This window comes from Choloepus didactylus, chromosome 4 (genome assembly GCF_015220235.1).
Source record: "Choloepus didactylus isolate mChoDid1 chromosome 4, mChoDid1.pri, whole genome shotgun sequence".
NCBI classification, from domain to species: Eukaryota; Metazoa; Chordata; class Mammalia; order Pilosa; family Megalonychidae; genus Choloepus; species Choloepus didactylus.
In genome coordinates, this window is record NC_051310.1 from 25925485 (window position 1) to 25997573 (window position 72089).

Sequence of the window (72089 nt, forward strand, 5' to 3'; positions counted from 1 at the left end):
ATAAGCTACAAAAGATGGTGATGAATGTCAACACCTTGAATGCAACGCATCCAAAATGGCCTATAACTTTGTCTGGAGCATATATTTGGAAAAAGCCAGATTTTTCAAAAAGGTATAATATGGTAAAAAGTTATGACTGACACTTTAGTGTGGTTGATTTTACAAAAATAACATTCCAACAAAATCATTCCATATTGTATAAAGTGTTTTTATCAATTCATCTTAAAAGCAAGCATAGATAGTACCCCCCCCAAATATTCAGCAGATGCATTAATGCTTTCCAAGTACACTAGTAAATGTTTTAATGAAGGCATTGTTACAAAGGATTAAGCAAGATGTTCTCCATTCTACTTTTCACATTGCTTCAAGTAGGGTCTTCTGAAAATATAAGCATGGTAATGTAAAAGTTTAAAATCATTTATACATTTTATTTTTCCTCTAGGATAAAATTTAAAATCCTTCTATTGGCATATGCATATTTTCTGATCTATCACATTCTTATGCTTCTCAGATTTTGCTTTTTTGTGTAAACTCATGGGCAATATGGATTTCACATTCAAATTTGCTTTTATTTCCATGTCTTCAATCAGTTTTACCATGTTGATCATGATTTAGCCCAATCAGAACCCCCTTTCATCAGAGTCCCACCTCCAGTAGAGATAATTGTTTGAAATCCCAATCACACTCTTTCTTGGCACTGAGTTAAAGACTGCGCTGAAATAATTTTCTATCTTACTATAATGCCTATAATAAGAGCACAATGATAATCTCCTATACACATGCACACATGCATACAAACACATACATAGGTTTAAAAAAAATACAGCCTTCATCATCATTTTCCCAAAATATCAAATTTTGATGACAGTAATAAGGTAGAATTTACCATTTTTATGAGCATCTATACTTCACTTGGTATTTTACACATACTCTCCACTTTAACATAAAACAGTTTGAGGCCATATTCACTACTATTTAATCTTAGTTTATGTCTTCCTCTTACAATAGCATTCACTCTTAGTTTTCTTTCTAAGTAATTCCTCCTCTTTACCTATATTGGAGGAAGTTTCTATGTGTCTATTTCTCACCAAATCAAATTTATCTTTTAAAAAAATCTCTACTAGGTCATTGACTCGCTTTACAAATACATTAATATTAGTTTATTTATTTGTCCTACTGATAAGCTATAAATCAGAAATACATTGCCTTTCCTTAATGCTAACTAGTTATCTTTTTAAAACCTCCTTTCTACTTTGAAATCTAACTGGACAAAAGGATATGATGAATATATGTTCTTTCAAGGTTATTAAAACAAAATTTCTACATATATATTTCATTTTTCTTCAGTACTAACCATTTAGCCTAAAGATGTATAATAAATGAAATAAGCTGGTGGTCTTATGGCTATTAGCAGACTATTTGGAGCTTTTCAGTTATATAATCTGAAAGTGCCATTCTCTCATTTAAATAACTCATAATTTCAGTAAGTTTGTACTTACCTGCACGAGGGATGACACCAAATACCACTATGTGCAAATCCATTTAAATATATAGTGTTTTAGTACTTCTTTTAAAATGTTACAAATCGAAAAATGATGCTGGACTTGGAAGAATTTGCATCCTTCAACATACATATTTTTCACATAGTATTTTCTCAAACCTATTTTAGAATAACTTGCCTATGGCAAAGTTCATTCTGTAAAGGACTAATAAACAATAACTAGAAATACAGAGGCTCCAATCACAAAGTTACTTAAAACCTGAGGGGAAAATATGTCCAGTAGCAAAGGAATGAATAAAGATAATATCAGCATTTAAAAGATGCTTCAAAGAAGCAGTAGAGTTTCCAACTACACTCTCAGAACCTGTTACTTCTAAGATTAACTCTCATCCATGCCCAGAACCCACGTCCATCCAAGGCCCAGCCTTTGAAAATTGAATTAGTAATGCCATGAAGGATAGATCTCATTGTGACCACATGTACAATTAGGAGGAAGACCAGCAAAGAGAGAGGGAAGGGGGAGAAGAGAAAAGGAGAAGGGAAGAGGGGGAGAGGGGGAGAGGGAGGGGGTAAGGAGGGAAAGAGGGAACGAGTTGCTCACCACTTCAAAAAAAATTATTTTTATCATGCATAAGCACCCTGTTAATTTTGTCAATTTTTACTACCAAGATCAAAGTAAACCTCATTCTTAGCACCACCAATTTTAAAAAATTTTCTTCTTGTTTTTCTCACATTACTTATCTCCCAGGGTCTTGGAAAGCAGAGTTTCTGCTTTTTTTTTTGTAATCACTAGTTAGGGATTACCTAACCCTAACTAGCCTTTTTTTTGTAATCACTAGTTTGCATTAATCTAAATAGTACAAATATCAATTACTTTTAAAAATATATAATGTGTGTCAACCATAAGTAAGGCACTAAGGTACTTAAGCTAGGTAAGCACAGTGCAAGATACAAATACACATCTTCTGGAATACATAACAGTCTCTCTTTTTTTCTGTTTCTCTTTAAGGGCTATCTGCTGGGGAACTGGGGAATTTGTGGACACACCTGGTAGCCATCTCCAAGCCCTAGCCTACTCCCAACTGCTTTTCTATTGTTTGCAATTGTTTCAGTATATTTTCATTCCACAGCCAGGGGTGGGGTGGGGTGGGGGAGTGGGGGGGAGCTATTAGAGCTAATTAAAAAGCTTAAAAGCTTGATCCTACCTTAAAACCTAAAACCAGGAACAAACAGCCCAAGGGCGGCAACTCTCAGTGGCAGGGACCCCCTCCCTCTGGGTTTTATAAATACCCTGCCTTCTGGCAACACAAACTTGTCTTTCCTTTCCCACATGAAGTGATGTGCATGGAGCCGCCATCCTCTGAATCTGACCTGAGCAGTTTAGCTTCTCCAAGAGATCAGCCATGATGAGATCTGTTCCCCTGCCATGTAAGTAATAAAGAGGTAATTTGCTGAAAGTTTCTGTTGTGCCTAAGCCCAAATTTGCCTGATACACAGTGTAGCAACTCTACAATGTCTATACAAAATTAAGGACACACTTCGATATACTGCCTTGCTGCTAAGGGATTAACCACTGGAATGAAACTATTACCTTATCTCTGAAATTGTTCCTTTGTGAATTGGCTTAATGCAAAAGTAACATCTCAACTTATTCAAGTGGAAATTTATAGTATTTCATTAATTCAAAGACTTGCCCCCACATTTTAACATATTTGAAATCAGAAAATATCTTAAAATTGGTGGTGATGCCATAATTTTGTTGGTAGTGTTTTGGTTTTTTGTTTTATTTATTTATTTATTTTTTCATTTCTTGGTGCATAGAATAATGTGGTATCCTACTATTGATAGCATCTTAGATTTGATAAAACATGGTTTGTGTTTAATTCAAACAAGGTAATATTGGAATAACAATGTTACATGTATCATCGGAAGAGGGATAATAAGATGGGCAAGATCTTCCTGACAATGTGCTCTGTCTCTGCTATAGTCAGAAAGTAGCTTAGAAGTTACCAGGGAAGGAGAGAGGGGTAGGGGAGTATTTGTTTGGGGGAGAACGATACTTAGGAAGATAGGAAGGCAACACAGAAAAGTATGTGTGATAAACATAACATTAAGTGGAAAAGGCAATTTACAAAACTGTATGTCCAGCCTCTAGCCTGCAAAGCTCCATATGGAGAAAATAAGATACTGCCCTATAGGTGATTTATGGAAGTACCCAATCCACTTTCATGGGGAAATGGCTCTGTCAAGGTTAACAGTGGTGAATATCATGCAAAACCTGGTAGCCAATTCTCTGCCTTTGATTCACTCAAATTCACAGCAAAATGTATCAAAACGGACCATACTCTTCTTGAAGTATTTTCTTTACCTGAAATATTGAAAATTTTCTACATATGATGCAACATGCTCCTGGTTTTCTTCTTACATCACTGCTTTCTCATTCTCAGTCTCGTTTTCATTTTTTTTTTCTCTTTTGTTTTACAATTACAAAACTTTTTACAATAGGTGGAGAATATTCTATAAACTCACTCCTATCTGTACAAATCTTTTTTTTCCTCAGTCTTTACATAACTTTTCTGTAGTGGCAATCTAGATCTACATAAAATTTCCTAAGTATCATTTTTCCCCCAAACAAACACTCCCCCTACCCCTCTCTCCTTCCCTGGTAACTTCTAAGCTACTTTCTTTCTCTGTGAATTTGCTATTTCTATTCATCTCTTCCAAGAGACACCATACAATATTTGTCCTTATTTGCCTTGCTGTTTTTATTGAGCATAATGTTTTCAAGTTTCTTCCATATTGCAGGATGTTTTCTCTCATTCTCTGTTGCATGCTAGAATTAAATTTTGCTGTTCCTGATTAATTTCTCTGCTCTTAGCCCTCTTCTCTGCTCTTTCCACACTCTCTACCTAAGTGATCCTTAACAAAGACTTCCAGATATATGTGTGGATGTAGAAATTGATACTGATACAGATGTAGTATAGATTATATAATCTTCAGTCCTGAGATTTCTTTTCAGATTTCTTCTTTGATCCAAGTGTTATTTAGAACAAGATTGTTAAGTTTTTAAATATAGAGAATTCTTAATTTATCTTGTTTTACTAACTGAAAATTAATTACACATTAAAATTATATCTTATTTCTTTATTTTATATATTAATTTATACCCAACATACTGGCTATATGGTCTTATGAATTATATAAATTTATCTATTAATTCTTCTGTATTTGTTATATTTATCATATGTACTCAGTAAATAATCAGATTTTTTTCCTTTTTTTTTTCTTAACTTTGTTCATGCACTGAAAAATCCAGTATAATGGAGTATCCATTCTTTATTTTGACATATAAAAATAATTCTTCTAAAGATTTAACATGAAGTATATTCACTATCATTATTTGGTAGATGTCCTTTACCTATTTGGATTAAGGAAATCTCTCCCTACTCCCAAAATGCTAAGAAACTTTAGCATGTACATCTTGAAATTTATCAAATTCTATCAACATCTATCGAAATAAACACTTTAAAATTTATTTTTATTTTGTTTCCATGTTGAATTATCCTAATAGATACTTCCATCTGGAAATCTTTGGTATATACACTGCCTGGTAATTATTTTAAACCACTCAATTGTTCTATTTATATTTTATTTAAAATTTAATTTTATACTTATACTCATATGATCATATAATATATTTCCCTAGTTTTAATATCCAAATTACATTGGATACAGCAAATAAGTTAAGAATTATTTATATAAGATGAAAAGTATCTGTACTTTGTACCTTTGCTGTAATGTTCATAAAACTGCTTAGACAAAGACTGATGAATGTTAAGCTACAAAGAAAACCCTAGAATGTTTATAAGGTTAAAAAAAAATTATTCTGTCTGAGTTTGCTTGGGTTGCTATAACACATGCCACACCACACACTGGTGGTATTTGGTTAGCTTAAGCAAAGGGAATTTATTCGCTCACAGTTTTGGAGGCTAAAAGTCCAAAATCAAAGGCGTTACAGACCATCCTTTCTCCCAGAGTCTGTAGCATTCTGGTGCCAACTTGCCACAATCCTTGGGGTTCCTTGGTTTGTCCATGGTAATCTGCTTCATTCTCTGACTTCTAACTTCTGACTTCTATTGACTTTTGGCTTCTACTGACTAACTGCTTTTGGATTTCCTTTCTTTACAAGACTTCCAGTCATGTGGCGGAGGCCCATGTGATTCAGTTTAGCCTTATCTAAATAGGACCTTGGAAGATCCTACTCACTTTAAATAATATAACAACCTACAAAGTTTTGTTTACAAATGGGCTCACAGTCATTTGTAATTGATTAAGACTTGGACATGCTTGTATAGAGGTCCTTATTCAATCCCCAACATATCCCTGTTAACTAGAGATTTAAGAAGATGAGTATTTAGTTTTTGGATGTTGACAGAGCAAAAGCATATATTTTCCTTCCTCCAGAACTCTTATTTATTTGAGAGAAAATGTTAGCATCAAAATGGAACAGTAACAGTATTCGAAAAATAAGGAAATAACAAAGCAGGTTGCAAGAAAGTTTGGGAACAACCCAGAAAATAGCTGTTAAGAGAACCAGGAAGTCCAGTTCCAAAATTTCCAGAAGAAAGAGCAATTCTTTGTGCGGGAGTTCCAGAGAAAGTATAAGGTTAAAGTGAAACAAGCAAAAATCTGGAGAAGGCAATGGGTCCCAAAGTAATTAATGTTCTAAAATCAGAAAAGCCAGGCCAATTGGCTGCTATTCTCTGTTTACAGTCCTCTTTATGCTGACAGGAATGACTTTTATCTTGGGATTAAATGATAATTATAATGATAATATACTACTATGACTTCTACTGATAGCTATTTATCACATGCTTACTGAGACAGAACACTCATTGTCCAAGTAGTTATCTAATTTTTCCAACAGCACTTATTAAAGTGTTATATTTTCTCACTGAATTGGGATAATGCCTTATTCATATACAAAACCTCCATGTGAATTTAGGTCTATTTTTTTCCTATTGTTCACTCTGTCTATTCACATATTAATAGTATCTAGTGGGGGTAAACCCCAATTTCTCTTCTTTCGTAGGATTTTCCTGGCTACACTTGCTTGTTCATTCTTGCAAATCCACATTGTAATACAATTTTATATTTTCAAAAAAAGTAAAAGACTAGTAAATCCATTAATCTGATAGATTAATTTAGGAGGAACTGAAAACTTATTCTTCCTATCCAAGAACAGAGTGTTTTTAAGAATGTTTTTAAAGTTTTATTCACACACTGTTCCAGTTTGCTAATGCTGCTATTTTGCAAAATACCAGAAATGGATCAGCTTTTATAAAAGGAGGTTGTTTGGTTACAAATTTATAGTCCTAAGGCCATAAAAGTGTCCAAACTAAGGCATCAGTAAGAGGATACTTTCACTGAAGAAAGGCCAATGGCGTCTGGAACACTTTGTCAGCTGGGAAGGCACATGGCTGGCATCTGCTGAACCTTTGCTCCTGGGTTGTGTTTCAAAATGGCTTTCTGCTAAATGTGTTTGGGCATCTGTCTTAGCTCCTCTCTCCCAGAAACTCTGTGTCTTTGCTTCTTTCTCCCAGGACATTTCTCTCTAAGCATCTGGGGGACCTCTCTTAACTTCTCCAGGGAAAATTCTGAGCTAGCATCTCCAAACGTCCTTCTGTCTGCATCTTGAAGCATCTCCAAGTGTTAGCTTTCAACAGCCGTCTCCAAATGTCTCTCTCAGCTTCTCTTGGGGTGTTTTGTCCTCTCTGCTCTCTGTGTGAGCTCTCTTTAAAGGACTCTAGTGATCTAATTAAGATCCACCCTGAATGGATGGGGCCCACACCTCCATGGAAATAATTTAATCAAAGGTTTTGCCCACAGTTGTGTGAGTCACATCTTCATGGAAACACTCAATCAAAAGTTTCCACCCAACAAGATGGGATTAAAATATCATGGCTTTTGTGAGGGGCATAATATATCCAAACTGGCACACACAGGTTCAGAGAATTGCTTTTTAAGTTTATATCTTTATATTTTATTTTTGCATGTATTTATTTATTTAGTCATTTGCTATTATGAAAGTGATAGTCTCTTCTATTATATGTTCTTTCTAGTTGTTTGTACATATAGATGCTATTGATTTGTATACATTGATTTTATTACCTGCTTCAAATGTTATGCTTTTGTAGCATTTGCTAATTTTGGTGGTATAAATACTCCCACCATGGCCAATTTCAAAATTTCGATGGTTAATCAAGTTGTTCACAAATTCCTGAACTTTTAACAATCTGCTTTCTGTGAAAGGCAGTTCCAGTATTATGCTACTTTACTTAATTATTTGTTTGTTTGTAATATTATTTTCATTGGTCCTTTGCATTTTCCAAACATATAATTATATCATCTCAAGTAGAGATGGTTTCACCCTTTCTTTCCACTTATAATTTTAATAATTTTGTAATGTCTAATCATATTAGTTCATATTTCCTACAAATTGTAAAATATTCCTGGAAATGATGGCCATCTCTACCTTGTTGTTGATTTCAGCAGAGTAGCTTCTAATGTTTCCCATTTGCATATGTGTGTGTATTTGTGTGTGTGTGATTATGTCTATGATATACCGAGCAATTACTACTTTGCTGATTATTTTTAACCTAAATTAATGTTCATGTTGAATTTTGTATGATGCTTTTTTTCCACTCAAGGTAGAAAGATATGGAGATTATGAAATAATCATATGATGTTTTCTGTAGGTCTATTAATATGATAAATTGCATTATTGAATTTCTTAATAATGAATCACCATTTCATTTCTGGAATAAACTCTCCTAAATCATGATTTTCTCCTTGATATTCTATTTTATTGTGCTATTGTATTCCATTACCTAATATATCACTTTATATTTTTATATTAATATTGCAAATTTGATAGATCTATTCTTCTTTTGGTTGGTGCAGTCTTTGGTAAGCTTTAAAACATGGTAGAATTTTGAAAGAGTTAGAATTACATAGATCTTCAAATTACCTAGTGAAATGGGCAATCTAATCTAATTTCATTCTTCTCTTTAGAAGAAAACTGATTGTTGAAATTCATATTTAAATAATCAGAATCCTTTATATCATTTTCCTATTTTGCTTTATTTTGTTTGGAAATTTTTTTTTTATTTGATAAAGTAATTTTAAAATAAAAAAAGAATCCTTTATACAGGAATAATATATTATGTGATTATATTCTTACACCTGCCTTTTGATAACAGTTACACCATTTTACATATGAGGAAAATGGGTGAATGACTTGAGATGTTCATTTGGTTAAATCATAGAAATTAATTCCAACCAATCCTCTTGATATAAGATCAAAATTCCCTTCAATTTTGTACTGCAACTCCTTTCCAGTGGCCTCCACTGTCATGCTTTTAGTCCTTCGCTTAGCAAATTGTTTAGAAATAAAACCTGCAACATTGGGACATAATTGTCCTGTCTGAACAACTAACAGAACAGTGATGTCATAAAAATCTTTGCCCCATTTCTTGATACCATGTAGTCAATAACTCTTAATGAATGAACAGATAATCATTCAGAAACTCCAATGAATAATACTAATTTTGAGGCTCTTAAAATCCAGAATAAATGACAAAGATGATTAAATTTGTGTGTTACCTGGACCAGGCTATGAAGTCCATTGGTTTGGTGTTCTGGTTTGTTAATACTGCTGTGCTACAAAACACCATAAATGGAATGTCTTTTATAAAGGGGGTTTACTTGGTTACAAAGTTACAGTCTTAAGGCCATAAAGTGTCCAAGGTAAGGCATAAACAATAGTATACCTTCAATGAAAGATGGCCATTGGTGTCCCGAAACCTCTGTTAGTTTGGAAGGCATGGGGCTGGCATCCACTTGCTCCTAGGTTGAGTTTCAAAATGGCATTCTCCAAAATGTTGCTCCTGGGGGCATTTTGTATTCTCTTAGCTGCAGCTCCTCTTCAAAATGCCACTCTCAGTTGTTCTCAGCTCCTTTTGTGTATCAGCTGTTTTATATGGCTCCAGTGATTTAATTAAGACACAACCTGAATGGCTGGGGTAATACCTCCATGAAAACTATCCAATCAAAGGTCTTGACTAGTTGATTGAGTTACATCTCCACGGAAACACTCAATCAAAGATTCCAACCTAATCAACACTGATATGTCTGCCCCCACAAAATTACATCAACGACAATGGCATTTTGAGGGACATAATACATCCAGACTGGCACATTTGATCTAATACAAATCTAGTTAGTACTATGGAGATATTTCAAAAATTAGATTGTCATCTATAGTCAGTTGACTTTAAATAAAGGAGATCACCCTCCATAATGTGAGTGAACTTCGTCCAATCACTTGGAGGTTTTCAGAGCAGGAACAGATGGTTACAATGATTAGAAGAATGTCCACCTCTAGACTTCAGTATCAACTCTTCCTGGATTTTCCAGCCTGCTGGCCTGCCCTACAGAATTAGAACTTGCCAGGCTCACAACTGCATGAGCCTAGTACTTAAAATAAGTATCTTTATATATATACACACACATATGTATACATGTGTGCATATATATATATGTATACTGTTGGTTCTGGTTTTCTTGGGAACCCTGATAATGCAATGAATAAAACATACTGAATATTTATTTGCTCACTTGACTTTTGTCTTTCAAGAGTTATTTTGTAGCCTCTTTCTGGCATACTAATTCATAAATGGAATTCACTATTGGAATTTAGGAGGAAAAGAAAAGAAAGGTATGGAGAACAACTTTTTCTAGGGTAATATAAAAAAGAATAGTTTTCATTTGATGAGAAGTAGGCCCTTTAAAGGTAAAGTTGACAATTAAATTAATCATAATTTATCCTTCTTTCTCCTAATAATGCAATAAAAAGCCAGGGAATTTTAAAAGCCAATAAATTAGCATGAATTAAGTAAACTGACAATAAGCTTTAAATAACAATCCTTTACTTATGATTATTAGTAATGATAATTAATACACCCTCTCATGCTTTGTTTTTAAAATAAAGGCCTTAAATTGCTCTAACAAGATTTAATGTAATTCCAAAATTCTTGTGAATATGATAAATGGCTATTATAAATCCCATAATTATTTTAATAAAAGAAACTTTTAAAAATGTTGTTCTGGAAAGGGAAAAAAAAAAAGTCATAGACAAAAAAAAGTCCCCCCCCATGCATTTATTACTGAAGGAAAAATGGAAACACAGAATAATAATTACTTTTACTTTAAGTCTTGGTTGAAGAATAGGAAGAAAATTTCACTCTTCCCACTCTAATTAGCAGGCAGAATATATTCCCAGTACCAAAACAGTGAAGAATGTGATCGTAGAGAATAGCAAAGGTTAATTCTCCAATCCTACCTCTTTCTCCACTATTTAGTAACCTCAGTGCTCTGTTTTCTTTTTCAATTGTCTCCTGATTTACTGCTTCTATTTACTTGTCCTGACATACTTTCTTTCTCACAAGTGGAGGCTGATTAGTTCTGTTATGATTATATGACTTGATCTCTGTGGAGAATTTGCGGGGAGCAGTGAGAGGTGCATAATGAAAAGATATGTTGCTTCTACTGAGATTACAAAATTAAATGTAATGCAAAGTTTATGCAAAAAGAAATGCAATCATTTGGACAAGCTGAAGGAAAGATGAGGAATAACGGTACTGTGGATTGTTATGAAGTTAATCTAAATTAAACTGTATACTAAAATTAAATTTTGTCTTCTTGGATAGCAGAACACTACTCTCCTTTTTCCCTCTCTTGCTTTGTCTTAGAGTGCTGAATAATGTCCTCACTTTCAAATGCTTGTGTCACCACCCAAAACGATCTCTGAGGAAAACTGTTAGGCAAATGAGTTCTAAATTGTCAGAGTTCGCTACTGGAGCAAATGAATTGGTAAATTTCAGACAATTCACCATTATGGGTATTTACAGGGCATGTTTGATAAAAATTATAAAGTGCATTCAATCTTCACTTCCATACAGATAACCTAATTTAATTAGCCAAAGCCTAGAAGAAATTTAGGCCAATGGAGTGTCATTAGGCAAGCTCTGAAAATTGGTATCCCAAACATTTATTATTAGCTTTATTACAATACTGTTTTCAGTACTACATATGAAAACCCTGTTCAAATCTTGCCCCTATTTGGGTAGCTTTTCTAAACCAAGACAACCTGATTGATACCCTATATCTTTTCAGTAGTCCTCATAATAATTAATAGCATTAATATGTCTGCTTTATTACTTCACCTGTGTGGTTTTAAATATTATTTTTTTTATTTTTTATTATAAATTGTATTTCTCATCACATATTTATTTTTTAATTTCCTAGCAGCTAAGGGACTTGCCTTACTTTTTTTGTGTTTCATAATTTCTACCAAACTTCCTTGCACATAGTAGACACTATATATTTTATTTAACTAATCAGTTGAACTTGAGTTAGCTAAATTATAGCCCACCTTTAGTGTACGTAAAAATAACATGTACAACTTGTCAAATAAATTCCCAATCTGAGAGTCTATGTTGCTGGATCTGGATTCAAACTTAGGATCCTGAAATTTTAATATGTGTATCTGGTCAAAGGAACACATATGGAGAAATAGTGCATAACATTATCCCTTGAATACTTACAACCAACTTATAAGATCAATTCTATCATCTCATTCATAAAATATGTGTTAAATATCAATTATATGGCAAATATTTGATCTTGACACCAAGTGTACAAAATGAATAAAGTAGCCTTGAGATTCTAGAGCATTCATCCAAAATATCATTGAAAGAATAAGGAGGTATACAATTTCTCAGATGAAATTGTTCTACCCCTTGCCCCTTTTCTCAGCATAGCAGCTTTGCTCTTCTTTGTTAGCCCCCTATTTTCATCTCTGCATCGCTTATGTGATCTTCCACAAAGAATGTAATTAGCTCTGCAGTATAATTTGGATAGAGAAAGTATGGGCTGGTTGGTTTCCTTAAGTTATATTCTGTGTCTAGTTTTTCTGCTATTTATTTTATATGAGCCTTCAAGTAACAACTACAGAAGTTGGAAAAGTTTAAATAGAAATACAAACATATGCCATTATATTTATTGTCCCAGTTCTCTTCTCTCCATGATTAATAATTCCATCAGTAGCAGCCATTCCACTGGAAATACTTTCCAGAGCAATTCTCCTGTAGCAGAATCAAAAGTGGTTAAAAATGTTTATGTATATTTAATAGCTGTATTTAAATGTCTTGCTTACTTTGACAGGAAATCAGTGGTTATGACAAATTCTAGAAAAGTCATAGAATCACACAGTGACCTAATATACCCATTATACCTACCCTTGTTCTGATTATTTCTCACTGTCTTAAAAAAGAGCCAGTACTTGCAGTCAATTTGATTTCAAATGACATGTTCTCAATAAAAGCTATTAATCAATCAGTTTATGTTGCATTTTACATTCCTTTTGAAATATCAAAAAAATGAATAAATAAATCCTTGATATTTCATCTTATTTGAGTTCAGAGCCAATTAACATGTCCAGTTCTCTGTTCCACAAAAAAAGAAGATAGATTAGGCCACATAATAGAGCAAAACTTTCTAGGAATAAATTTGGTGTAGAAGAACACTGTGCCAGTTTGAATATATTGTGTCCCCCAAATGCCATTATCTTTGATGTAATCCTGTGTGGGCAGATGTTATCAGTGTTGATTAGATTGGAATTCTTTGAGTGTTTCTGTGGAGATGCGCCCCACCCAACTGTGAGTGATGACTGTAATTGGATAATTTCCATGGAAGTGTTGCTCTGCCTATTCAGGGTGGGTCTAAGTTGATCAGTGGAACCATATAAATGAGCTGACATAACAGAAGGAACTCAGTGCAGCTGAGAGAGAACTTTCAAAGAGGAGCTACAGCCAAGAGGGACATTTTGAAGAAAACACAAAAGTTGCAGATGAGAGACATTTTGAAGATGGCCATTGGAAGCAGACTCTTGCTCCAGAGAAGCTAAGAGAGTAACATTTTTGAGGAACTGTGGTCTAGAGAGGAATGTCCTGGGAGAAAGCCATTTTGAAACCAGAACTTTGGAGCAGACGCCAGCCACGTGCCTTCCCAGCTAACAGAGGTTTTCCAGACGCCATTGGCCATCCTCCAGTGAAGGTACCCGATTACTGATGTGTTACCTTGGACACTTTATGGCCTTAAAACTGTAACTGTGTAGCTAAATAAACCCCCTTTTATAAAAGCCAATCCATCTCTGGTGTTTTGCATTCCGACAGTGTTAGCAAACTAGAACAAACACGATTCATGGAACAGAAATTGCAGAACTGAAACCAGAAACAGATAAAATTTTCTTTGTTACTGTAATGTGGAAACTTAACTCCCAAAATGCAGAATATAGATGAACTTCTCAATTGAAGTCCAAATTATAGAAATAAAAACAAATGAAACCTGGCTTGGTAGGACAAATGCTCCGTGGATAACCATTTCAAAATCAAGACAAAATACTGTTTTAAGGACACTGAAGAGTAATTACAAGCAAAGCAAGAAGAACCTGGAGGGGCACTGATGCTTGAAAAATGGATACTGCTCTATGGAAATTGTGACTTTTGCAGAAGGGCAATCTTAAGCCTAAGTGGCTCAGGTTAGCAGAAGAATGTAGTTTACTGGCTTGAGGGAGGACAGAGTATGGGGCTAGAGTGGAAAATATGGGAGGAAACCTAGAAGAGAAGGAGATGAAGAAAAGGTAAGCCCCAAAATATTCATATAAACTATGCCCAAATCTTCAGTGACTGCTAAACTATGGTTATTAGCAGAGAGGGGGGCCTGCCTGGTATAAAAGGTAGAATTGGATGCTAAATGCTAAAGGAACTGAGAAAAATTATGGCTGCCCCCCCCACCAGATTTCCCTTTTCATATATTGGTTATTTGAAAATGTGTTTCTTAATTTGCAAACATATGGAAATTTTCTAGTTATCGATACACTAATTGCACATTGCCCTGTCCTTAGAGAACCTACTGTGGATAGTTAATGTTATTTCTTTAAAATTTGTAGAGATTTGTCCTATGGTTTAACATCTTATTGTTTTGATAAGCATTTTATAATTATATAAAAAGAATGTATTCTGCAGTTTTGGTATATAGTGCCCTTAAGTATGAATTAGGCCACACTTTTTATTTTGTTCTTTAGATCTTCTATCACTATTACTTTTGGTTTGTTTTGTTTACTAAGTGATCCCACTGGGATTACTGGTGTGTATAGCACTTGTATTTCAGTCAATGCTACTTTTACATATCTTAAACTATTTTAATAGGTACATATATTTGGAATAGTTTTATCTTTCTGGTTAACTAAATATTTTTTTTTTTCGTTTTGAGTTTCCCTTTTTTATTTCTAATAAATTCACATTTATTTTTGTATTCAGGTAGCAACACTTTGACTTTATTTTGCTTTCTGTTTACATGTTATATATGTTTAATTCCCTTTACTTTCCATTTTTCCCTATCCTTCTGTTTTGGATGAGTTGGGAAGATATGTACTTAGATATTCTTTTTCCCTAGTTCAACTATTTTAATTTTATAGTTTATTATACTCATTGCTGTAATATAAGTGTGAATCTACTTTGTCAATATTTGCTTTGTATTTTCATGTTTCCTCTTTTTTCCATTCTTTATTTCTGTCTTTTAATTTATTATTTTATTTATTACTTTTAAATTTTATTCTCCTGTATTAATTTGGCAATATTATTTTACTGTCTTTTAAGGCTTACTCTTGAGATTGCAAGATGAATTCTTGGCTTATCAAGTCTGATATTATTTAGAACTTTTGACTCTTTTAGAAAATAAAAGACTACAGAAAATTTTAACTCCATTTGCTTCCTCCTGACAAATGCTATTGAAGCTTCTGTTACATATTTACCACTATAATTTATCAGGATACTCTACCAATCTAGTCAAGAAGTGGATTCCATTTTTTTTCTCTAGCCATCCTTCCTACCTCCCCAAACTTTCAAAAGTTCTGTTCAATTAATCAGTCTTCCAGCCACATCTCAGGTGTCAGCAGGCACCCCCATCTGCTTTCTTAGATATTTGTGCCATTACGCGTCTGATTTTTTTTTTATTATTATTAAAATACACTATTGTGTTAAATTAGATTTAAGTTTTGCCTAAGGGACTAATCTGCTAATCTGGCTAAGAACTGTTTTTCCTTTATTAAAAAAAGCCTGCTAAGATTTTTGTCTAATTAAATAGGGTATGAGAGAGAATATAATTTATAAATACGAAGTAAGAATAAGGGAGTAGAAATTATAGGGAGGCACCAATGTTGGTAGAGAGGGCATAAAAGTGAATTACGTGGGAGGGACAGAAAGATGGAAATGTAGGGACCCAGAGAAAAAAATCTAAAAACCATCTTGCATACAGAATCAAAATATAGGAGAAAATATGTTTAAAAAATTTTAGACTGGTAGTCATAGTGTAATATTGATTGAGGGCTTTCTGTGTGACAAGTATCTTTTATGTGCTTTACATGTAGTAACTAAATTAATTACCATTAATTACCATAAGTACCATAGTAATCCTTAGGCATTTACTATTACTATTGCATTTCAAAAGTAAATATACTCAATTCCAGTAACTTATTTAATCTCACTCAGGTAAGAAGCATTAAAGCCAGAATTTAAAGTTTGGTGATCTTGCTCCAGAATGGCTATATCCTCAGCCATTATTTGATATATTATCTGCCAATCGATGCAATATTCATTTTCGTAAATATGGACCCATGATTTTCTATTTTACTCATCTTGTATTTTCCTTGCCCCAGTCCTGAAATCAAATATTTCAAGGAAGACTGTTATTTAGGAGCAATGATCTGGATGCTAGAGGTGCTTATTGCAGTTGGGGTATCGTTGCTCCCAGGTCTTTTAAGTTGACAGAGTTAGGGAACACGTGTATGAACATTTATGCATATTGATATATATGAATCTATATATATTAGCCCATATATATTTATATATATATATATTGATTTATATGATTCTATATATACTAAAACCCATGTGTTCATACATTAGATATGTCTAAATCCAACATTGACTCTCTTCTTTGAGAGTAAGCGATATGTTCCCATTATTCTTTATTCACTTACTTAATCAATTCCCCAATATGTAATCCATCTCCCATCTCTGCTACCATCCTGTCTCACACATAGATGACCTCCTCACAGTACTTTATTTCCAGCACCCTGAAAAAAGCTTCTCCCCAACATAGAAACTTTCCCACAAAGTTAGAGAGTACCCTAGACCACCTTCTCTTTTGATACCAAATGCAAGTTCAGGGGTCTCCATGAACATCATCATGTTCAATAATTTATCAGGAAGAGTCACAGAACTCAAAAAAGGCTATGCTCACAGTTATGGTTTAGTAGAGTAAAATGATACACATTAAATTTAGCCAAGGAAAAAGGTGCATAAGTTAGGATCCAAGAGTCACCAGGCTCAAGCTTCCAGTTTTCCTCTCCTAATTGAATCAAGTCCTGTTTCGAAACTATGTGTGACAATACTGTGGAGTACTGCCAACGACGTATTGAGGTATGTTCACCCGAGCCTTGGGGTACAAAGGTTATTTATTAATTTTTTTGGTTCAGACTGAGTTAACCTTAATTTCCAGTCCCTCTAGAGGTCAGGCTGCTAATGCAAGGCCCCCCACCATAAATCATATTGCTAGCATATGTTGTAGACCAAGGCCCTCAGGTAAGCTGGTACTTTTCTCAGTCAGGGCATTACAAGAGCTTGAGTTTACTTCCCAGAAGCAGAAAGTAAAAGTCAAACCTCTCTGCAGGCAAAATGTGCTCTTTTTCGAATAACTCTTCAACACACTTAGGCTTTGACATCTGGTGCCAGGTGATTCCCATGCAGAGATGCCATTCTCATCCCACTTGGGCTTCAAAGCCAAATGTCAGGTGACTTCCCAACTCTTGGATGCTTTCTCTCCCCAACTAGGGCTCTGAAATTCTTTGCTAAGCTTCCCTCCTCACCGTGCTCAGGCTCTTACTTCCATACTGAACTGCTGTCCACCCCCGTAAGAAATGCTGTCTACCTTCTGCTCAGGCTCTGACACCTAATGTCATACATCTGCTTCACATGGATATCTTTCTCACCCCAGGTGGGCTTTTATACTTCACACAACCTAGCCCTCCCATGAGAATACTCATCTACCCTGTTTGGGACCATTACCATTTTCTCCTCCTTCTGGCACTGCTAGCTACCTTGGCCTGCCTAACCTCATGGCTTTAGGACCAACTTTCTTGGGAAGAAAATAGAAGGAAGGAGAAGGAAAAGGAAAAGAAAAGAAGAAAAGAAAAAGAAGAAGGAGGCAGAAAAATGCCACCCTTTCTTGACATTTCCTCTTTCAACTTAGGCAAAGAGAAGGAGGAAAAGAAAGAGGAAATGAAAAGTCCCCACCCATTATTGGCATATTTATTGGCACCTAATATGCCATATTTTAGCTTTGGCAATTCATAGGATAATTAGCAGTTGTATTATCATCCCTTAAATATATAACATGATGAAACAACAAAATTCTCTCAGATCAGTGAGCTGTTTGCTTTTTCTGCTCTATGCTCACCTTGCTAATGGATAAAATCCCTATTTTGTGAGCTGTCATGAGAAATTTGAAAGACTCTGAATGCTGGAAAATTAAAACTGTTCCTATCAAAGCCAAACTAATACTCTGTGCCCAAATGAAGCTCTTTTCATGATTATCAATGTATCATGTTTTGCTCTCTTGTTAAAGGAAAAAAAAATTACTCCTCATTGTGAATCATTGCTTCCTATTTTATCATACGTTAATATCATAGACTCTCCTCAACACTTGAAAAAGCCCAAATTTGACTGCTGGGTCTACCACCTCCCATCACTAAGGTCTGATCATATTTGATTTCCATTCCACTTAATCTTACTAAGAAATCTTTCATTGACAGCAGAGGATTGGCACAGTCCCTTTACCTCCCTTGAAAATCAGCTGTCAGCACCTTCCTGTGTCTTTTCCATCCTCATCGCTATAACTGTCATTCAGAAATTTGTGGAATGGACAAACAGGACATGTTGGACCAACTATCCTTAGACAGTACCTTTAAACAAAGGAATAGATTCAATAATTGAAACTGAACTGGGGACTCTAGGGTCCATCAGCTGGCAGGGAGTACACACTGAAGGAACTTTATACTTGTGTATTTTGATTGTTATAAGTCCCACTTGAGGTCCTCCTAACAATTGAAACAACACTTTTTTTTTCCCAGGGGTGCCATGAGCACCACAAAAGTATATTTCCTTGTGGAAACCAGGGTATAATTTTCTGCCCTCTGGAAAGCACAGTAAGTTGTACTTTAAGAGTAGTCGTAAAAGAACTTCAGGTATTTAAGGAAACACCACCAGGATCATGAAACCCTCACGCAATTTTCTGTCTCTAAAATAAGGCTACTTTGTTTATTCAGAGAACTTCCCAGGGGATACTTGATTTAAATTTTATGCCCACTCTGCAGGCAGTCACGCTACAATAGGAAACCTACAGTTAGAAAAGCAACATGAAATTTGACCCTGACTTCAGATGGAGTTTTCAACTATACAACATTGGTCTTAAAAATCATCTAAGATAGTCTCAACTCACTGGATACAACCCACTGGATTATGTTATTATGGATGATAGACTTTTCTTTGTGGGCCAAGTCAGAGTCTTTACAATCATTAATACATCTGGCAATACCTGAATTCATGCCTTAGGCCAAGTGGTGATGTCGATACAGAAAGTTAAGGATACAGCCACCATGTTTTCTGAGGTAGACACTGAAGGTTAATGGGTTTTGTTCATCTGGCTGAGTCTGGGACTTTGGGCATCATAGTTGATGTCAATCCAGCAGGTTGGTTCATCCTGTTGCTTGAGGTCCTATTGAATATAACCTTCATTAAATGATGTACAACAAATTGAATGAATGTGGGGTCAGCCCCTGTAGTCAGACTAACCAGAGTGGTCAACAGTGTTCTATACTCAGGGGAAATTTTTCCAGAAACCGTGATGGTGTAGTAATGAGATGTGGATATTTTTGAGAGATTATTCTCCATAGATCTCATATTTTTTCATGTCTAGCAAACAGTGATGCTATCTTGCAAAGAGCAGGTTTATCTCCAGGATGATTGAAAAAAAAAAACAAAAAAAAACTGTGTCCATGTGTGGCAAAGCTCAGGAAAGCTTAATTTCCATTATAAAAGATTCGGTTTTCCTAAGCTTAGAGCTTCTTAGCTGTGGTACAAACCCATTGAATGCATACCATCCATCTAGGACCCTCTTCATCTCCCATAAGACTTGAAGGTTAAAGATAACCAACACAAACATGAAGTTCATGCTGCTTGTTTTTACAAGCCCTCTCTGTCTAATCCATTAGTCTCATGTCTTCTGCCAGAATCCATGTTCACAGTTCTTGATAAATGTGTCTACTAGTGATACATAAGATAGTTTTTGAAGCTAGTGATGTTAAATCATGAAGGATTTCAGAAGAAAGAATATGAAGTTTATCGTATGATTTAGTGTAGACATAATATTCTAGGCTATGAAACGTTGAGCATCAACACCTCAGTCCAAAGTTGCTGGAAATTTTGGATGGAAGATTGCATAAAGCAACTTTTGTAAAAGTTAACTTAGTGTTTAAGACGGCAACCTGCCTGGTTCAAATCCTATCTTTCATTTACAGGTTCTGTTAACCTATAAATTTAACATCTTTGAGGCTCAGGTCCATCATCTATAAATTGGGTAAAACAAAAACAACTACCTCACTGTTTTGTTCACTTCCTCTTCACCCCATTGGTGAGGAAGGGATTCTGGAAGGAGGGTTATGGGGATGGCCAAACACACAACACCTGACACTGGACAGATGCAGTCACTGCAGTTTATTAGTCACATATACTCACAGACCAGGAGAGGAAGACATCCTATGCCAGGCAGGCAAACACAGGGGTCATATTTGAAAGCAAAGTGAACAACCAGGGGCTGTGGGAAGCAGGTTTTGTAGTAGCAAGAAGATGTGGTGTTCTCTGCTTCCTGTGGTAGGATGTGATTGGTTTGTTTGAATAATTCTGTGGGCTGTTAAGGAGCTGAAGCCCACTACTTGGAAATAAGCAAACACTGTGCCTGGTCTCTATGATAAAGAGGGTTATTTAGTTAGGGGACCTTATCCACAGGAGCAGAGGGGTGTGGGGAAGAATTGCATTTGAGTCATGTGAGGCTCTCTCAATTTTACCGGATGTCAAGATAGCACTTGATGTCAAATCTTTGTTTCAGGTCTTATTCCACATAGGCTCAAAATAAAGATTAAATAAATTAGTATAATTTAAAATGATTAAAATACTGTCTGGTTCATACTAGATGTTTAATAAATATTAGTTATAATTCATTATTCTCGTTTTTTTTAATCATCATTGTAATCAGTGTCATGATCATCCTTTACTTCCCTCTAGAAACCTAGGGGTTCAATGGTTAAATAAATCCTATCATATGCCATGTATTGTGTTACAGAATGAAAACAAAAAATAAGTGGGACTTAAGATTGGATTAGAGAGCATGAGCACAATTTCTTCTTAATCAACCACAACCATCTCAGAGGGATGATATCAGAGGAAACTCTGCATATGTATCAGAGAAGAACACATGGGAGACCTTGCAGTAGGTATAGCTAAACCATGAAATCATTTTATTAGGGTGCCCTGTCTTAGGGTACTTCAGGTATTGCACGGTTTGAGTTTCAGATCCACTAGAACTAATTTAGAAACATTGATAAAAATGTAAAATGAAGTAGATTCTCTTCTCCCAAAGCCATCTTGGAAAGGTAAAGATGTTTAGTTAACATAGAAAATAATTCAATATTGTGAATTAATAAGGAGAAAGAAGTGGGAAACATAACATGGAAGTGATATTTCCAATATTTTAAGTGCAAAAAGCAAGATCTAAGGTGATTCCTATAAAATTACTGAAGGAAAAAAAGGATGAATAGCTGGTCTGGGGGCTTTATTTCAGCCACAGGAATGCCTGATGGTTTGAATGTATAGTACTATACTAAATATATAGGAATATAGTTAATGTATATTGAATGTATAGGAGTCTGTATAGGAGTATGTATAGAAGTATACTGAATGTAAACTGAATGTATTGGAGCATACTGAATGTTTAAGAATATACTGATTCCCAGAAAAATGAGAGTCCTACAGAAGTTGAACTAAGTATCTGAAGCTAATTTTCAAGGTACTGTATTGAGTAACTCTTAATTGACAAGTATACTGCAATTGATAAGTAACCTGCAAGTGATAAGTAGTATGTAATTATTGATGTAGAATTGCACTGGAGAATGGGGACTTTAAACATATCCCTGAGAGGGCAAAGTTTAAAAGTTGAATTTATCCCAAATCTGAAAGTTTCCCTGAGCTGAGGTGATTGGGATCAATTCAGCATCAAATTATGAGACCTCACAATTCCCAGCTTAGTGTGATTGAGACATTCAGAAGCTGTGCCTGAAAGTTTGGAGACCTCTGCAATATTTCTGATGTTCATGCTGTGTTGCCTGTTTTCTCTTAAAGTTAAGCAAACTTAGTGCTATGTGAAGCTTGTTGTGCCTCATTTGTTATACTGTGTTGCCAGACCTAAGACCTCTGCTGCTGGCCGAGAAGGGTAGGCCTTGTAGAAGGTCTATGTTAAGTCACTTATGTTAGATGACACTTACATTTTGATTCCTGTGTACCAAGATATTTTAGAAAGTGGCCATGCATTGGTTAAGAAGGTTTTTTTTTTTTTTTTGTTTTGTTTTTTTTAAGTTTCCTGTTACTGTAAGAGCCATAGAAAGTCTGAAAAACACTGATAGAACAATGCTCTGAGCAATAACAAAAGAAGAATCAGAGAGAATGTTCCTTGCTAAGTAGAAAGGCTTTTAAATTATTGAAACACTTAATACAATGAATTGTATACACCTAAATCCATAGACTCTTTTCATTAGGCAAAATATATTGACTCTCTTAATTTGAAGCAAATTGTAAGGCCACTCATCCGCATGTATTGGAGGAAAAATAAAGCAAGGAAGAGTCAAATTTTATATACCAGCCTTGGTTCCTCTAAGAATAATGCAAAGTTTCCAGATTTTAAAATTCTAGTTTTTAACTTTCCTCCAGGGAAAGCATAGGAAAGTGTGATATTATCTACTCAGAACTTTGTTCTTTCTATTGTAATCTATTCTCCCAGGATGGATCTATGGCTCTACCTCAATAGTAGTAAGTATGATAACTATGTGACATTCCCTTCTTACCAGAATAAATATTCTACTTATACTGTTTTATATACAATATACATCAGTTTTCTTTTAGTATTACAACCATAATATTTCAATTCCTTCTGTTATCTAGATATCCCTCAGAATATTTAACACCATTAAAAAGCAGCTGCCTGATCATACATCCTTTTGTTCCAAGAGGGGATTTTAAGAACTGAGGGATTTCTTCTACAGCCACAGAACATCACTGAATTTCCCTTACTTTTTTAGATAAGTACAATTGTCAATGGCTGCTGAAATGAAGGGTAGTTCAGTGACTGGAGACAAAACCTGGGGTGGGAAGTTCTGAGTCCCACTCTCTTAGCTCAATGGTATAAGGAGCAATAGAAAATTATAAGTTAAATGTGATTCTTCACGGTCTCTGACTTTCCATACAAAGTAGTGCAATATAATTGAGCTGGTTAACGTACAATTTAGTTAAGGACAGAAGAGTAGAAAGAGAAAGAAGAGAAGAAACAGAAGAGGGGATAAATGACAAAGTATAATTACAAGACCACTGATATTTGTTTAATATTTACTTTGTACAAGGCACTGTACTAAGTTTTTTATGTACATAATGTCATTTGATATTCATAGCTTCATTCACATACTCTTAGGGTTATTGTAAGGACTATTGTGAATTATTGTGGGGACAAATATTATCATCGTTTTCCAGAGGATCCTGTGGTTCAGACAGGATACGTGACTAGTGACTTGTTCAATGTTGTAGTTACCAGAGGATTCCAAACCAGACCTCACTGCAGAGTGCACAGGATTAACTACTATTATATATTCCCTTTCCTTTTAGAAATGCTAAGCCAAAAGCCTGGTTTCATTTAGGTTCCAATGAAAACCTACACTGATTTTATAAAATTTATTTGTATTAGATATCTTAAGAAACACAATTCTAATCCCTCCAGGGCAGAAACCAAGATGGCATTTCACAGGAGGAGCCTAGAATAAATTTATACGGAAAACAAGCTACTTATTTCCCTGTTACAGAAGCCTCTTAGGATAGCTCTTTTCTTTTCTTGCATCTGTGGTCTGCAGAGCACATGAGGGAAAAGCAGGCACCAGATTATCTGGGTACACATTTAAACTAATCGATTTCTTCCAAATATATGGCAGTCACTTCAAGGAGTAAAGCTAAAATGAATGCTTCAATAAAAAAAGAATAATAAAGAGAACAGAATATAGATGGCACATCATCAGTTTTAGACAAAAATAAACCACAAAACCAATGAAGCAGGCTGCTTCCTTTCTTTGGAAAGAACCCAACCCAGGGAGTGGAGCTAGCCTTACCTTCATAGACTACAATGGCCCACAAAGCACAATAACCAAAATAAAATTTCAACTTCTTTTTTTATTTATTAAACTAGTGTTCCAGATGCCACATTATGGCTTCTCCTCCTTTCCATGGCTGCAGTAACCTCTGGGTTTGGGAATTAGTCATCACTAACTCTAGGCAAAGAATGGGTAATGATGACAACCATTTTCTCTCTAAGAATAAATATTCCTTACCTGCCAGATGAGAATAAAGCTCCTTCAGCTAGCAAAGAGAGAATAATGCTCCTTATCTCCCAATAATACTCATCTCTTTCTTTGCCTTTAGGAGCAATATTCTTTTCACCCACACACCACTCTACTTCTGTCAGACCTTACTTCTCCCAAGAGTCTCCTTTGTCTGGACTCCTCTCTCTCAGGACACCCTTTATCAGCTCTAGCTATCCAAAGTAAGCTTTTTTTTTTGGCTTAACAAAGAGTTTTCAGTATAGAGAAACTTCAGTTACAACCCTTTAAAGAGTTACTTGGGTTGTTGCCTTTATCCTCTTCCCCCTCCTTTATTTTCCTCTCTGATCCTGCCTTTGGGCTTAGTGAACTGTATAGAGAAAGCAGGTGTTTCTAAACAAATTGATCTTACAAAAATCCCTCTTGTTCAATTAAAAAACTGGTGGTCTTGGATGAATCACATCATCTCTCCTCATTAGAAAAATAGAAAGAATAATTCCTGTGATACAAGGCTACTTGGAAATAATGTATAGGATACATCTGGAATGTTCTCGAGAGAAAAATTTGTATCCTTTGGAAAGGAAGAGAAATTGAAATTTTGGAGATTAAATAGGAGATTTGGAGCTTTGGAAAAGAAGAGAGAAGAATGATTTATTAGTCTTCAAGGAGAAGAAAGTATGATCCAGGATTTGTAAGAGTGATTTAGTACCAGCATTACGTATGGTTTGGGTGAAGCTATTTTAGGCCTTCTCCTTTCCCAGACAAATATCTCTTGTATCTGATTCCTCAAATCAGAAGCCACCCCTCACTGCCACTCTTAATACTTGCCTCAGCCCCACAGGAAAATACCGGAGTGCAGGGCAAGTATGAAGTCCTTGGGGACAGACAAGACACCACGTCGTTTTCAGTTCCTCAGGACTCGGTTTATTCTTCTGCTGCCTTCACATTTCTCTTATAATACTCATGGCTTTGCACCTGATGAAGAAGAGCAGCTTAGCTGTTTGCTTTTTGCAGTTTATTTGGGAATTATAGTAGGAGTTAGGAGGGTTAGAGAAAATACTTAATTTCCATGAGCTTCAGACAACTTATCAGCCAACTCAGAACCAATGATATATACATTAGAGGACTATTGTGAGCCCCTTGACTGTGTGGCTGTGTGGTATTCAAATTACAACAATATTATGCATGCATACATGTACACATCAAAAAAAAAATATCCAAAGCCATTAAGGACAGGGTTGGCATAGTCCCCAACCACACTGTGATATTGACTCTGGTCAATATCAATATCAGATTGACTCTTCTGATAGGTGACCTACATCCCTTGGCTAAGTACTCTTTGTGAAAGGAGAGATACATCATTCTATTACCTTCTATTTATATTTTTGAGTGAACTATGAGTCTAAGACATAGACATCAAGAATTAATGGTAATAAATGTGGTGGTAGAAACAATTCTGATAATGATAGTTTTAACAATAGAAAAAACACGATGCCATTGTTAAGTAACTACTAGATAACATCACAACAATATTTACTTTAAAAGCATCATTTCATTTAATTCTGGGGAAAAATATGTATGTCTTATTATCCTTATTTTACTGATGAGGTAAACAAAACTTATATTGACTAGGTAAAGTGCACAGGCTTACATGTCTACATAAACTATTTAGTGGCATGGCTTGAATTCCCTAAAAGGGGCAATTCCTTCAATATAGCACTAACAAATAGAACAGAGACTGCTTTCATGGGGCAAGCACCTTAGGAATTGCAACGAACCTGGGGTTTGTGATTATGCTGGCCCTGTCCTCAGCGACTTATACCATTTGGTTCCAAGTTTGCAGATGAGTTGTCTGCAGCTCAGAGAAATTAAAGAATTTAATAACATAATTTCTCCAAGACTGTAAGTATAAGGGATGGAATTCAAATAAAGTCCAAGACCACTAAGGTTTCTCCATAGTTCATTCCTTTTATGGTTGATGGTAAGTTTACTTTGAGAAAGTTGAATTATATTTAAATATGTTTTATATCATTTGGGAACATGTTCATATCTAGATATATTCTTTGAGTGTTTCATTTTGTTTAATCATTTTTTGGTGATAGCTGACCAAATTTCTGAATGTGGAACCACTGGTGTGCATTAGATGAATACAGACAGCATTGTTTTGACAAAGTTGCTGTGGATACTTTGGAAGAAATTTGAGAGGGTTCTTTAGTTCAAACTTGAGTCACAAGTAGTGAGTGGTGTGCTGATAGAAGCAACAACGGGATCTCTGGAATGTGGGAAGTCCTTATTTGTGGTATGTACCAATTTTCATGCTTTCTCAGAATTGCCATTTTCAAGTTATCAGTGTGATGCCACTGAATGTGGAGTTGGGAAGAAATGCACACTCTTTGCTCTTGCAAACTAGTGCCAGTTAGCCCACTGTGCCAGTGAATGCCATGCCATGAATGCCACTTTTTACTCAGAACATAAAGCGGGTAATGAGGTTGTCAAGTGTTATTACCTGGGTTTAGTAAAGACTAAGCAAATGTCTCTTAAAAGGAAGAAGCCCAGTTTTACCTTGTGAATATTTTGGCATTGGATAACTTTAACTTCATCTTGAATCCAATGTACCTCATATTTTGAAACTTTCAACCTTAGATTGTTCCTTCTGTGGCCACCTTTGTAAGATATTTTAAAATTTCCTTCTCTGTAAAATTCAATATTTGCTACCAATGCTAAATTTGACTTCTTACAGAAAAGTGAGGTACATTCATCAAAAATGACAGACTAGATTGAGCAGACAAACTTATTCCTTTCTTTCATTGCCAAACAAGTCACTCATTTATGGAAAAGGACTTTAAGGATGCCCTAATAATTCCACTTCCATAACTCCCCTAATATAAAATCTTTAGCACTGAGGATGTTAGAGACAACTGTGTTATAAATAATAGTTCTTCAAGCTAGTGGTTTCCAAATCATCTACCAGAACCCTTTGTAAGGAAAGGTATCCCTGGACTTTAGACAAATTGTTCTAATTCTTGTGAGGAGCTTAATAATTCTGGATCACAGAACCACTATGTGAAGAAAATTTAATTGTGTTGGAAATGTGTTTCAGTGACACCACTTTGAAATCATTTTCAATATATATTTATTAAAATTTATTTTATGCAAGTCCCTGTAAGTGATGAAAGAGTAAATCACAATTACTTTGGTTTGACCACATTAACACAAAATATAATTAAATAATATACCAATTAGAATGTAAACAAGGGTCAGACCAAGAGAATTATATCCTAGAGCTAGAGGAGTACATAGAAATGACAGAGTTTTATGAATTAATGCAATCTCAGGAAGATTCATGGATGTAATAGGAAACAAGTCTGGGTGTGAAGTTGGGCCAGATATAGAAAGGAAAAAGTATTCCCCAGGAAATTGTGGAAAAGGGCAGGGATTGGATGATTGCAACAGGAGAATAAATGGCAGCATTTTCCAGGAGTACCTCTTTTCTGTCATTAATGACAGAAAATAACTTCTGTAGGAAAAAGGGTAGGGCAGAGAGATATCACATTCAGAAATTTGAATTGGACCATGAAGGTTACACAAATGAAAAGTGTGATCCACTACAAGGGAAAAAACAAATTTTGCAGTAATATCATTTATTTTAATCCCATTCAAATTTGTTGAAATTTCAATTTTATGAAAAAAAATTATCATTCACATCTTTTTCTGAGTAATTTTCATAGGCTTTATAATAACTGGTTTCATAATGTTGTCTTAACAAACATAACTTTAGAGCAGGCATTTAAAAACATATGAATGGAATTCATTCCCTCACAAAGAAATACATTCTCTCTCCTTTTCCAGGCAACATTTGCCTCTCTTGTTCTATTAATTGCTTTCCTAACTTTTAGATACTTGGAAACAGAGTAATATAAGCAATTTGTAAATATGAGGACTAAACAGGTTTTACCTGAGAATTTATAGAGCTTTCTGCTTGCCAAATTGCAGACTTCTGTTGATTGTATTTAAATAAATCAGCCTTGTCCCAATAAAGTCCTTTTGTCTAAAATAGCTAGAAGTTATGCCAAAAGTTTTAAAACTTAAAAAAAACTGAATGTAAAAAGACATAGGTGATAAATATAGGAAAATATGTAAAGATAAATACTCTCTATTAGATGAGGAAAATAGTTTTCCTGGAGATGTGTTTTGAAGGCCAAGGAACCAGTTTCATAATTAAAAAGGATAGGGGTACAAAGTACATTGATTGACCTTATTGATAGATTATGAGCTTACTGTAATAAATCATTACAGTACAATCACTTTAATATGAACACTTTAGAGGTTAACAGTTGGGAAGAGCTACCTACTCATATGAATAAACAACACAGAAGATCATATCTCACATCCTCACCAACAAAGAGTATTTTCTCACTCTGTTTGTAGCTAATCATGGTATCTCATTGTAGTTTTAATATGAAATGCTTGGATGACTAATGAGGTGAGTAAATTTTCAAATGTTTTTTGACTATTTGAATGTCCTCTTTTTGTGAAGCTCCTATTCAAGTCTTTTGTTATTTTTTTTCTATTGGTTTTCTTATTTCTTTATAGGAATTATTTATGTATACTGGACACAAGTCTTTGCTTGTCATATGCGTTCCAAACATCTCACTCTAAGGCTGGTCTTTTTATGTCCTTTAAAAGAACATTTTGATGAGCAGAGTTTTTAAATTTCAATATAATGGTCATCATTCTTTCATCATTAGTGGCTTTTGTGTCCTGTTTAATTTATCTTTATATGCCCACTGTAATGAAAATATTCTCCAAATTATCTTCTGAAAGATTTATTATGTTACTTTAGTCCATCTGAAACTTACTGTTCATATTGTGAGTAGGGTCAAAAATCCTTTTTTTTTTTGGTTATCCAATAGATGAAGTGCCATTTATTGAAAAGACTGTCTTTTCCCACTCCTCTGCTGTGCCATCTTTGTCACTAATCAAGTTTCTGAATGTGTGTATGTCTGTTTCTGAAATTTCTATTTTGTTTTTTTGCACCACTATCACACTATCTTAATTTCTGTAACTTTCAAATGGGTCTTGATATCTTGGAGTCTTGGTCCTCCAAATTTATCCTCTTTCTTCAAGATTACACTGACTATTTTTGCCCCTTTGAATGTTTATGTGAATTTTACAATCAGCCCATCAAATTCCTAGTAGGATTTTGCTTGGGGTTACAGTGAATTTATAGATGACTTTGGAGAAAATTGACTTTTTACATGATGAATCTTCCATTCCATGATTATATCCTCATTTATATTGGTGGAATTGACTATCCCTTGATATTATTTTAGATTACTGTGTAGTGGTTTGACCCATCTTTTGTTTCATTGTTTCCTAGGTATTTGATACATTTGGATGATTTGATCAATTCAGACGTATGGATGATTTAACATTGAAGGCATATAAAACATTAAAGAAAATTCAGGTAAATATCTTTACAACTAATCACCTAGAATAATTTATTATATATGACAAAATTACATAGTATAAATTAAAAATTGAAAACTTGAAAACATTAAAAAGAAATTCCATTTATCAAAAGACATCATAAATGGAATGAAAATATGAGGCACAACCAAGGTGACAAATGTAAAGAACTCTTGTATGTCATTGCAAATAACAACCTCAATTTAAAACCAGTCTAAATTCACAAACAGGTATTTAGCCAAAAAAGGAAATACAAACGACCTACAGACATACGGCAATGCTGGACCTCACTAATAATAAGCAAAATACAAATTGCAACCCAAATGAGATGCAATTTTGCACCATATTATTATCAACAACTATTTCTGATACAACCTGGAGATAGTGAGAACACATGATAAGGGGAACTTTATGTGTGTGAGAATTGAGACTGATAAAAACAGGTAAATTATTTTTAAAGGCTGAATGTAGTCCTTCAACTACAGTCCTAGGTATATAACAACACAGTGTTTTTTTGTTTGCTTTTTTATTTTATTTTTTAATTAGATTGTGAAATCCTTTTGGTGAGCCATAAACACAGCATTTTTGAAAATGAAATGGCACAAGATTCCCAAAGCTCTGTGGTTCTCACCTGTAGCATAGCCCACTGAATGTTCAGGCATCCACCGTGGGCCCTTTGTGGCATATCTATGGGACTCGGGGACATGGGGAATTGATGCATAGGAATGTGAGGCTCTGGCTACTGCTTTTGTGGTAAATAATGAGGTCCTTTGTTTCTGGCTCAAGAGTATTGTGTCTTCTGCCAGCATCCATATAATAATAATAGAGTAGGTTATTAGCTCTCAAGTAGTAAGCAGTAAGCTCTCACATTCTGCACATTTCTTCACACTATATTCTTGTCCATAATGTGATTTTTTTCTAGTTGTGGATCACTGTCAAAAAGTTTGAAAGCCATTTCACTAGATAACTCTGTTGCACAAATGAACCAGGAGACATATGAAGGATAATTTATATTAGTGTCATTTGTAATAACCAAAATAAAACAAACCAAAGCTGAAAATAACATGAATGTTAATCATCAGAAAACAGATTAATAAATAGTGATAGATACAGTCGATGAGATACCAAACAGTAGGGAAAATAAACAACACCCGCAAGCAACAAACCAGATGCATCATAGAAGCATAATATTGGGCAAAATCAAGCAAATTACAGAAAACTACATAGAGTATGATAACATTTTTATGAAGTTTAAAAATAAGGGTAATTACGCAATAGATTGTTTAAGCCTTCATATGTGTGTAGTAAAAATATAATTTATAAAGTATCAAGAAAAATATGAATACAATATTCAGGATAATGGTTAGCTCTGGAAAAGTGTCAGGATCATGTGATTGGAGTAAAGCACAAGACTTAAGAGAGGATTCACAGGAATTCATTAGTGGTTCATAGTGTATAAATGCAAAATAAATATTATTTTTATGTCCAAATATTATATGGTAATTTTTAAAAAATATGTCCCCAAACCTGAAATTATGTAATTCAGAGTTAGAAAAAGAGCCTGGGGAATTATAAACAATAATAACAATAAGAAAATATTACTTGTTTCGATCTTTAAGATAATTGCCACCAATGGGGAGTAAAATAATATAATTTCAAACTGCATTAGTTTTTACTGCATGGAGCATAGACTACAGAGTTTTCAACTATATTCTTTAAATAATCACTTTTATACTAAAACCCTTTTTTTTTTTTTTGCAACTGGAAAATTGAAAACAACATCAGTAAGTTTAGATTCTAAAGCTGATATTTTGTTCATAATTTGTGGATTAATATGGAAAAGTGCCCCCTCCAATCTTTCTACATTGAAAAGAAGCTCAAACAATATTATATTTAAGCCTTTACTCATAGTTTCAGAAATCCAAACACAACAGTATATGAAAAATGTTTCAGAAGTTGAAAGTTAAATGGATCACTCTATGTATGCACCATGCTGACTGAAACATAAAATTAAATTAAATTCACAAACAGAGAAAAATAAATCCTAACTTTCAAATGTTGTTTGTTCTCTTCAGCTCCAATGCCACAAATTGAGAAAAAAAATTACATTGAGCTATGAAGGCATGAGTTTTCTTGTTGCTAAAACAAAATTTCTAAATATAGTATCATAAAGCAGGTGAACTGTTTAAAGGAGGAAGAAAGAAAGAATATTTTGAAATCATTACTAAAGCATTACCCTTATTTTATAAAATGCATATGTTCACAGTAGTTAAGGGGGTGCATTGAACACCATTCACTGCTGCATTAGTAAAAATAGATAGATAAATAAAGTAATACAAGACAAATACTATCATGCTACTTTGTTCATACTATTATATAGGATTTTTTCCTAATTCTGTTTGTACATGTGGTGCAAATGGAGTCTTATTAAATCTACGGCTTCTAGTCTGATGATTATGTCTTCACAATTTATTCCATATGCCATGTGGCATTTGAAACTCCTACTCCATAAAAACCTTTTATTTTTCTGACTTCTCTGTGACTCCATTTCTTTCCAGGAAACCTGAGCCCATTTGGTTTGTAGGAATGTCGCCTCAGCAGAAAGTCACTCTGGACAAAGATATTTGCCTGTTCCAGTTGCTGCATGGCCAAGGCTGGTTCCTGCATCTTTAGGATGGGCAGCATCCAAACTTCCCACTGCCCAGGCTGTCTTCTGGCCCTCCACATTATAAAATTGGCTAGTCTCTCTTTCTATGGTGAAAGAAGCCAGTCACAGTTACTTTAAAATGGGCAATTAGCCTCATGGTTTCAGGAATGTATTTCCACTTTTTTTTTTTTCAAAACAATGTCTCCAAGAAGGTCTCCACAAGTTGTTTAAAAGGAAACAGCATGAAACCGGTGTGAATTGCTACTATCCTAAATTGATGCTTGGTTTGGCTGCAATATGCTGAGGGGATTTAAGGCTTCTCTAGGCATGGACACAATGTAGCAGGAATAGAACAAAAGCCAAAACTGTGGATTCAAATGGTAAGGTTGAAATAGCTCTGAAGAAAACAAAGTCTACCATCTCTGAGCTTGCCTGATTCCTTTTGCTTATATGAGCATCCTCCAAATTATCAATCATGAAGGAAGTATCACATGGCATAGTACACAGAAACACATTTTTCTACCAATTGTGTTAATAAAATACTTTCAGTTCATGTTGTTTTGATGATGATATAGAATTGGAGCACAATCTGTGTTCCTCCAATTCTACCTCACTCCTACTTCTGTAGCTTATCATTTGCATTGCTCCACTCAAATTCTTAGACCATCATAATTCCTTCCAGGAAGCAGCATTCAAGGCAGATCATATGCAACACTATCTTAAGTTACTGTGATATTCCATGTGTGGCCACACTTCTCTATCATCTGAGCTTTCCCTACTACTAATTTCCCAAACCAGAACCACTGTCAGCCTTCAAGACATTCCTGCACCCCCTTGTCTCTGCTCCTTAATGTTAATTTTCATCTCTGTCCTCCTCTTTGAAAGAGTAGAGGTTGCAAGAAATGGCTTTGGACAGACTAGCTGAAACCCTAATACCACAATTTATTAGCTATGATGTGATGCAGGATCAGATAGTGAAGGCCTTTGAGCCTCAGTTTCCTCCTCAGTAGAATACCTGCCTGCCTCGTCCTCTGGCTATGAAGATTGACTGAGCTGATACAGGTGAAACCTCAGTCTGTGACCATAGAGTCCTAACTTGATCCATGGTACTGACAATGGTGAAATGAGGAGGGTGCAGAAGGATGATAATAACAATAAAAATTATCACATAATCAAATGAATGGAAAGATCTCTCCACTTCAGACTGCTTCCTGCTAGGCATAAGAATACCCAGAATCTGCCATAGGAATACTGGAAGATAGGAAGCATGGAATTTACAGCCAGGAAGTTCCTTTCAATGAAATTACCACAATGAATGAAGCAGGATCTAGAGGTGAAACTACATATGCACTAATGTGAAGCTGTAGAGCTATTCCCTTTATAATTTGTATTTAAGACAATTTAATTAACTAGAGCCATTAAAAATACTTCTGATAAAATATGTCTATACATTTAAGAGAGAATGTAATTTCTATTTCATGTCTGTATTTTAGTATAAGTCCAAACATGCTCATAATTTTTATCTTACTGGTTTTCTGGGATGTGTAATATTTTCTTTCTCAGATTTTGAAGAATTAGTAATCACAGCTTCTTTTCCATATGAGTTCTTTACATAGAACTTTAATGTTCTTCACATAAATATGAAGAATTTAAGTAGTTTTTTATCCTTTCCTGGTAGAAATGTGTGTTTTGGAGGATTTGGAGGGTACAGAATGTGCCTTTCCTCTTAGGTTTAAACAGTTCTCAAAAATCTTGGTGACCATGAAGAAGAGGTAGATTTGAAAAATGAAGTCAGTAGGGATAATATTTCAGGAAAGGAAATCAAACAAAGGCTCATAGATCAAACACTTAGAGTATTGTCTTAGCAAAGGGATATCTGATTGAGCATAACAGTAGCCAATTCTGAGTACTTAAACTGAAAGGGAATATTTATTGGAAGAACACGTGAGCATCACATCAAAGTCACTACCAAAGCCTGGAACAAGGGCATGAGCATCACTGAGAAGAGAAACAGTCGCTCTGTCCTTCGCCTTTGTCTGTCAGCAAATATAGTGCTCATCTCTGACTCTCCTTGTGTCATCTTTAAATTTTCTCCTTCTGCATATCAGTTTTCTTTACTCTTCTTCCAAATGGTCCACTATGGCTGCCTCAAAATGGTGCCTCTAGTGTCTTCTCAGTTTGAGTTCCTATCAATTTTAAAGTAGTCTCTTTGTCCCAATTTATGAGAGAAGATAGAATTGACTCAATTTTGGACCATTATTTGTTCAATCAGCTGTGACTTCAGGGAAGGATAATGTGGTGTATAGGTTTATGGGGTCCCATTGCTGTGTGATGTGTAATGCACAGAGTGCAAACTGGGGCTTTTACATACCTGAAAGGAAACAGACAAAACCCAAATGAGTTACAATTTCACACCCACTAGAATGACTACTATTAAAAAACAACAACAACAACAGCATAAACTTAGGAGTGTTGGCAACGGAGAAATAAGGACACTCATACACTGCTTGTGGGAATTTAAAATGATACAATCTCTGTAGAAAACATTTTGATGTTTCCCCAGAAAATTTATAGAGTTATCATGTGACCTGGCCATCCCACTTCAAGATACACACCAAAAGAATTGAAAACAGGGGCTCAAACAGATATTTGCACATTGATGTTCATAGTGGATTTATTCACAATTGCCAAAATGTGGAATCAACCCAAGTGTCCAGCAATGGAAGAGTAGGTAAACAAAACATGGTAAGACACACACAACACAATGTTTTTGAGCCATAAAAAGGGATGAAGAACTGATATATGCTATGACATGGATGAACTTTAAAGACATCTTGTTGAGTGAAATAAGCCAGAGAAAAAGACAAATATTGTATGATCTGACTTTTATGAAATGATTAGAATGTACGAATTCATAGAGATAGTAATTAGCATACAGGATACTAGGGGCAGTGGTTGGGTTGGGGAATGGGGAGCAGATGCATACTTGCTACAGAGTTCTCTTTATAGTGATGGAAAAGTTTTTATGGTGGATGGTAGTGGTGGTAGCACAGCATTGTGAATGTAATTAACTCCACTGAATTGTATACTTGAAAACGTATATCACAAAAGATGAACTGTAATGTCAACAATGGACTATATTAATCATATAATTATACTATTATTTAAACAATTGTAACAATGCTGCCACACTAATGGAAATGTTGATGGGGAAAACATGTAGGGAGATAAATGGGGACTTTACTTTCTGTGTGAGTTTTCTGTAAACCTACAACTGCTCTAATAAAAATAAATAAATAAAAAGGTATGAATTAATTTTGGAGGAAAATATTTCTGAAGGAGAACAGGGATGTAAGCAAGGGTGCATTAGTTAATGCAATCGGTAATGTAACAAGTAAACCTTCAAATTGCAGTGGCTTAACCAAATAGAAATGTACTTCTGATTCATGTAAAGTCCAATCTATAGAAGTGTTTGGGGTGTAGGGCTTTTGTTTGTTTGTTTGTTTGTTTTAGTAGGTAAGTAATTTTAATAAATCCAAGGACATCATATGTGTAAGAGGATTCAAAGGCTCTGGCGGGAACTGCCCCCATCTCGGGAGCATCTATCCTGACTGCTAAGCTCAAGTTAGGACACTCTGTTACACTTTCCACAGTATCCTGACCTGCCCCGCCATAGCACTCACTGCACATTAGTATAACCTCTTCATCATCATCTGTCCCCTTCAAAGATCAAATTCCCCGAAGGGCAGAGGCTACATCTCTCTTGCCCATTTCCCTGCACCTAGCAGGTGCCAAAGAAGTACATGTTGAATGAAGCTAGAGATGCAAACAAAACTTAATTCCATACTAGAGATATTACACAAAAGAGGCTTCCCCAGAGTGCAGGGATGCTTTTGGTGACACACTGATGGGAAGCTCTGAAGACCAGGGACAATTCCTATTAGGCACAGCATGACTGGTCTGCAGACGAATGAAGGACAGAAACACACGACAATCCACCGAGAAGACCCTGCAGGAGCAGGTAACTGCACATGGGAGAGCTGAACTGAACTGGCAGAGCCAGGAGCACTGATCTCCAGGAAGTAAACCACAGGGCATTTCCTTTCTGCTGCCTCGAGATGACTGGATTACAGAGCTGCTGCTTCTCCCCAGGAGGTTCATTTCTTCTCCCACTGCTTCCAACTTCACACTCAAAGCATTTCAAGGGGAGTGTATTGAAGCCAACTGTTAGTTCTTTACATTCATTTCCACATTCATGTTGTTTAATTCTCTCTTAACCTCGTTGAGTGTTTTTAATTAAATTAGCATGGCTTGAATCATCCACTCAGTTCCATCTTACACTTCTGGAGGTCAGAGGTCTGAGAGGAGTCTTGGGGACTAAAATCAAGGTGCTGGCAAGGAGAGGAGTCTTGGGGACTAAAATCAAGGTGCTGGCAAGGATGTCATTCTTTCTGGAGACTTGACTGAAGAATCTGCTCCTTGCCATCTCCAGCTTCTTGAGGATGCCAAATTCCTTGGCTCCCAGCCCCTTCCTCCACCATCAAAGGCAGCACTAATGCATCTCTCTGACCATTCTTCCATAGTCACATTTCCTTGTGACCACATTCAGAAGAGGTTCTCCATTTCATCATAATGTCCTTTTCCAATCCAGAATCCAATCCAGACCATATGTTACATTGAATTACCATGTCCCTTACTCTCCTTTAATCCAGAATGATCTCAGTCTTTCTTTGTCTTCCATCATCTTGCTATTTTTGCAAAGTACTGACCAGTTATTTTGTAGAATGTCCCTCAATTTGGGTTTGTCTAATCTTCTCATCGTTAGGTTCAGATTCTGCACTTCTGGCAACCATACCACAGATGTGATGGCTGATTCCAGATCAGGGCAGGGAAAGTACAAGATCTTTCTTGTGGTGCCAGAAAGTAAAGCAGTACTCAAAAAATGATGGGAAAATGTCAAAAGAATATAGGACTCAACTGGAAGGGGATTCCAATGGCCAAATCTCATGTATCTCCAGGTTATGAGATAATCCAATCACATCTCATTCCCACAGCCACCTTAATTCTCCAAATCCCAAGAAAGTCCAGCTATAGTTCAGGAAAGAACAGTTCTCAAGTCCCTGTGAAGTGTTGAATGGACACACATGCTTTTTGGATCTGCAGTACTTAAATCCCAGGTATAACAGGATCCTTAAATTGGGAGCTGTAATTTTAAACTGTGCTCTGATTGCTAGGCTGAACAAAGGATGAATCTGACAAAATATAAACTTCCTTCATTTCACCCACTTGCTGTATCCTCAGCTCCCAGATCAGTGCCTGGCATACAGGAGGAGCTCCATCAATGCATGTGATTCGAGAAGCCCTCAATAGCACCATGCAGACTTCAGGAAACCTGAAATTCACCCAAGATCAATTTTTGACAATTGATGTGCCCTGCCCCACAAAGATGCATTTTCAGATGAGGAGGCCAAACCAATAGAGCTGAGTTCCAAAGCAAGTAAATCCAGGGCCTGCCTTCAACCACTTTTAACATCCAGAAATGTGCAGATGTGCATCATTCCAGAGAAAGCCTCCAGCGGCCTTATTCCCCAGGCCACCAACGATCACTGTAAATCCATCAGGCTCAGAAAAATCCTTGGACTTGGCTCCAGGCAACTGACAGGTACAGCCATCTCAAGGGGCATCTTTTTAATTCTCTCCTCTTCAAAAGATCAGTCCTGGGGCTGGAGGGTGGATCCAGCCGTGTCTCCAAAGGTCACCGGGGCCGCGGACATACTTTCCGTTTGCAAATCCACTCGGGGTTGGCCGAGGGGTGCCGGGGACCACCGTGTTCCCCCGGCTCCTGGCCAGTCTTCCTCGTCCAGGCAGCCCCGAGCCCGCCTGGCCCACGGGCCCATGTGCTCGGAGGCCACACGCGCTCTGCCCCGCGGAGCACCTGTGGTGGGTTTTGATATTCAGCCAATAGATGGGAGACATTCATGCAGAATCCTGTGCTGGAGCTTGTGACTAACCAGTCCTAGAAGTGAGGTGTATCACTATGGTTCAAATTCCTTTAGCTGGGATGAATTGACTTGATTGCACTTGATTTTAAGGAAGACTGGACAATTAGTTTAGTTGCCAGAAAGAAAAGGTTGGACATCATTCTTTCCTCAATGTTGAATTATTGAATATTTTTGAGTTAGTAAATTCAATTCATATGAAAAGTAGTTCAGGGGATGTAATTTGAATTATCTGTATCAAACATATATAAGTGGGAAGACTTTAAATTTACAAAAGTCAGTGTTGCAACACAAGACTTTTATGGAAGTAATTTCAAGATGCCTAGGCAAAAAATTGGGAATGGAGGGCAACATCTCCTTTATTCATTCAAGAACTATTTATTGAATATTTACTCTGTGCCAGAGACTGGTCTAGTTACTACAAATACAATGGTCTGGCCTTCAGTTAGCTACATGCTGCTACAGCCAAGTAGGTTAAGGGGGGTGGGGAGCAGACAGTAAATAATTAATGCTGTACCTAACTCAATTAAGAACAATATTATAAAAAGGATATAAAGCTATAAGCAAGTATAGCAGACTTAATTATATTTAAGGTATGTGTGTATATGTGTGTTTATGTGATTGTGAAGATACTGATGGTTTTACAGATGTAGATTTCAGGAAAAAAAAAAGAGTTAATGGAAGAAGGTCATGTCTGAAAGGCAAGATGAAGAGTTTAGAGATGGAGCCACCAATTTTGGGACTGAAACCTACTGTGAAAAAATATGCAAACTGGTTGACTTAAACCACAGAAATTTAATAGCTCATCATTCTAGGTGTCCAAAATCAAGGTGTCAGCAGGGTCCTGCTTCCTTTTAATATGGTGTGGTGACCTCATAAGCAGAAGAAATGTGGACACAGTAAGACAGAGATAGACAGAGAGGCATCCATGCCATGCCTCTCTCCTGGCTTCTGGTGGGTGACTGGCATTCCATGAGATGTTCCTTGGTTTGTGGCATAACTCAATCTCTGCTTGGGTCCCATGGCCATTTCTCTTTGGTCTGTCTCTGTCTTATTGTGTCCAAATTTCTTCTGCATATAAGATACCTCATTGGATTAAGGGACCACACTAATAGAGTTTGGCCTTTCCTTAACTAGCAACGTCTACAAAGATTCTATTTAAAAAATATTCACATTCACAGGACTAGAGGTTAAAGCTTGAACATGTGTTTTTGGTGGACACAACTCAATCCATGTCACCACCTAATATCCTGGGGGACATATCCATTAGTTTGCTAAAAATGAGAGACAGAAATGAGGGAATGCAAAGAATGTCAAACATCGATGCAGACAACTCTGCTGTAGTGTAGACTATTTTGGTGCCAATTTTGATGGGATTCATGGTGCACTTGGATACTGCACAAGGTACTTTCTTACAGAAATAGCCAAAGATTTGTAAGGCATCTTTGTCTTTATGGTTTCAAAAATGTAAGTTTCTTTTCTTTTTTTTTTTTTTATTTAGGTGAGACCCTGCATGGCAATTAAATGTTTATGTAGCTAAAGTTCCTCTGAACTATTGCTTTATGGAGAGTAGTGTGCATTTATTCATCTTTGACCCTCTGTGTTCTTCAAAGAACCAGGAAAAGAGCAGGTGCTCAATAAATATTTGAACAATGGAAGTGAATGAAGTAGTGAATGGTGAATAGGCACTTCATATGTAGAAATTCACAACGTTCCTGGAGCATAGAAAACAGAGCATGTAAAATCTTGAATTTTGGAGCATAGAAAACACAATGTTTAAAATCTTGGAGGCAAGAAAAATCCTCCATGTTGTGTGGCAAGAGCAAAGGGTGAGTGCAGAAAGATGGTGGGAGACAAACGAAGACAGACGAATTAGGGCCACACAATGCAAGGCCCTTAATGCCTCACCAAGCTATTTAAACTTTATCCTGGAGGAAGTAGGAAGTCATGAAAAAGTTTTACAGATTTGAGTGGTTGATAAGAAAAGATGGACAGGAGGGTGGAGGACAATTAGTGCCTGGGAGAATGGGAAACTATTTCAATATAGAATTGAAGAATAGTGATGGGCTAAAGCATGCTCTTTGTCTCTGTGTGAGGACACAATTTTGATTTTTGGGAGAATCCTTACTCAAAATATAGAGAGCTGGAGAAAGGACTCAGGAAAGCAAAATCACTAATCTCACGTCTTGTGATCAGAGTGATGGTCTTTCCTGGAATACCTGTAAAACTTGACAGCTAAATTTAGAAAATGTGATTTTAGAAGATCATGCTTATTAGATGCAGAAAACAGTAGAGTCATCATGGTGTTTTGAAAGGAACTGTCATAGATGTTTTTCCAAAAATCTATGAACAGACTTCCCCATCAGATGTAGTGCTATAGAATACTGGGTTCCCAGAACAGAAAGTTTATCTAGGAACTCTGACAATAACATCATCATCAACTAATGCCACCATATATTTAGCTATGGCTATATATTAAGCACTAGATTAAGAGTTATATGGGCATAACTGTTCTAGGAAGTGGAAGATTTAGATTTCAAACACCAATGAGTGGCTCCATAACCCTCAGCTCTTTCTTGGAAGCCAAGACTTTCTGGGACTTTTATTAATACAATATTTTCTTCCACAGATCATGTGACATCAGAGGTTGACTTTGCTTTCTCTTTATTCATAATTCGTCTATACAGGGGTCAGCAAACCTTTTGTATAAAGAGCCAGAGAGTAACTATTTTAGGCTGTGTTGGCCAGACAGCTTTTATTGGAAATATTCAACTGTACCATTGCTGCACAAAAGCAGCCATAGATATACATAAAGGAATGGGTGTGGCTGTCTTCCAATAAAACATTATTTACAAAAACATTATTTATAAAAACCTTCTTTTGCCAATCCCTGATCTGGTACCTTATTATTGTGAGAAACTGTATGAGCTATGCAAGTCAACATCAGGTAGAACATTAAAATCCCTACCAAATACGCCTCAGCATTCTATTGCATACATGTTTGTTATACCATTACTAATAAATTATTACATGGAAATGATAAAATATGCACTGTGGTTAAACATTTTAACTTTGGGGCATGTATTGAAAATTATTCTTTGATATTCATATTCATAAGATCAGTTGTTTGCTATTTTGAGACCTGATGTTACTTGAGAATGATTCCCCTCCAATTAGGGTAATCAAAAATATCCTCTTAACAGATCAGTAGCCTTTTTTTGAAATAGCATGTCAAAGAAAACCTGGGCACTTAAGTGTTTGCCTAGTCTTCATAGTGATTTTCACAGCCACCTATCACTCATAGTAGCTACCTTCCCGCCTGAAATCTTGGATAGGTTATGGGTATATTTGATTCTTCAATGATGAGAAAATGTCTTCAGGCTCTACTTCCTTTGTCCCATTCTATTTCCTCTTGTGCTGATCTATTGTACCATTTCCATTGTGCTTCCTTTCACCTGGATTCTACCCTTCTACAATGACCCTTGAATCTCAAACCTCATATACGGTTTAAGCTTCAGTTTATGATGCCATTTTTCTAATAAACTTCTCCTTTGAACTTTGTCATTTGAGGCACTTTCTTTGCTCATTGTGGGGCACAGTCCAAAGTTCAGAATTCCTACCTAAGTCAAACACTTATTCTAGAGGGAGTTCATATGTTTATATGCATAGCATGCATTCAAAGACTTAGTTTATAATAATTAAAATGTTAAAACAAAATTATAAAATTATAATTAATATATATTTACTTTGGGTTTACTATGTCTACATGGACCCTGTTGGCATTATTTTATAAATAATTATTTGGGTTTCTTTTTATTTTTATTCATATACACACACACATACACATATACACATGTACAAATGTATTCAAACACGTATTTCTATATTAATATGTTATGTTCCCCAGGCTCTCTTTAAGATGAAAATCTTATCTCTTCTAAATATTCTTTAGGAAGTGTTCTGGTTTGCCAAAGCTGCTGTTAAGCAAAATACCAGAAATGGATTGGCTTTTATAAAGGGAATTTATTAGGTTACAAGTTTACAGTTTTAAGGCCCCAAAAAAATGCCCAAACTAAGGCATCAACAAGAGGATGCCTTCACTGAAGAAAGGCCAACAGTGACTGGAACACCTTTGTCAGCTGGAAAGATGCGTGGCTGACGTCTGCTGGTCCTTTGCTCCTGGGTTGCATTGCTTTCAGCTTCTGATTCCGGTGGCTTTCTCCTTAAGCATCTGTGGGTTCTCACTTAGCTTCTCCAGGGCAAAGTCTGGGCTTCATCTCTTAGTTTAACATCTCTAAACACTTGGTTTTGTCTCCAAAACATCTTTGGGAGTTTTTCTCTTAGTGTCTCTCCGAGCTCTCTTCCAAATGTCTCTGCCTTTTATCTTCTCATATAAAACACAAGTAAACTAATGAAGACCCAGCTTGGATGGGTGGGTCACACTACCATGGAAATAATCTACCATGGAAATAATCTAATCTAGTGTCCCATCCATAATTGGGTGTGTCATTTCTCCATGGAAACAACCTAAACAAAAGGTCTTACCCACAATGGGTCCGCCACCACAAGATTGCATTAAAGAACATGCTTTTTATGGAGTACATAACAGATTCAAACCAGCACAGGAGGCCTCTCTTATACTATTCACAACAATATTTTGACTTTTTTCCCTTTAAATTCAGGTGTTTTCTGAGAGTTCATTCAAAGTCACATAATGTTTAATTTTTAATCAGTTTTTTAGACCCAAGATTGATAGTTTTTAACATCAACCCCTAACTCTTCTGGAAGTCATACCTGTGTTTTCTACATCTCTTTTCCATCACTCTCTTTTATTATCCTGAAGAGAACATATTATTTTTGATTTTATGGCAGCTCAGCTGCTTCTGTCAAAGAACAATCTTAGTCATTCCTCACCACCTATCTCTTTCTTTGCTGATCCCTTGCTCCTGCTGAACCTGAAAGATTCCTTAGATTTATGGACATTTCTTGCACAATGTTCTTTTCATTTTATTGCTTGGATCTTTACTCATCTTGGTTCCAGTTCCCTTAGCTCCATTTTGGATTTTTTTTCCTAATTTCCCAGTCTTTGAAGTTTCAGTCTGTCCATTAGTATTTTTTCTATATGTGCTCCTTATTCACTCATAGGTAGTTGAAACTGTCATTTCTCTTCCCAATTAGCAAAATTCTCCCTTTGAATAGATGATATTACTCTGCTCAGTGTACTTTTTCCACTTTTTCTATAAAGTATTCAAAGTACTAAATGATTAAATTTTCATTTTCTGAGGGCCTACTACGTGTCAAACAGAATATATAAACAAATTCTCACAATTACTGTAGAAGAATATAATTCTACATATGGGTGAATAGAAGTTTAGGAGGGTTAATTGGCAGCCAAAGTAAACATGATCTCATCTTTCAAGGTTGCTCTCTGCAACCACAACCCTGAGAAATGTCCCATGTGGAGACTTGCATTCTTGGCATATCCAATGAGACAAGTAAGAACTCAAGAAATCCATGGAGACATCTTTCTTCCAATACCTACCCCCCAACCCAGTTAATGTTAATTCCATTCTTCCAGATGCCCATCTTTGCATTCAACACTCCCCACCAAAAAAAAAGAAAAAGAAAAAAACTTATCTTTGATTCCTTTTTTTTCTCCATACTGAAACATCAGCAAGTTTTTGAGTCCATTTCAAAATATATCTAGAAACTGATGTCTTCTCACCATCTCCACCATTTACTCTGGTCTAGACATGCATCATAGAGCACTTCGATTCTTGCTTTAATCTCCTAATTGTTATGGCTGCTCCTATTGTCACCTATTTAACTCTACTTTCAACCATAAAGCTAAAAGATACTCTTAACAATGTGCTAGATTACATCACTCCTTTGTTCTACAAAGCTCTCTACAAACCCCAACTGCTTCTCTAACCTCATCTCTTACTCTTCTCTTCTCTGACTCTGATTTAGCCAAATGGGCTCACTGCTTCAGGAGAACTGACATGTTCCAACTTTAAGAATTTTCACTTTTTATTTCTGCCTGGATATCTGTCTGCCATCTATCTGCATAGTTTATTCCCTCACCTCTTCCAAGTTTTTGCTCAAAAGTCACTTTCTCAGGAAAGCATTTCCTCATTAACTCGAACTCCAGCATTCTATGAACCTTTCCTATATTTAATTACTCTGTTAGACATATCAACTATATAGTCAATTGTTATATATACACACATATATAGCTGTACCTGCATATACACTTATACACACATACATACATGCACGCACATACATATGTAAACATGTATTATACGTGTATGCACATATATACATACACACACATATATTGGACTAGCTTTTGGTTTTACTTGAGACTTATAAGACACCACACATTTTCACATTTTATAAAATGGCCTCAGATATGGGGGCAATTTTGGAGGAGAAGTCAAATAAAAATTGGAGTGGAAAAGAAGAAGGAAGGGTAAGGGCTGGCTGTATTCCTCTTAATCTGGCTTACAGAAAAAGATTTGTTCAATGCTAGGTGGACTCAATCGGGGGTAGGGGTTGGGATATAAAAGCCGCAGCTCTGGCACTCTTGGATCTTGAATAAAAGGACACAAACTAGTATTATGATGGCATGGTTTTGGGGGAAAAGGGTGGTGGGAAGAGCAGGGGTCAGGTGGAAAACCTGGCACACACCAGATGTGTACTTGAATAAAGAGGAGGGATCCTGAACAGAACATGGCTGAGGGTGGAGGACTGAAAGAGGTGATTTGGGCCTGACAGCCTTCATCAGGGTATTATTTTCCCAGGGCTTCTGTAACAAAGTACCACAAACTGATTGACTTGAAACAAGAGAAGTGTATTCTCTCATTGTCCTGGGGGATAGATGTCTTAAATCAAGGTGTCAGCAGAAGCATGCTCCCTTTGATGGTTCTAGGAAAGAATCCTTCCTTGCCTCTCCCTAGCTTCTGGTAGCCCTAGACATTCCTTGACTTTTAATAGTATAACTCTAAACTCTACCTCTGTTTTCCACTTCTTATTCCTGAGTGTCTCTGCCTTCACATGGTGTTCTCTATTTATCAGTGTCTGCATCTCTTCTCCTCATCTTATAAGGACATTGGTCATATTGGATTAGGGCTCACCCTAATTTAGTATGACCTCATTTTTTTTTTTTTTATTAAATTCAGTTTTAGTGAAATACATTCACACACTATACAATCATCCATGGTATACAATCCGCTGTCCACAGTATGATAACATAGCTATGCGTTCATCACCACAATCTATCTCTGAATATTTTCCTTACATCAGAAAGAACCAGAACAAGAATAAAAAATGAAAGTGAAAAAAGAACACCCAAATCATCCCCCCATCCCACCCCCATTTGGCGTTTAGTTTTTATCCCCATTTTTCTACTCATCCATACACTAGATAAAGGGGGTGTGATCCACAAGGTCTTCACAATCACACTATCACCCCTTGTAATCTATGTTATTGTATAATTGTCTTCAGGAGTCCAGACTGCTGGGTTGGAGTTTGGTAGTTTCAGGTATTTACTTCTAGCTATTCCAATACATTAAAACTAAGAGGTGTTATCTATATACTGCATAAGAATGTCCACCAGAGTGACCTCTTGAGTCCATTTGAAATCTCTCAGCCACTGAAACCATTTCGTCTCATTTTGCATCCCCCTTTTGGTCAAGAAGATACTCTCAGTCCCACGATGCTGGGTCCACCTTCATCCCTGGGAGTCAGTATGACCTCATTTTAACTTGGTTAACGTCCATAAAGATCCCGTTTCCACATAAATTCATATTTACAAGTTCCTGAGGCTAGGAGTTCAGTGTACATTTTTGGGGGACTCAATTCAACTCATAATAGGGTCCATTAGTAGATAAGCGCATACCATGGATTGACCCCAGGGACTGGCTATTTGGTGTCATGGAGAAAGGATGATGAAGGGCCTGGGCCTGGGGCTTCTGCTGGGGCTCTTGACAACAAGAGCAGGTTTGTGGCAATGGTGTTCAGGTCTATATCATCAGCAAGGAACTTGGCTAGACTTACCTCCTGCATCTTCAGCCTCCTTGGTAAGCTGATCCTGCCTGGAGTGGAAAGGCCTGTGAACCTTGGCCAAAATCTGGGTGGGCTCAGTTCTCCTTCCCCATGCACATTCCCCAGTTGCTGGATGTATTAGTCAGGGTTCTACAGAGAAACAGAACCAACAGTACATATATTTATAAGAGATTTACTGTAAGGAATTGACTTATGAGACTGTGGGTTCTGACAAGTCCAAATTTCATAGTGTAGGCCAAAAACTGAAAACTGATAAGGGTAATGTTGAAGTTGAATCCAAAATCCCCAGGGGAAGCTGGCTGACTGAAGTCGAGAGAGAAAGACTTCTAATTCCTATAATCCTTAGTTCTGGCTTTTAAGACGTCTTGCTTATTGGATGAAGAGCCTCCCCGCATTGCTGAAGGGAATATCTTAGCTGGAAATCTGTCTATGAAATATCCCCACATTAAGAAGCAGGCCAATACTTTTTTTGCCAAACACCTGGATACCATAATGTAGTCAAGTTGACATATGAAATTAACCATAGTACTGGATTCCCTCTAACATGGCTATTTTTTGAGGTCTACCTCACCTTGCCTAAGAGAAAAGAAGGATGCACACCATTGCCTGGGCCCTGTCCAAAGGATATAGACCTCTCCCTACCCACACCTTGTTTGGTATTCAGGCAGCATCTCACCATAGGTAGACATTCATCTGGGGATACAGTGGATGCTCCTCACTGGTTCCTCACCCTGAACAGTTACATTGGTAGCTGCTGCATCCTTTCTTCTTCTGAAAAATAAACCCTTCAGTTCCTCATATACCAGGGCTCTTCTTTTTAAAATCATCTAATGGGTAGGGAACATGGTGGAGTGGGTTTTAGTTACTCCTCTGGGTTAGCTGGTAGATAGCCAGGAACTGTGTGAAGTAGACACCACAGAGGAATCTGAGGTTGAACACTCATCATGCAACAGTGTCTAGCATGTGGAACAGCTGAGATCAGAGAAATTTGTAAGTTCTTGGGGCCAGGGGGCCCACGCTTCTCCCTGTCAGGCACAAAAGACTATTTTGCGGCTGGTTTCCCAAGGCAGGAGGGGCCATCAGTGCTAGGAACCAGGAGGGAGAACTGCAGTTGCAGCACTGATTAATAAACTCAGACTGCTGAACAAAAACTCCAACCACAGGTAAACTGAGACCAGACAGTGAAGAATCTGGGAGCAGTCAGCCCAGTAGAGAGGAGATAGGGCTAGCAAAAACAGCAAAAAACAAAAACAAAAACAGAGACTTTTGGAGTTGGGGGTGAACACAATACGGAGAAAGGCTGGGCTCAAACAGAATCAGGCACATATGCAAACCCAAAGGGCTAGGGCCCTTCTCTGAAAAGCCAGTTTTTCTGGTTTCTTGTTTGCTCCTCAATTGCTTTCCAACTCCTTGTCTTTTTGTACTTCAATAGCCCATCAGAACTGCAAGGATGGAATTAAGGCACCTTTCTTTAAATAGTCTATACTGGGCCTTTTCCTTTTTTTCCTTTTCTTTTCTTCTTTTTTTTTTTTTTTCCAATCTTTTTCTCTTTTTTAAAAAACAACTATTCTAAGTAGCTCATTACAGAAATCCTTAAAGACTTACAATTTGGGGCCAGGCAAGAGCAGAGCTAAGATAGCACTGAGAGACAAAGTAATAAGTCTAGTTGGGGAGACAATGCACTAAAGGTCATAACTTCCCCCCAAAAAGGGGGTTGTGCTCCAGCTCGAGTGGCAGCCCTCCTTCGGGGAACTCAGACCCCAGAAGTTGAAATTCAGAAACCAACTTCAGTCAGCCATGTCCCCAACAGAGTCAGGGTCACCGGGAGAACTAAAGGCTCCACACCTCCTCACACTGGTGGGTTTGCTGCGGGCTGGCAAGCACCACCTGCTGGACAGGATAGGAAAAGTGCAGAATCTAAAGGCCTCACAGAAGGGTCTCATTCTCAAGGAAACTCCATACCCTCCTCCTGAGACCTGGGCCTCTCTGGATTGGGAAATCCTGACTGGGGTTGAATATATCTGAGGAGACCCTCACACAAAAAGTCTACATAGGGGCAGGGCAAGAAACAGACAAACAAGAGGTGAAAAACTCAGATCAACTACAAAGAACCTAAGTTAGAGAACTAGAATAAGCTGAACTGAACACTAAAGGCTAGAGAACAAAATCAACCAATAAGAAAACCCTAGGTAAAAGAATGAAAATGAGCTCCAGAATAAACTAAACAAGAAAGCCAGATGCCTAGATAACTTAAGATAACAAGCCATACTAGGAAACACAAAAATATGGACCAGCCAAAGGAACAAACTAATAGTTCAACCAAGATACAGGAGGCAACTAATATGCTAAATCAATTAAATGAACTGAAGGAAGAACTAATTAAAGATGTTCAAAAATCATCACATGAACAAAGACATCCTTTGGGGATAACTCCAGTTTAGGATTCCATACCCATTTCCACTGCCAAACCATGTGGAGTGCCCAAGACATAGGATCCAGCATGGGCTCATACCACTGGCTTTGGGCTGAATTGTGGGTATTCCTTGGGCTTCTGCTGCACAGGGGTTCCCCAGCCACAAATCTTGCTAACTGCCTGAATTTGTAGCTCCCCCACATTCAGGGACCCCACCACCATCATCATCCCTGGCTCTGGATTGCAAACAGGGGCCTGCTCGTTCCCTTCTACCCCAATCTCCCCATCATACTGCATCCAGTCCTCTATATGCCTATATTAGCTACTTTTTAGATCATTTATAGCCCATCTTTCCCCAATAGAATACATGTTCTCTGGGGGAAAACTTTTTTTCTTATTTTATGTTCACTTGTATCTCCAGCACCTAAGACAGTGCCTCAAATGTAATTGATACCCAAATTATTATCTATGGAATGAATGCCTATTAAAAAATTGGTTTATTTGTTCATATGCTATTTTCACCACTAGAATATATGCTCTATTAGAAAGGGATTGGATGATGTTGTTCACTGCTATAATTCCATCTAATGTAAATGGATTTATACCACCATTTTTTCTGCATTACCTATTGTCCTAGTTTGCTAATGCTGCAGAATGCAAAACACCAGAGATGGATTGGCTTTTATAAAACGGGAATTTATTTCGCTACACAGTTACAGTCTTAAGGCCACAAAGCATCCAAGGTAACACCTCAGCAATTGGGTACCTTCACCGGAGGACGGCCAGTGGTCGTCTGCTCCAAAGCTCCGGCCTCAAAACGGCTTTCTCCCAGGACGTTCCTTTCTAGCAAGCTTGCTTCTCTTCAAAACATCACTCCCAGCTGCACTCTCTTTTCTCTCTGAGTCAGCTCATTTATATAGCTCCAGGGATCAAGGCCCACCCGAATGGGTGGGGCCAAGCCTCCATGGGAACATCTCATCAAAATTATCTCCCACAGCTGGGTGGGGCACACTCCAAGCAAATCTAACCAGCACCAAAACTTCTGCCCCACACAAGACCACAAAGATAATGGCATTTGGGGGACACAATACACTCAAACCGGCACATTCCACCCCCTGGACCCCAAAATGACATTATCTTTCCAAATACAAAATACATTCATTTCATCACAATATCACAAAAACTTAAATCATTTCACTAACAAAAGTTAAGTACAAAATCCCATCAAAATCAGTTTAGGCCTGGTCAGTCCTAAGGCATAATTCCCCTCTAGCTGTGGATCTGTGAACCTAGAACAAGTTATGTGCTTCCAATATACAAAGGAGAGACATTCATAGGATAAACATTTCCATTGCCATAAGGAGAAACAGTAAGGAAAACAGGGTTAACAGGAGCAAAACAGTTCCTAAAACCCGCAGGACAAACTCCATTAGATTTCAAAGTCTGAGAGTCATTAACAGAACGATGTTGCATCCGTGGGGCTTGAGAGAGCAGGAGTCTAACCCTTCTTAAGGGCCTTTGTGGCAGCCCTCTTCTCTCCAAATGCTTGGGTGAGTGCTCCAACATTTCCACACATTGGGGAGACCACCTTCTCGGCCCCACCCTCCTCAAACCTCGGGGCAGCTCCCAAATTCCCTTCCATCTCCGGGGCACACGCTCAACCCCTTCAGAACAGCGTGGTGGCAGCCAGGCTCTCCCCAATTCCCTGGGAATGTGCTCCACCCTCTTTGGGGCTTGGGGTGGCAGGACATTTCCTGAGCAACGAGGCAGAAGGCCCGCCCTCGACCTCCAGGGCAAACTCACCCTTTCCCTGTGTGTGGGCTGCTCCGCTCTCCCAGCCCTAGACCTCCTGACTCCAGACCTCAACCTCCATGGCTCTGTCTTTGAAGAGATTTTTCCTTTAATTTTTTCCTTGTCTGTCTCCTCCAGTCTAGACCGGCAATGGCTCTGTCTATAAAGATCTCGCAAAAATTCTGTTGGCTTTGCATGAAGCATACAGGGGTCAAAGCCATCAGACAATAGGACTTTCCACAAATCCTTTCTGCTTAACTCCTTTTCCAATCTTGGCTTGTACTGAAATGGCGGCTGGGTTCCATGTTTGGTTATGTCCTCACGTTGGGCTGTAGCTTCTGGGATTCCACCCCCTGGAAGCTCGTAATTTTCTAAGCCATCAGCTTCTGGTTTCTTTGAACCCAAGAGTTCAGTTCTAAGTTTATCTCTCTCCACTCGCATTTTACTATAAGCTGCAAGGAGAAGCCAGGGTATATCCTCCACAGATAGTCTGGAGATCTCCTCAGCTAAGTATTCCAGGTTGTCACTTTTAAATTCTTCCTTCCATCTGACACCAGGACTCAATTTTGCCAAATTTTGTGCCACTTTAAAACAAGGATCACCTTTCTTCCAGTTTGCAACAACACATTCATCATTTCTGCTCAAGTCCTCATCAGAAGTATCTTTAGAGTCCATATTTCCATAAACAGTCTCTTTAAAGCAGTTTTGGCCTTTTCTATCAAGCTCCTCACAACTCTTCCAGAAACTCCCCTTATCCATTTAAAAAGCCGTTCCAACATGTTTGGTGTTTGCAAAGTCAGCAGCAAAAGCACCCCACTTCTCTGGTACCAAAATCTGTCTTAGTTTGCTAATGCTGCGGAATGCAGAACACCACAGATGGACTGGCTTTTATAAAAAGGGGGTTTATTTGGCTATACAGTTACAGTCTTAAGGCCACAAAACGTCCAGGGTAGCACATCAGCAATCGGGTACCTTCACTGGAGATGGCCAATGGCGTCCGGAAAACCTCTGTTAGCTGGGAAGGCACGTGGCTGGCCTCTGCTCCAAAGTTCTGCTTTCAAAATGGCTTCCTCCCAGGACATTCCTCTCTAGCAAGCTTGCTCTTCTTCAAAACGTCACTCACAGCTGCACTCTGTTCAGTCTCTTTAAAGCAGTTTTGGCCTTTTCTATCAAGCTCCTCACAATTCTTCCAGCATATTCCCCTTATCCATTTGAAAAGCCGTTCCAACATGTTTGGTATTTGCAAACACAGCAGCAAAAGCACCCCACTTCCGGTACCAAAATCTGTCCTAGTTTGCTAATGCTGCAGAATGCAAAACACCAGAGATGGATTGGCTTTTATAAAACGGGAATTTATTTCGCTACACAGTTACAGTCTTAAGGCCACAAAGCATCCAAGGTAACACCTCAGCAATTGGGTACCTTCACCGGAGGACGGCCAGTGGTCGTCTGCTCCAAAGCTCCGGCCTCAAAACGGCTTTCTCCCAGGACGTTCCTTTCTAGCAAGCTTGCTTCTCTTCAAAACATCACTCCCAGCTGCACTCTCTTTTCTCTCTGAGTCAGCTCATTTATATAGCTCCAGGGATCAAGGCCCACCCGAATGGGTGGGGCCAAGCCTCCATGGGAACATCTCATCAAAATTATCTCCCACAGCTGGGTGGGGCACACTCCAAGCAAATCTAACCAGCACCAAAACTTCTGCCCCACACAAGACCACAAAGATAATGGCATTTGGGGGACACAATACACTCAAACCGGCACATTCCACCCCCTGGACCCCAAAATGACATTATCTTTCCAAATACAAAATACATTCATTTCATCACAATATCACAAAAACTTAAATCATTTCACTAACAAAAGTTAAGTACAAAATCCCATCAAAATCAGTTTAGGCCTGGTCAGTCCTAAGGCATAATTCCCCTCTAGCTGTGGATCTGTGAACCTAGAACAAGTTATGTGCTTCCAATATACAAAGGAGAGACATTCATAGGATAAACATTTCCATTGCCATAAGGAGAAACAGTAAGGAAAACAGGGTTAACAGGAGCAAAACAGTTCCTAAAACCCGCAGGACAAACTCCATTAGATTTCAAAGTCTGAGAGTCATTAACAGAACGATGTTGCATCCGTGGGGCTTGAGAGAGCAGGAGTCTAACCCTTCTTAAGGGCCTTTGTGGCAGCCCTCTTCTCTCCAAATGCTTGGGTGAGTGCTCCAACATTTCCACACATTGGGGAGACCACCTTCTCGGCCCCACCCTCCTCAAACCTCGGGGCAGCTCCCAAATTCCCTTCCATCTCCGGGGCACACGCTCAACCCCTTCAGAACAGCGTGGTGGCAGCCAGGCTCTCCCCAATTCCCTGGGAATGTGCTCCACCCTCTTTGGGGCTTGGGGTGGCAGGACATTTCCTGAGCAACGAGGCAGAAGGCCCGCCCTCGACCTCCAGGGCAAACTCACCCTTTCCCTGTGTGTGGGCTGCTCCGCTCTCCCAGCCCTAGACCTCCTGACTCCAGACCTCAACCTCCATGGCTCTGTCTTTGAAGAGATTTTTCCTTTAATTTTTTCCTTGTCTGTCTCCTCCAGTCTAGACCGGCAATGGCTCTGTCTATAAAGATCTCGCAAAAATTCTGTTGGCTTTGCATGAAGCATACAGGGGTCAAAGCCATCAGACAATAGGACTTTCCACAAATCCTTTCTGCTTAACTCCTTTTCCAATCTTGGCTTGTACTGAAATGGCGGCTGGGTTCCATGTTTGGTTATGTCCTCACGTTGGGCTGTAGCTTCTGGGATTCCACCCCCTGGAAGCTCGTAATTTTCTAAGCCATCAGCTTCTGGTTTCTTTGAACCCAAGAGTTCAGTTCTAAGTTTATCTCTCTCCACTCGCATTTTACTATAAGCTGCAAGGAGAAGCCAGGGTATATCCTCCACAGATAGTCTGGAGATCTCCTCAGCTAAGTATTCCAGGTTGTCACTTTTAAATTCTTCCTTCCATCTGACACCAGGACTCAATTTTGCCAAATTTTGTGCCACTTTAAAACAAGGATCACCTTTCTTCCAGTTTGCAACAACACATTCATCATTTCTGCTCAAGTCCTCATCAGAAGTATCTTTAGAGTCCATATTTCCATAAACAGTCTCTTTAAAGCAGTTTTGGCCTTTTCTATCAAGCTCCTCACAACTCTTCCAGAAACTCCCCATTATCCATTTAAAAAGCCGTTCCAACATGTTTGGTATTTGCAAACTCAGCAGCAAAAGCACCCCACTCTCGGTACCAAAATCTGTCTTAGTTTGCTAATGCTGCGGAATGCAAAACACCAGAGATGGACAGGCTTTCATAAAACGGGGGTTTATTTGGCTATACAGTTACAGTCTTAAGGCCACAAAACGTCCAAGGTAACACATCAGCAATCGGGTACCTTCACTGGAGGATGGCCAATGGCGTCCAGAAAACCTCTGTTAGCTGGGAAGGCACGTGGCTGGAGTCTGCTCCAAAGTTCTGCTTTCAAAATGGCTTCCTCCCAGGACATTCCTCTCTAGCAAGCTTGCTCTTCTTCAAAACGTCACTCACAGCTGCACTCTGTTCAGTCTCTTTAAAGCAGTTTTGGCCTTTTCTATCAAGCTCCTCACAATTCTTCCAGCATATTCCCCTTATCCATTTGAAAAGCCGTTCCAACATGTTTGGTATTTGCAAACACAGCAGCAAAAGCACCCCACTTCCGGTACCAAAATCTGTCCTAGTTTGCTAATGCTGCAGAATGCAAAACACCAGAGATGGATTGGCTTTTATAAAACGGGAATTTATTTCGCTACACAGTTACAGTCTTAAGGCCACAAAGCATCCAAGGTAACACCTCAGCAATTGGGTACCTTCACCGGAGGACGGCCAGTGGTCGTCTGCTCCAAAGCTCCGGCCTCAAAACGGCTTTCTCCCAGGACGTTCCTTTCTAGCAAGCTTGCTTCTCTTCAAAACATCACTCCCAGCTGCACTCTCTTTTCTCTCTGAGTCAGCTCATTTATATAGCTCCAGGGATCAAGGCCCACCCGAATGGGTGGGGCCAAGCCTCCATGGGAACATCTCATCAAAATTATCTCCCACAGCTGGGTGGGGCACACTCCAAGCAAATCTAACCAGCACCAAAACTTCTGCCCCACACAAGACCACAAAGATAATGGCATTTGGGGGACACAATACACTCAAACCGGCACATTCCACCCCCTGGACCCCAAAATGACATTATCTTTCCAAATACAAAATACATTCATTTCATCACAATATCACAAAAACTTAAATCATTTCACTAACAAAAGTTAAGTACAAAATCCCATCAAAATCAGTTTAGGCCTGGTCAGTCCTAAGGCATAATTCCCCTCTAGCTGTGGATCTGTGAACCTAGAACAAGTTATGTGCTTCCAATATACAAAGGAGAGACATTCATAGGATAAACATTTCCATTGCCATAAGGAGAAACAGTAAGGAAAACAGGGTTAACAGGAGCAAAACAGTTCCTAAAACCCGCAGGACAAACTCCATTAGATTTCAAAGTCTGAGAGTCATTAACAGAACGATGTTGCATCCGTGGGGCTTGAGAGAGCAGGAGTCTAACCCTTCTTAAGGGCCTTTGTGGCAGCCCTCTTCTCTCCAAATGCTTGGGTGAGTGCTCCAACATTTCCACACATTGGGGAGACCACTTTCTCGGCCCCACCCTCCTCAAACCTCGGGGCAGCTCCCAAATTCCCTTCCATCTCCGGGGCACACGCTCAACCCCTTCAGAACAGCGTGGTGGCAGCCAGGCTCTCCCCAATTCCCTGGGAATGTGCTCCACCCTCTTTGGGGCTTGGGGTGGCAGGACATTTCCTGAGCAACGAGGCAGAAGGCCCGCCCTCGTCCTCCAGGGCAAACTCACCCTTTCCCTGTGTGTGGGCTGCTCCGCTCTCCCAGCCCTAGACCTCCTGACTCCAGACCTCAACCTCCATGGCTCTGTCTTTGAAGAGATTTTTCCTTTAATTTTTTCCTTGTCTGTCTCCTCCAGTCTAGACCGGCAATGGCTCTGTCTATAAAGATCTCGCAAAAATTCTGTTGGCTTTGCATGAAGCATACAGGGGTCAAAGCCATCAGACAATAGGACTTTCCACAAATCCTTTCTGCTTAACTCCTTTTCCAATCTTGGCTTGTACTGAAATGGTGGCTGGGTTCCATGTTTGGTTATGTCCTCACGTTGGGCTGTAGCTTCTGGGATTCCACCCCCTGGAAGCTCGTAATTTTCTAAGCCATCAGCTTCTGGTTTCTTTGAACCCAAGAGTTCAGTTCTAAGTTTATCTCTCTCCACTCGCATTTTACTATAAGCTGCAAGGAGAAGCCAGGGTATATCCTCCACAGATAGTCTGGAGATCTCCTCAGCTAAGTATTCCAGGTTGTCACTTTTAAATTCTTCCTTCCATCTGACACCAGGACTCAATTTTGCCAAATTTTGTGCCACTTTAAAACAAGGATCACCTTTCTTCCAGTTTGCAACAACACATTCATCATTTCTGCTCAAGTCCTCATCAGAAGTATCTTTAGAGTCCATATTTCCATAAACAGTCTCTTTAAAGCAGTTTTGGCCTTTTCTATCAAGCTCCTCACAACTCTTCCAGAAACTCCCCATTATCCATTTAAAAAGCCGTTCCAACATGTTTGGTATTTGCAAACTCAGCAGCAAAAGCACCCCACTCTCGGTACCAAAATCTGTCTTAGTTTGCTAATGCTGCGGAATGCAAAACACCAGAGATGGACAGGCTTTCATAAAACGGGGGTTTATTTGGCTATACAGTTACAGTCTTAAGGCCACAAAACGTCCAAGGTAACACATCAGCAATCGGGTACCTTCACTGGAGGATGGCCAATGGCGTCCGGAAAACCTCTGTTAGCTGGGAAGGCACGTGGCTGGAGTCTGCTCCAAAGTTCTGCTTTCAAAATGGCTTCCTCCCAGGACATTCCTCTCTAGCAAGCTTGCTCTTCTTCAAAACGTCACTCACAGCTGCACTCTGTTCAGTCTCTTTAAAGCAGTTTTGGCCTTTTCTATCAAGCTCCTCACAATTCTTCCAGCATATTCCCCTTATCCATTTGAAAAGCCGTTCCAACATGTTTGGTATTTGCAAACACAGCAGCAAAAGCACCCCACTTCCGGTACCAAAATCTGTCCTAGTTTGCTAATGCTGCAGAATGCAAAACACCAGAGATGGATTGGCTTTTATAAAACGGGAATTTATTTCGCTACACAGTTACAGTCTTAAGGCCACAAAGCATCCAAGGTAACACCTCAGCAATTGGGTACCTTCACCGGAGGACGGCCAGTGGTCGTCTGCTCCAAAGCTCCGGCCTCAAAACGGCTTTCTCCCAGGACGTTCCTTTCTAGCAAGCTTGCTTCTCTTCAAAACATCACTCCCAGCTGCACTCTCTTTTCTCTCTGAGTCAGCTCATTTATATAGCTCCAGGGATCAAGGCCCACCCGAATGGGTGGGGCCAAGCCTCCATGGGAACATCTCATCAAAATTATCTCCCACAGCTGGGTGGGGCACACTCCAAGCAAATCTAACCAGCACCAAAACTTCTGCCCCACACAAGACCACAAAGATAATGGCATTTGGGGGACACAATACACTCAAACCGGCACATTCCACCCCCTGGACCCCAAAATGACATTATCTTTCCAAATACAAAATACATTCATTTCATCACAATATCACAAAAACTTAAATCATTTCACTAACAAAAGTTAAGTACAAAATCCCATCAAAATCAGTTTAGGCCTGGTCAGTCCTAAGGCATAATTCCCCTCTAGCTGTGGATCTGTGAACCTAGAACAAGTTATGTGCTTCCAATATACAAAGGAGAGACATTCATAGGATAAACATTTCCATTGCCATAAGGAGAAACAGTAAGGAAAACAGGGTTAACAGGAGCAAAACAGTTCCTAAAACCCGCAGGACAAACTCCATTAGATTTCAAAGTCTGAGAGTCATTAACAGAACGATGTTGCATCCGTGGAGCTTGAGAGAGCAGGAGTCTAACCCTTCTTAAGGGCCTTTGTGGCAGCCCTCTTCTCTCCAAATGCTTGGGTGAGTGCTCCAACATTTCCACACATTGGGGAGACCACCCTCTCGGCCCCACCCTCCTCAAACCTCGGGGCAGCTCCCAAATTCCCTTCCATCTCCGGGGCACACGCTCAACCCCTTCAGAACAGCGTGGTGGCAGCCAGGCTCTCCCCAATTCCCTGGGAATGTGCTCCACCCTCTTTGGGGCTTGGGGTGGCAGGACATTTCCTGAGCAACGAGGCAGAAGGCCCGCCCTCGACCTCCAGGGCAAACTCACCCTTTCCCTGTGTGTGGGCTGCTCCGCTCTCCCAGCCCTAGACCTCCTGACTCCAGACCTCAACCTCCATGGCTCTGTCTTTGAAGAGATTTTTCCTTTAATTTTTTCCTTGTCTGTCTCCTCCAGTCTAGACCGGCAATGGCTCTGTCTATAAAGATCTCGCAAAAATTCTGTTGGCTTTGCATGAAGCATACAGGGGTCAAAGCCATCAGACAATAGGACTTTCCACAAATCCTTTCTGCTTAACTCCTTTTCCAATCTTGGCTTGTACTGAAATGGCGGCTGGGTTCCATGTTTGGTTATGTCCTCACGTTGGGCTGTAGCTTCTGGGATTCCACCCCCTGGAAGCTCGTAATTTTCTAAGCCATCAGCTTCTGGTTTCTTTGAACCCAAGAGTTCAGTTCTAAGTTTATCTCTCTCCACTCGCATTTTACTATAAGCTGCAAGGAGAAGCCAGGGTATATCCTCCACAGATAGTCTGGAGATCTCCTCAGCTAAGTATTCCAGGTTGTCACTTTTAAATTCTTCCTTCCATCTGACACCAGGACTCAATTTTGCCAAATTTTGTGCCACTTTAAAACAAGGATCACCTTTCTTCCAGTTTGCAACAACACATTCATCATTTCTGCTCAAGTCCTCATCAGAAGTATCTTTAGAGTCCATATTTCCATAAACAGTCTCTTTAAAGCAGTTTTGGCCTTTTCTATCAAGCTCCTCACAACTCTTCCAGAAACTCCCCATTATCCATTTAAAAAGCCGTTCCAACATGTTTGGTATTTGCAAACTCAGCAGCAAAAGCACCCCACTCTCGGTACCAAAATCTGTCTTAGTTTGCTAATGCTGCGGAATGCAAAACACCAGAGATGGACAGGCTTTCATAAAACGGGGGTTTATTTGGCTATACAGTTACAGTCTTAAGGCCACAAAACGTCCAAGGTAACACATCAGCAATCGGGTACCTTCACTGGAGGATGGCCAATGGCGTCCGGAAAAACCTCTGTTAGCTGGGAAGGCACGTGGCTGGAGTCTGCTCCAAAGTTCTGCTTTCAAAATGGCTTCCTCCCAGGACATTCCTCTCTAGCAAGCTTGCTCTTCTTCAAAACGTCACTCACAGCTGCACTCTGTTCAGTCTCTTTAAAGCAGTTTTGGCCTTTTCTATCAAGCTCCTCACAATTCTTCCAGCATATTCCCCTTATCCATTTGAAAAGCCGTTCCAACATGTTTGGTATTTGCAAACACAGCAGCAAAAGCACCCCACTTCCGGTACCAAAATCTGTCCTAGTTTGCTAATGCTGCAGAATGCAAAACACCAGAGATGGATTGGCTTTTATAAAACGGGAATTTATTTCGCTACACAGTTACAGTCTTAAGGCCACAAAGCATCCAAGGTAACACCTCAGCAATTGGGTACCTTCACCGGAGGACGGCCAGTGGTCGTCTGCTCCAAAGCTCCGGCCTCAAAACGGCTTTCTCCCAGGACGTTCCTTTCTAGCAAGCTTGCTTCTCTTCAAAACATCACTCCCAGCTGCACTCTCTTTTCTCTCTGAGTCAGCTCATTTATATAGCTCCAGGGATCAAGGCCCACCCGAATGGGTGGGGCCAAGCCTCCATGGGAACATCTCATCAAAATTATCTCCCACAGCTGGGTGGGGCACACTCCAAGCAAATCTAACCAGCACCAAAACTTCTGCCCCACACAAGACCACAAAGATAATGGCATTTGGGGGACACAATACACTCAAACCGGCACACCTATATACTTAATAGAATTTCGTATTGCTTAGTTCTTATAATATCTGTCACAGTAAATAGATTTGTGTGGTTTTGATGAGCAGATTACCTTCACAAAGATAGTAATAAATACACTGCTACTGTCACTATTACTACTACTACTATAATTAAAAATTATTATAATTTCTATTGAATACGTAAACATGCCATTGATTCTATTGCATATACTTATTCATTTAACCCCTAAACAACTTTAGAAGGGAGATGCTATTTGTTTCCCCATTTTACAGGTTAAACAAGGCAAAACAGAGGCATAGAGACTTTAAGCCAATGCCAAAAGTCGCACAGCTGATGAGTAGAGTATTTGCATCCTTACAGTCAGCTGCAGAATCCACCATATATTGAAGAAAAGCCACTTAAATATTGACTATTTTTAAATGACAGGGACGAACATTTTGTGCAGCTATTTTCTGAGAGCTTACTACACACCAGCTACTGTGCTAAAATAATACCATCAACCCCATAATCCTTACAACATCTCTATGAGAGGGGCACATAGTCATCACCACTGCTCCAACCACCCAACTCACAGTGCAGGAAGGTGTGGTCCCAGGGCTATCATACCCCACAGGCTCTACTCTGACCCCCTGAACTGTCATGGTGATCCCTAAACATTGTATATTGATTAAAATCTATAATCATCTTCCTTTACATTGTCTTAGTATTCGGTGGTAGAAAAATGGTTCATGTGTGCAGCATTTTACATGTTTTCCATGATTCTGAAAAGAAAGCAGGTCAGTCCAGGTGAGTGTAGTTACTTCTTGTCCAGATGAACACTAAGTCTCAGAAGGGTGTGATGATATCCACATGGTCACCAAATTATTAAGTTATGATCCTAGGATTGAAACTCTGGGATGGGGGTTGAAATCCCCCAATTTCACTTCCTTGCATCATATGTATTTAAGGAGTCTTGCAAACTTTTCAAAGACTATCTTCAAAAAAAAAAAAATGTTCTTATGATTCTTTTATTATTTGCACTAAAGTCACCAGCAGAATACTGGCTGCTTCTTAAACACTTGAAATAGGAACCAAGAGATCCATTGCTAGTTTCGTTTCACTAATTACCTGCTATGTGACATTTGGAAATCCATTTACACTTTAGCAACTGTTAATTGGAGGCTTGTCCAACACATACAATTTTTTAGAAATAAATAATGAACTGAGAGACCCATAAAGAGCAGTTGTTCAAATTGCAGTCAATTACCTTAGAGGAAACTCTGAGGAAAAAGATCCATATAAGGATTAACCCTCTCATCCAAAAGATATCTAGGGATATGGACCTAAATAGCACTTTGACTCATGTATTTTTTTCTCATGGCATTTGGCCTTGTCTTTGGCTGATTCTGAATTTCTGCTTGGAGGAAAAAAACTGCAAAAATTAGAATTTTTATTTTTTCTACCAGCCACATATGCTCTCTTTCATGGGGCTTACTTGTAATAACTGAATGTCTTAATCCCATTTTCTTGGTTGCAGGATTTAAAAAAAAAAAAAAAAAAAAAAAAAGAATAAAAGCAGGAAAAGCAATTTGTAGAAAAGGAAAGTCCTCCGGTCCCTCCAAAAGCAACTTTTTTGTTAACACAACCTTACATTGTCCCACTGAATAATGCAAAATATGTTTGGTTGTACCCTGCAGGGCTCCCAGGCCCAGAAGCCAGGGGCAGCAGAGTACTGAGCTGGCACAAAGTAGGAGAAATGTCATTTTTTAATTATGTGGTTCTGAGGGGAATCTATTATCCACTGCTGAGATGCAGAAATTAGACAATTTATCTCCCAGGCTGTTCTGTCTACAATCTAAAATATATATCTCTTGTCACTGCTGGAAAGAGAACAAAAAGATGTTTTTATTTCTGGTGCCTTATGTTTATAAATTTATTCTTTTAAGTTTTGCCAATGAAAGGGGATAAAGTCTTAACGTATATTTCTTGGCTCCCTTCTGCCCACTTCTCCTTGGTGGAGGTTGTTCCAGTTACCTGTATTGCTTGGCCCACAGTCAGTATAAAACCTTCTGGGCCTTGGGTTCACCAAGTCTTTCCAAGTACCCATTGCCAAGGTGAATAGAATGAAACTTTAAGAAGGCCCAAGAAAATGAGAGGCATCAGACTAAAGTAATTTAAGTACAAATTCCTCTTTTGCATTTCAAACGAGATGCTGGAAATTATTTGAAACATCATTTCTCTTCTCTACTGAGCTATTTTCATTTAAATGTAAAATAATACTTATACCTACCAGCTTCTTCATAATGAGTCTGCATTATTTCTATGTTTTCCCCTTAGGGTATCCAGGCAAATGAAGAATATAGTCCCCATTTGTCTTTCTCCCACTTTTCCTTAAAAAAAAAAAAAAAAAAAAAATCTAAATTCATTACCTTCACTACTCTGTGTGCATTAGGGCTCCAAGCAATTCAGATCTATTAACCATCAGGTACAAGCTAAGTGCTTTTAAAACAAACGCATGCAGCTTATTTTAAATTAATGTATGCTTTCTATATTCTATAAAACGTAAGAAAATTTGATCGAAACCTAGTGAGGTGAAATGATAATAACTGCACTGCCCTCTAGTGTGCTTTTATAGGTAGAGCAAGACAAATACAGGGCTTGGGGGTCATTATTTGTGGTTTTATTTTTTTAGCTTTTGTTTTGTTTTGGTGTGTGTGTGTGTGTGTGTGTGTGTGTGTGTGTGTAGCTTTACAGAATCAAAGGGAAGTGCTGTGTCACCTGCCGAGCTATTGAACGGTTTCTTTTCTTATAGCGGAACGCAAACTTTTCAAAGACTGCCAGTTGGTTTCCTCATGCCAAAAGCATACATGGCTAAAATGTTTTCAGCTATCCTTTGAAACATGAGGAAGGGGTAAAATGTAATGAACTTCATTGCAGACTTTAGTGCTACAAATGTGAGAGTATGAACATTCCAACCACAATTTTCACCCACCCTGGATAATCGTTGTAAACCTATGCAACTCACATTAGAAAAGAGATATATTTCAATGCAGTGCCATTCATATGTACATGTTCATAAATAACTCAGATCAAACAGAAAGGAAGTCATAGTTAGAAAGATTTTTCCCACAGATAATACAGCTAGTTATCATAGACAAATAGCTGTTTTACTACCAGTAATTTTAGATTCACTTGGGAATTTTATTCTGAATCCTTCAAAGCAATACTTAAGCATTTCCTGAAACTTCTTCTGGGCCATGACCAGGAATACTTAGGAATTTTGATATACAGGATAAATAAAGATAAAGGCTGAGAGAGAGAGATAGAAAGATTTTGGGTAACTAGAACATATTAAGATTTTGGGTAACTAGAACATATTTTCCAGCCTCTGAGGAAGAGTGAATCATAATTTAAATACATAAACATCACAAAATCTCAGTCCCAAACCTGCCATTACTTTATGCAGATCATTTAAACTTTGTGGCTTCTTACACACACCACACTCCTCATTTGTGTCTATGATAGCTCAGTCTCATGAATGTCCACTTTGTAGACTCTAAGACAGAAACTAGACACACTCTCTCTCTCTCTCTCTCTCTCTCTATATATATATATATATATATATTTTTTTTTTTTTTTTCCTAACTAACTGATAAGAATAAGGGCCAACTCTGGAGTCAGTAATGAGGGGTTCAAATCCTGTATCTAGCACAGGTTCTGTTATTTCTGGTACATTACATAACATTCTGAGCTTCAGATTCCTGTATCTAAAATACAGATAATAACAGTACCAACTAAATAGAGTTACTTGAGGGTTAAATAAATTAGGACATATAAGTCAACCAGCACAGTATTAAGTATGTATGGAAATGTCCACCCAAAATAGATATTAGTCATATAATTCAATCTCAAACGCATGAAGCAAGATGACCAGTTACCTCTGTCAATTAGGATAAATCCTCAAGGCTGATGGCAAGGGTGAGAAAGACGGAAGGAAGTGTTGTAGAAATTGAAGTAACATATGTGACCCAAAGCAACCTTAATATTACCTGTTATGCTCTCTACTACAGTTACTAAAGATAGCAAAACAAGGGTAGCTGCAAATGCCACATTTAAGGCAGACTGTGAATGGCTGGGGGGTCCTCTGGGAAAACTTCTGTAATATATTAATGGATAGGAAAAGAACTCTAGGCAAAAAGGAATAGACTGGCTCTGAGTCCCCGCAGAGATTCCCTCCTTGCAGTCTTGGAACTGGCAGGTGGGGAGGAAAGAGCCTTTCTTTCTCTGTCTCCTCCAATATACCCAATGGGAATAAAAAATCCCAATGTATTACAGTGTTAATATTAAAGACCATTCTAGAGCCTGGAAAAAGAAATAGATCTTATGCGTCACAGTTCTGGCTCTGGGCTTAATTGTTTAGCTACTAGTCCTTATTAAAATCACTATATTTCTCAGGGTATTAGGATCCTAATTATTAGGGGGGAAAAGAAAAACAAACAAACACTTAAATTTCTCCTGATGAGAGAGATCACATATGATTCTATTATTTGGTTGAGATGTTGAGATTTTAGAGGTGAAATAAAACCTGATTCAGAAATCTGATTCCATCTAATAATCCCCAAAATATATATTAAGCACAACCCTCAGAGGAAAAACTAAAAGAACTTAGTAAAAAAAATACAAAAAAAGATGCAAAAATATTCAGAACATTTTAAATGTCATAAAATGCTAAGATGATAAAATTTCAACAAGAAATTAATTTTGACAATAGAATAATCACACTGAAATAGAGTTGAATTTGTGAGGTTCTACTAAAGCTATAACAAAACTATTTTCCCTCATCAATATTTATAGCTAGGAAGATTTTTTGGCTCCCAAACTTGACAAAAAGATAGAATATCGTTTATTTAAGTGTATCAGAGGTACTGAAGTATCTACTGAGGACCTCCACAATTGAATTTTTTTCTTTCATATTCTAATTCAAATTTGTAGGGGGAACTTTGTATAAGTCACATACATGCACACACACACACAGCTGAATCATTGACGAGGCTTTCTTTTCTTGTTAAGAGATGCAGAGCTTTGTATTAGACTATGTCTAATATTTTTTCAATTTTGACTTTATTTCACTCATTCCCAGCAAGTATTTTTACCCTCTGTACACATATGCTCATGAAGAGTTTGGTTTTCTATCTTTCTTCCCATTAAATACATTAACGAAGACCAAAGAAAATGTCACCTTCTTAAAGACACTCAAGGTACTTGGTCCTTTCTTCATCCCTTAAGGGAAATTTATGAGTTTCTACAAATCTGTTTCTAGTATACTTTTTTTTTGTATTCAATATGAATTAAAAGATTCATTTTCATAACTCTTTACTGTTAAGTGATAAATTTTTCCCCACTTCACATAAATTACATTTCATCTTCAGTGTTTTTTTTTTTTTCCATGAGGCAAGAATGAAAACATTCTCCTTTATTTTGTTTAACAGCCAGAAGTATTTTCTACTGTTTATGAGAAAAATGTCTTACGGCATTTTTCAGCATAGTTGAGTTTTATTCAGTTCACCTTTTATTTTATTAAGACATGATTATACCTTTTTCAGTCCAATGGCATCATCATTTAGCAGTAGCAAAAACTGGCCTAAAATGTGCTAGGTTTTCACAGCCTGAACAGAGTAATTCAAGATTAGCCTGAGTTTAAACAGCAGGGTAATGAGTAGCATGACTTTTTACTAGAAAATGGAAGTATGAAATCAAATGACATGTTTGGCAAGGGACTATTTGATGAACAATTAAAAAGTGTCATATACAAATCAAAATAATAGAGATTGCACTGTGTTTTTTTTTTTTTTTTTTTTTTTTTGCCTTCTAGTTTATAATATATTATTAAGGTGTACACAGATTTTCAATAAATGATTCTGAACATGAGAAACTGGTAAATGGGTGCAGGTTTGTAGGTACATTATAAAAGATTTTATTCTTCCCAAAGAATTACCTTTTCCAGTTTTATAAACAAACAAACAAACAAAAAGGTAAGTTTCTTTGCCTTTTGGATGATTCAAGAAATTTCTTTGAAGGTTCAGGAGCCAAAGCTTGTTTATACTAAAATCCAGGGGAGGGGGCGGGGTGGGATGTAGAAAAGAGATATTTATTGAAAAGAGTAATGCCGCATATGTGTTGTCATTTACCAAAAAAAAAAAAAAAAAAAAAAAAAAAAAGAGAAGGAAAAGAAAAAAAAACTGACAAAATAAGATTTTGCAATTTTTTTTCTGCTGCCATGCCATACCTATTTCAACCAAGTATATGATTTTTATAGACTTACAGCAAAACAGCACTTAACTGAAATATATGCATTTAGAATATATATTTATTTAGAATAATGCTTATTTAATCTCAAGCTATACCAATCTTTGGATGATGTTTCTCATTCTAAATTTTGTTCTGTCTTTATACTTTTTGACAGATAATTTCTATTTTCCCATTAAAATTAAAGAACTAAAATTTAGTCACATCAGGCTATCTACAATATATATGGATTAATAATATGAAAGAAAAGCAAAAGAAGATAATCAAATATAGCCTATTGCAGGCAATCTAGGCATTCTCTTTTAGAATATTACTTTGGATTACTTATTAAATCCTTTTATGAGTGAGTGGTTTGATAAGTGGAACAGCAAAGAAGGAAAAGGAATTGTGGGTCATTAGAACATATAGGAAAGGTAGGGAAGCAAAATGAAGCTGATCCATACAAAATACTTTGTTAAAGTTTAAGATCCATAGCTCCCCTAGGCTAGATGCTACCCAGCTGCACATTCAGTCATTCAGTAATAATTGGAGATGAAAAGAAAGAAGGAAATCTATCCTGAAGGTTTTCCTGCAAAGATTGATTCTAGCTTTCCTCACTAAAATCCAAAGGTTTTGGCAAGTGATTGACATTAGGCAAATATTTCCTTTTTATCCTGATGAATAAATATCAACTCTGGGATGCATTGAAGATTCTTGAAATGTAAAATTCAAATTATGTGGCAAAATACATTTTGGATGAGATCATACCAGACAAAGCTAATGTAAGTCCAGAAGAGATTAGATTTTGAGATGCAGAATAATGTATTTTGAATATCAAAAACTATATTGGATCATGCATACATAGGTGTCCTCTGCTTCTTTTATGATAATGACCCGTTCATTCTCTTAGTTAACAAAAAAAAAGTCAGACATTCCTCCAGAACATATGATAAAACCATAATATGTTGCTTAAGAGAAATTAGAAAATGAGAATACGCACTGCTTTCATTTGCTAGGCTGCTGAAAGCAGATACCATGAAATGGGTTGGCTTTAAACAATGGGAATTTATTAGCTAACAGTTTTGCAGCTGAAAAAAATGTCCAAATCAAGGTATCATGAAGGTGATGCTTTCTTCCCCAAACCTGGCTGCCAGTGATCTTTGGATCCTCTGCCACATGGCATGGCACATGACAACATTTGCTGGTTTCTCCCCTGCCTTCCAGGTTTCATTGCTTTCAGCTTCTTCCTTCCATGGTTTTCTCTCTCATTGTCTGAATTTCATTCTCTTATGAAGGACTCCAGTAAGAGGATTATGAACAATCTTGAATGAGGTGGGTCACACCTTAACTGAAGTAGCCTAATCAAATGATCCTACTTATAAAGGGTCCACAGTCACAGGAACGGATTAACTTTAAGAACATGCTTTTCTGGGGTACATACAGTTTCAAACCACCACATGTACAATTACATATTAGACAATAAAGATGATGTTTAAAGGAAGACAAGCCTTCAACTGCAATGGCCATCACTGAAGACTGAACTAGATGAACAGTAGTCATGGCCCAGCAGGGCAAACTTTAGATCTTCTAGTACTCTCAATAGGCACATTCAAACATTTATTCCATAAATAATTACTGAACATCAACTATGTGCTGGAACTTTACTAGGCACAAGCAATACAATAGCAAACAAAACCAAAATGTTTGCCTTCATGATCTTCTATTCTAATGTGGAAAAATAGAAAATATGCATGCATGAATAAATATACTAGTTTCACCTAGAGAAAAATAAAGAAATAGTATGTGATTGGGGGTGGGGTATGAGTGGAGGACTCCTTTCATGAGGTTATAGACTATTTCCCCAAAGAGGTAAATTTGAATAGAGATCTAATTGATGAAAAGGGCGTATTCATAAAAATTCAAGGAAAGTGGCTTTTTGGAGATGGAAGAAGAACCTACAAGTTTGAAAGCTCTCAGATGGTAATGGTTGACATGTTCAAGGGACAGTAATAGAGTACCTGGAGCCAGGCAGATGTGAATGGAGGTCAGAAAGGTAGGGAGGGGCCAGCTCATACAGCCCTGGTGAGTCATTGTAAGGATTTTGGGTTTTTCCCAATGTATAACTGGAAGCCATTATAAAGTTTTTAGTTAGGGATATAGTTTGATAGGACTTTGAAAAGATCACTTGGGTACTATCTAGAGAAACAATACAATATGTCTGTTGCAAAAGGGAGGAATAAAGCAAGGCTGCTATTTGAGAAGTTGTGAAATATTCTAGTTAAGAGAAGGTGATGATGTGGATTAAGATATTTTCAATGAAGATACTGAGAATATTTCTGATTTAGGATTTACTTATAGGTAGAACTGACTAAATTTTATGTGGGATATAAGGGAAAAGGAAAAGAATGCATCCTTTCTAGTGTTTTGAATTGAGGAAATGGATAATTGATGCCATTTACTGAGATGGGGAAGACCGATGAAGAAAAAGTTAAAGGAAGAAAAAGAAGAGTTTTAAGTTAGATTTGTTAATTTTGACATGCATATTAGACACCCAAGGGAAGATGTTGAATAGACAGTTGGATAAGTGAATCTGGAAGTGAGGAGAGAGTTTTGGATAGAGAAGAATATATGGAGTACTTTGCATATAAAGGGCACCATAGCCATTTATTAACTGGATGATTTCAGCCAAGGAAAGACTGTAACTAGACAAAGAAAAGAGGCAGGACATAGAGTATTCACTGCACAGAGCTGGGCAAAGACCAAGGAGCCAACAAAAGATATTGGAAAAGAGCAATCCATGAGGAAGGAAGAGCACCTGCATAATGTGGTATCACAGAAGCTATAGAGAAAGTATGTTTAAAAGAGAGCAGCACTTACCTCTTCCAAATTCTCTGGAGGAAAGATAGGGAAAGGAAATCAGCCACTGGGTTTAGTGAGATGAAGCTTCATTTGAACTCTTATGTTAGAGTTCAGTGGAAAATAATCTCATTTGGAGTAAGTTAAGAATGGGAAGAGGGAGAGTGATAATGGAAAATACCAATAATATTTTAGAGTTGTTTTGCTGTGAAGGGGAACACAGAAATGGAAGAACATCTAGAGAATGTCAGTAGTCAAGAAATTTTTGTTTTTGTTTTCCATACTTACTTATATTTTAAAGAAATTGTAACTAGTGTGTAACCTCATTATTATAGCACTAATCACACTTATCCCGTTATATTTATGTATGCATATTTTTATCTACATAGGTAAGTACATATATACATATATATAATGAAATTTATATATATATACATATATATAAATACATATATATAATGAAATCACATTTCATTATGATTAACTATTGCTGTGTTTGAATTCCCATTAAGATTCCTTTTCTCATGGCAAATGGAATTTTATTAATCCCTTTGCTCCAGTATCTAGGCAGTTACTGGCATAGAACAGATGCTCAGGGTTAGTTGAATGAGTAAATTAATAATTTAGTAAGGTCTCAGAATCATGTGTCTACTAAAATTCAGAAATATATTATAATGATTAGAAGATGCATGGTAACATCAATCTATATTAGTCAAAAGACAACTGAGTTGGAAAAGATAATAGACCACATTAAGGAGAAACAATGAATTCATTTTACAGGGAGGAATGAAGAAGTATCTTGATGACAACCATGTCCAAAAAGCAGCACTGAGATATCATTACTATTGCTTGTATCCTCCCTCTGATAGTGATGTTACAGTTGGAACAAGGACCACAAATATGCCTTTTATGACAAGGACTCGAAGAAGTAGATCCTCAGCTCAATTTTCTTCTGAGACTGCATTTCCAAAATCTCAAATTTCCAACAGTTGTCTTCACCAAGGTGCTTCTAAGTCAACTTGTTGAATAGTCCCTCTACTTTCCATATTCTCTGGATAAATTTAAAAATATTATCACTAATATTTTCTATCCACCCCCAAGCCAATCTGATGGTCTGTCCAATTCAGTTAGATTTTTCCGCCTAATATCCCTTGGATCCCTAACCTCTTTTCCATTCCCATGTCTACATATTATCCAAGGCTCTTATTCTTGCTCAAATAGTCTGCAATCACAATAGTATAGAAAACCATTGTATTTCCAAGTCATTCACATTTTCTTAATGAGCAGTTCTTACCATGAACTTGTGTCTTTTACAACTGCTTACTTAATAAAGTTCAAAACCCTAAGTTTGGCAAGTAAAGGCCATTGGGATCCACCCACTGTCTTTATTACCCAACTGGAAGACTGTTTATTCAACTAGGAAAGAAGAAATTGGAAAATCTCTTCCCAGGTTTCCGCTACCCTACTGTCCAATGGAGCTTGTGAATCAAAATAATTTAATAGAATCCTTAGCTGCTCTTAGCAACAGAGAAAATGCTTTTAGTAGCGGATGGGGCTTGTTTATGGTGGTACTTGCCTCTGTTCCTCTGGTCCTCAGCACAACAATGTGGGCCTAGGGTTTTAAGAGGAATGCCAGAACTCTTAATCCCTGCATCTGGAAGAAATATATGGTCCTAGATATAATGTTAGACTTCTGTTCTGGAAAAACTATGTCAATAAAAATTGCAATAATAGATATAATAAAAAAGGAAACATAGTTAGTCTACAGTTCCAACTAACGGGAAAATTGGGTTTGAATTTGAGGACATGCATTTGCATCGCTTGGTGTTAAAAACTATCATTTACCAGGAAACAGTAAATCTAGTAAAAGGTGAATATCAAGATGATTCTGCAGAAGACAGGTCTTTTCTTAAGAATGAGGAATCAAGAAGGAACTAAGAAACAGGGACACAGTAGTGGAGTAGAAACCTCACATCTCACCCAGGGAGTGTGTGGGATTTCTTGACTGTGAGACTGAAAGAAGGAACGGAGTACATGGGAGAGTGGGCAAAATTGAGTTCAGGAAAGAGTAGCATCCAAGAGGTGCTTCTTTTGGGTATGTCTAAGTCTTTAAGATCCCTCATTTGTGATATACAAGGGAAAGCTGAAGTAACACATTTACATGCAGTTACCCTGAGGTTGTAATTCTCTTATAAAACTGCCCTAAACAATCAAATTTTCATATTTGCATAACCATACAGAATTATTTAATTGAGGCTTGTGAATAGCATGGCTGGGAACAAGATGTTTGTTTACCTCATTCCCTCCTAAGCTCCTAAGGAGATGGAGCACTAACTGCTTCTTGGGATTGGTGGCAGCAAAGACAATCAAGACATTAGAAGCACCAGAACATGTGTGCTTATTCATGTATGTGTGTGTGTATGTGTGTGTAAGAGGGAGGGAGACAAAGATAGAGAAAGAGAAACAGAGACAACGAGAGAGACAGAGAGACAGAGAGAGAGGGAAAGTCAGAAAAGAATAGCAAAACCATTCCTCTACTTTTCAAAGGCCATACTATGCAAGGAAAAAGAAGAAGTCTGTAACAACCCCTGTTTTATGCAACATACAATATTATATTTTGAGTACCTGCTGTATTTAAGACACTGTGTTAGGCATCTGGGGTTTATGGATGAATAAGAGCATTGCTTTCTCTGTCCTCATGAAGTTTACTCTTTGCTGGGGAGCAGAGGTGCAGTTACAATAAAACTTAAACTTCAGGGTACTTCTCCTCGTACAGCCCCTTCCAAGGCCCTTAGGACTGCAGGAATTCTCTATTCACAAAGTTGTATTCTTTTTATTTACAAAAGCTTAGCAAACTGTATAAGCTTCAAGCTCCTTGACTGGGGACAACATCAACATTATGCCTGACGTCCAAATCCAAATTTTGATTTTTTGTCTTACGAATTCTCATAGCAATCCTCATAGCATATATTACGTTTAGCCTTATGTCATACACACCTGTTGGTCTTTAGTTTGACTTCCCGGGATATGTGCTCCTTAAAGTAATATTCCATGTATACTTCCTAGTTTGTTGTCTCATAGAGGTCTAATTCAAAGTTCACCCATGCAAA